At 28.8% G+C, this 57,520-nt stretch overlaps 3 protein-coding genes across 6 annotated transcripts; all 3 read left to right on the forward strand.

Moving 5' to 3' along the window:
- The first annotated feature begins 5,569 nt into the window (after positions 1 to 5,569).
- On the forward strand, positions 5,570 to 12,265 carry LOC135926425 (protein arginine N-methyltransferase 1-like). The gene is made up of 11 exons (XM_065462298.1): positions 5,570 to 5,837; positions 5,885 to 5,984; positions 6,029 to 6,263; positions 6,312 to 6,453; positions 7,213 to 7,436; positions 7,589 to 7,661; positions 8,427 to 8,535; positions 9,101 to 9,300; positions 10,433 to 10,588; positions 11,083 to 11,167; positions 12,111 to 12,265. Exons 1-11 carry the CDS (start codon positions 5,610 to 5,612, stop codon positions 12,224 to 12,226), a joined length of 1,668 nt encoding a protein of 555 aa, XP_065318370.1. The 5' UTR covers positions 5,570 to 5,609; the 3' UTR covers positions 12,227 to 12,265.
- Positions 12,266 to 15,049: 2,784 nt separating this feature from the next.
- Positions 15,050 to 42,078, forward strand: LOC135927330 (anoctamin-6-like). 4 transcript variants are annotated; one of them, XM_065463290.1, is made up of 24 exons: positions 15,050 to 15,177; positions 15,222 to 15,289; positions 21,446 to 21,622; positions 21,904 to 21,999; positions 24,977 to 25,107; positions 25,897 to 26,003; positions 27,184 to 27,320; positions 28,009 to 28,073; positions 28,655 to 28,789; positions 29,380 to 29,485; positions 29,595 to 29,655; positions 30,201 to 30,418; positions 30,550 to 30,714; positions 31,111 to 31,147; positions 33,004 to 33,115; positions 34,044 to 34,098; positions 34,648 to 34,745; positions 35,195 to 35,343; positions 36,184 to 36,336; positions 36,666 to 36,818; positions 36,943 to 36,995; positions 37,766 to 38,022; positions 38,878 to 38,974; positions 40,924 to 42,078. In XM_065463290.1, the coding sequence occupies exons 1-24, from the start codon at positions 15,060 to 15,062 to the stop codon at positions 41,593 to 41,595; spliced, it is 3,420 nt and encodes a 1,139-aa protein (XP_065319362.1). In that variant the 5' UTR covers positions 15,050 to 15,059; the 3' UTR covers positions 41,596 to 42,078. The 4 variants fall into 4 exon arrangements, with proteins under 4 accessions (XP_065319362.1, XP_065319363.1, XP_065319364.1 ...); XM_065463291.1 differs by having other exon boundaries at positions 35,195 to 35,328; positions 40,924 to 42,077; XM_065463292.1 differs by lacking the exon at positions 15,222 to 15,289 and having other exon boundaries at positions 15,086 to 15,177; positions 40,924 to 42,077.
- Positions 42,079 to 51,593: 9,515 nt separating this feature from the next.
- LOC135926683 (uncharacterized) lies at positions 51,594 to 52,250 on the forward strand. Its single transcript, XM_065462614.1, has one exon. The coding sequence runs from the start codon at positions 51,594 to 51,596 to the stop codon at positions 52,248 to 52,250; it is 657 nt and encodes a 218-aa protein (XP_065318686.1).
- Positions 52,251 to 57,520: the final 5,270 nt, after the last annotated feature.

Here is a 57,520-nt window from a genome sequence, read left to right on the forward strand (position 1 = left end):
GATTTAGGGAGTTTCATTGAAGCAGATTATTCACAAAGAGCTGCCGCTGAAACTTTTAAATGAAACAAGCTCAGGAGCTAATCAAGGCGAATAAGATTTACCGTCTAGAAAATACCAAACAACTTCTACGAAAATACCCTCAGAAGTTAGTTCATTTCATGTGATTTACTGATGAAAAGCTGTTTACAGTAACTCCATCGGTAAATTTAAAATGGTAGGTAGTAAACTTGTGGTCTGCATTTGGCGGGTTTTCTGCCAACCCGCACACGCCCGTCCATCTAAGTGGGTAAGTTGGTGGGCAAAAATTTTTTTAAAAACACGCAGGCGGGCTGGTTTAAAAATTTTTAGGCTCTGGATGTCTGGGTGGGCGGGTTAAGAAATTTAAGCTATGGGCGGGCGGATTAAAAAATTTATCATTTAAGTAAATATTAATAAAAAATTGTTCTTATGAACTTTTATGGATATTAAAAATTAAAATGTCCTTTTTTGGTATTATCATTTTTTATTTATATTTTTTTCATAAATATTTTATCTTCAAATAAATTATCCATAATTTAAATTGAATATTTTTGCTTAATATAGTAATTTCCTAAATTATAAATTTTTTTGTAGAAGTATAATGCTAAAATATTTTTTATTAGATGCTTAAAAATTTAAAGAATGGCATAAATTAATTTTATAATAGCGGGCTTGGGTTAATATTTTTTATATATAATGGGCGAGTAAAAATTTTTAGACTAAGATGTGCGGCGGGTAAGGAATTTAGACTATGGGCGGGCGGGTATATATTTTTGAAAACTATGGGCCAGCTGAGCGGGAGGGTTAAGATTTATATAATCATTGGGTGGGCGGGCTTATGGTCCATAAACCCACAATGCAGATCTCTAGTGTATTTTGTAGCTCCATGAAAAAAAAAGTTTCAGCCAAACGATTGTTTCTTATTTTCAAATTTCTCTAAATCCTTCATGGTTTCAGTGAGGGCATCAAGTCTTGCCTGTAGAGCTCATCTTTATCGATCCAGTAGTCAAATTTACTGGTGCACACTATCGTCACATCCTACAAAATGAGCATTTATTACCTGCTATTAAAGAATTGTCAAGCAGTAAATTCTTCATCTTCTTCTCTTCTCTTCTCTTCTCTTCTCTTCTCTTCTCTTCTCTTCTCTTCTCTTCTCTTCTCTTCTCTTCTCTTCTCTTCTCTTCTCTTCTCTTCTCTTACCTTATCTGAAATATTGAACTTTTGAGAGATTTCTTTGATATGACTTTACAATTTTAACATAAGAATATTTCCAGAATTTTTATACATGCCACGCCTCTTGACTTGATTGTCTTTCAATGGTTTATCGTGTTTTATTGTAGTCCACAAATTATTTGCCGTGGTGCAGATAGATTGAGTCTTATAAATATTTTATAAGTGCTGAAATTAATTCTCGTACTTTTCTTCAATTTTTGATTGCGGGCACCCCCTTGATAAAATTTTAACTAATCTAATATTACTAAAAATGTCAAGAAAATAGTATTAATATTTGTTACATATTAGTAACTATATAATTTTTCAACGATATATTCGTATTGTATTAATATACTTTTTTATTTTAGACAATGAAGGTTTAAGGCAATCGTTTGGTATATAATAATTTGTAAATTATTGGATAACGTTATTTTATATAATATACATTTTTTCATGATTGATTTACCTTGGATATAAAAAGAGATCTTATATTATAAAATTTATCAGTTAACTTTTTATGAGAAAAATAATTTGTTTGAAATAACTTATTTAACATAGAATATTCTATTTATTGTCAAGACTTTTCTTCTCTTGTCAACAATACTTATCTTTATATAAATTCTATATAGCCTCCCATCATTGTAACAAGACTTAAATTATAAACCTTCTTGCAAAAAATGCTATCAATTTCATTTTGTGTAATTATTAGATTTATTTTAATTATTAATGGCATTAAATGAAACTTATATGCTGGATCGGATAAATTATTTTGTGGTGATGGGGAGCTAATTTATTCCCTCTTCTGTTTTGGATATAATTGGCACTTGAAAATTTCTAAATAGCTTCTTTAATTATTAATAATATTGATTCAAACAAAACAATGTACATTAAAAGTTTATAAAAATATAATGGAAACTTCCTAACAATATAATATCCTAATATAATTAATATTTCTAAATGATCCAAAGAAATTATCCATTAATTAAGATAAATGCAAGCAAAAATAAAAACAAAACGTATATATTATTAAATATAATTTTATTAGTAAATTATAAATAATTTAATAAGTTCAAGAAATTTTATACACATGTTTGTTAACACTTTATAGACTTTTAGTTTGTTAAGGGTTGGCATGGTTTATTTTTTTCACTTTAATCATTTTAAAAAATTTTCATCCAAAATTAAGTTTTGGAGATTCAAGGGAACGTCCGACAAATTAAAAATATATTATTCAATGGTGTTATATTCTATTCATTACATTAATAATAAAATGCACGCCTTGCCTTTTTTTTGGTGTTATCATTGCCGTATCCAGGAATTTCCTATTACTTTTGCACTCTAAAAAATTTAAAAACAATATTCTTCATTTCCGAGTTGTGTATTTCATCAATTATTTGAATTAAATAGAAATCAGCCTACTGGTTATTTTCAATAATCTTAATAAAATAAATAATATTTCTAATATACAACATGCCACTCTTTTCAACGCCCCAGTTGAACCATATTCAGTGTAGTAATATGCGGAGATTTGATATAAACTTTGAAAATGATTTACTGTTAGAAAATTTAATATTGAGGTTAATTCATAAATATTTTATTTAATATACATATCATTCTTTGCCGGGGCCCGTCAAAGAAAGGCAGGTTAACCACAAATTTTTCCCTTTATTTTATGAAGTAAAGAAAAGTATCCTATAAGGTGGTTCAGAAATTTTCCATTATTTTGATGTAGCATGTTAGTAAAAAATGTATTTAGTGTTTTCAACTATAATAAATTATTTAAAAGAGATTAGAGAATGATATTATTTTTTATTATCTTACAATTTCTCAAAATATGATCAAATAAAACGTTTTTTTCAAACATTTTTATTTATACATTAGGATATCTGTATTATTATATAAAAAGATAAATCTTGCTAAGTAAAGGTTCCATAATTTTTTTCTATGATTTTTTCACCTAGAAAATGCTCACCCAGCAAAATTACAATTTTTTAGATCATAAATATTAAATGCAAATATTTTAAAGAAAATAGTTATAACACTATATTATTGATCATGTAAAGAAATATGTCTAAGATACTATGAAACTTTTATCTTAAAAATAATATGATTTACAAATATCATCCAAATAATTTCTGCATAGTTGAAGTTCTTATACTTAAGATACTTTATCAACTTTTTGGTAAATTTCAGGTATTTATACTTTATTAATAAAAAAAAATTATGATCCACCTGCAGCAATAGAATGAGAGGCTATCTGTTAATTAATAAATAACCCAAATATAAGTGATCTTATAATATAAATTAAACCCTCTTCAAAATTATTATTAATATCCTCTTTTTTTTCATTTTTTTTTTCATTATTAACAGGATAATTTATTGATTTATTTTTATAATATTAAAATTAACATATCAAATATAAAATAAAATAAAACAACATTATATAAAAACAAATTCCCAAAAAACATGAATAATTATATTTTAAATTAGTGATTTGAAGGTTTTGTTTTTAAAAATAGAATTCTTTGCATATATATCGAAGATCCTCGTCCAGACGCCGTAGTCTGTAAGCTTGATTTTAAAAATGCTTTTAATTCTTTATCCAGAAAAGCATTTTTGAACATTTTTTATGTTCCCAGTTTATGCAAGATTTATTGAACAGTCTTATGGCTGTAGAACCCCTCTCAAATTCGGGGAATACACAATTCCTTCTGATGAAGGTATTCAACAAGGAGACCCTTTGGGCCCTCTGATCTTTAGTTTAGGTATACATAACCTAGTTCATTGTCTAAAATCCTCTTTTAATTTAGATTTAAACATATGGTATCTAGATGATGGTACCATTTGCGGACCTTCTAAAAATATTCTTGCAGCGATAGAATATATAGAGAAGAATTCTCTAAACATAGGCCTTACTCTAAATAAAGCTAAATCGGAAATATGCTTTTTAAATTCAAATACTCTCAAAGTCCAAGGGTTTAAAATCATTAAAAAAATGAAATTAATCTTCTAGGTTCACCTTTAAGCAGTTTTTCCAGCTGTGAGGTGTTCGTGGAAAAATTTTCGAAGGCTTATCAGGACTTGAAACTATTTTAAACGAAATTCCTTCACACCAGAGCTTTTTTCTTTTAAAAAAATATTTATTTTTACCAAAGATTTTACATATTTTTAGATCTTCTTCCTTTTTTTTAAATAATGAAATTATTAATCGTGTTCAGGAATTTTTAAAAGTTTATTAGAAAATATTTTAAATTTTAAATTGGAAGATTTTAATTGGGGTTTCTCACAATTACCCTCGAAAATGGGTGGTTTAGATTTATATCCTTTAAATCTTATATCTCTTTCCTCATTTTTGGCATCGCGTTTGATGAATAACGCCATGATATCTACTTTTATCTCTCCTAAAGATAACCTTTTAAACTCAGCCTTGACAGCCTGGGTATCTTTAGCTCCACCTGAAGCTTTCTTACCCACAATCTTAACACACCAATCTATTTTCGAACCTTTAATTAAAAAATTTTTCCCTCTTTGGAGTATATTCTACTATTACAGAATGCTGACTGTACTAGTGGTTATGAATGGTTGGAAGCATTACCAAGTCGTATCCTAGGTAACCTCTTATCAGATGAACAATTGAGTTGCCATAGGCCATCGACTTGGATGTAACATTGTTCAACCACATACATGCATCAAATGTAAAATTTTAGTTGACTCTAAAGGGAGACATGGTCTAAATTGTATATATAGTCAAGGCAGGCATGCAAGGCATGCAGCAATTAATTTAGCTATTAGCCGTTCTCTTACCAGGGCCCGAATACCAAACATCCTGGAGCCTACAAATTTATCGTTAGATGATGGCTTAAGACCTGATGGCTTAACTTCCGTGCCTTGGTCTTTAGGGAAATCCTTAATTTAGGGCTTCACATGCGTATCTTCTTTCCCCAAAAATTTAAATTCTAATCCGGTTGATATAGCCGAGAAAAAAAAACAATGAAATATTTCAAATTCACAAATTATATTTTTACACCGATCGTAATCTCTTCCCTTGGACATATGCCAAGCGGAACTTTAAAGTTTAAAAAAAATATAGAGGATAAGACAAGAGCCCTTACATCAGAACCAAAGGAATTCTATTTTTTAAAACAAAACCTTCAAATCACTATTTTAAAATATAATTAATATCCTTAAGTTTTGAAACCTTGACTTGAAGATAATTGTAAATATTCCTGATAATCAAATTTATGAAAATATTATATAAATATCTCGATAATTAAACGAAAAAAATTATTTTGATATTTTACGATGATTGATGTCAAACCTGCTGTTGACTTTTTAGGTGATTACGAAGTATTCCCATAAAATCAAGCATTTAAATATAAATGGTAAATGAGGAATCTGAATCAAGCGTAAGCGCAAATGAAGACGAAATTAATATGTTTGAAGATACGAAATGCTTATTATGTGATACAAACTTTTCAAATCCTTATAATTTATACAATCATTGTCATAGTCATCATCAATTTGATATTATTAGCATTATTAAAAAATATAACCTCGATACATTTGGTTATATAAAGCTAATAAATTTTCTACGTGAAATAATTCCAGTAAGCAATATATTTTTTACTTTGAATTTTATATGGTATTTAATTAGAAAGATACAAATGATGCTTATAATTATATTACAAATAAATCATGGGACTTTGAGAAATATATGACTCCTACAATAAAGGACGATTCACTTTTAATGCTAGGTAAAAATTAATTTTTTTTTAGCAATTTTTAAAAATTATGACAGATATTGAAGACATTATAGATATGAAATATTCACCTTCCAGTGTATCTGATGTTAATAATGTAGCACTCATTTTAAATGGTGACTTAGAAAAGGATAGAGGCCATAAACGGTTTAAAGAAAATAATGATAAAGACAAATCTAATGTGAAAAATGAGGAAATACTTGGATTAAAGTCCAAAATTGAATTTTTGGAAGGAACTTTAAAAGAGATGCATATAACTACAAATATTCTTAAGTTTTTGAAATGAAATTTTTTTTATTTTTAATTATTTTATATTTTTAGAGATAGATTAAAAGAAATTATTTGCACAAATGGTCAAAATGATGGTACATCAACACCTAACAAGACTGATATTCCTCCTTGCAATGAAAAATTATATTTTGACTCTTATTCTTATATAGAAATTCATGAAGAAATGTTAAAGGTATTTACACATTGTTATTTCCCAAGAATGAATTACCCCTTAAACTGGTAACAAATCTAGGAACACCATATTTACAAAAAGACTAAAGCCCCTTTATGTTTTTTTAAAATTACTTACTAATATATAACTCAATTGGGAACCACCCAGGGATATTTTGAGCAAAAATCTTAAAATATTATAAATTTAAAAAAATGAACTTAAAACAAATATATATAAAAACATATCATGATTTTTTAAAAAAATATGCACATATAAAAAGACAATTAAAAATTTGATATGGGTTTATTTATATTGTTATATGGAACCATGAGCAATAAGTTATATATGATGGTGATTATAATAGATACTTAAAAAATCTCTAGTGCTTTTTTTAAAAAAACTCAAATGAAATATAAGTTTATTCTCAAGATTTTAGAGAATATATAAGAAATATTTCCAATTTTTAAGCAATTTATAACCTATGACCTTATTAGAAGCAAGGTAATACAATAAATAATTTAAATAATTTTCACCAAAATCATAGAAAAATATAAAAATTATTATTAAATTAACTATAAACTGCAAAATTTTATATGAAAATATTTTTTAAAGAATTTTTGAATATTCTTTTATTCAAATATATTAAATCTAAAATATTCCAATTCGAATATATTTAATGAATATTCTTTGGAACACTAGTGCTAAAACTCACGATATTTAATCCTCACTGATTGTTAAAATTCTAATGTTAATTAATTATGCAAAAATATGGAAATTTAGGATAGAATTAGAACTGAAAGCTACAAAAATGCCATATTTTCCAAATATAAACCTTTAATCAATGATGACAATAGCATACCTCAAAATGTATTTCAGGACAAAATAGTTTTAGATATAGGTTGTGGAAGTGGAATATTATCTTTGTTTGCAGCCCAAGCGAATGCCCACAAAGTTATAGCTGTGGATCAATCTGATATTATCTATGAAGCTATGGATATTGCCAAGTTTTTTTTTAACATAAAAATATAATTTATATTTGATACAAGAACAAAACTTGCACATAATTATATTTATCAACTAAATTTATAAAGTAATAGAGGTTTAAAATTAAAAGACATTTGAATTGAAAAAAAGTAATATATTGCAAATTATTTAGGGAAAATGGGTTTGAGGAGAAGATAACATTTATAAAAGGCAAGATCGAAGACATCATTCTACCAGTTGAGGAAGTAAACGAATCTAAATATTATTGACTTGAAATTATTAATATAAATTTTTTTAAAAAAAATCATTAAATAATTCTTATATTATTAACGATGATCAAAAACATCTCTCCAATCCCTGCCAGTATAGGGGGGTTATCATATTTTGTTTAAGACCAAACACAGAACTGAGTTTAATTCATTTTGTTTATGACCAAACATAGAACTGAGTTTAATTCATTTTGTTTATATCTAAGTTTTTATTTCAAACTTTTCAAAACAGGCTTGTTTTAGTAGTATTTTAAGAATTAGTTTATTAAATATTATTTAGAAGTATTGTTGTTAAACGGGCTTAATTTATTAAAACGGCTAACCCAATATATTTAGCCAAAAATATAATGCAAGCCTGGAGATTGGATATCTATTCACTAAATTTTTAGGCTTGGCTAATATTATTTTAGCTACCATCTTAATTTATTAAAACGGCCAACCCAATATTTTTAGCCAAAAATATAATGCAAGCCAGGAGATTGGACATCTATTCACTAAATTTTTAGACTTGGCTAATATTATTTTAGCTACCATCTTAATTTATAAATTGCCAAATCGAGCTGTTTAACAACACTATTTTATGATCCAATCCCAAGAAAGTTTATTTCGTCCGATACGATATGATTCGAATTATTATTCCAAAGATCTGAATCTGAATGGAATTACAGGCTTTTTTTTGAATCAGGTTGAGGCTTTATATGTCTTAATCTCATATTATAAGATGGAATTTATATATTGTAGGTGGATATAATAGTATCTGAATGGATGGGGTATTTCCTTCTTTCCGAATCTATGATATCGAGCGTCATTTATGCTAGAGATAAATACCTCAAGAAAGATACGGGAATAAGTATAATAATTTTAAATATGCCGTGAAGCCTCTATATGGTGCGACGTCTGGCTCCAACACAAAGGGCTGTTAAATTTATGGTCATTGTAGAGAGCGATGTACGCCGTTGTAAGTAATTTTTAATAAGATTTTGCCATGAAGGGACCGATCTAAAGATGGCGGTGATCAGATGGCGGTCACCTATAGAGGTTTTATGCCATAATTGTACCATAATTTACGATATAATGATTGTAATTAATATTGGGGAAAATTTTTTAACGAGATTTGATTAATTTTTAAATTATATTTCTTATAAATATTCTCACATGTTAACTTAATTTTATATAATCTATTTTAAATAATAGTAGAGTATGCGCAAAGAAATTCATTACTAAAACGTTAATAGTTTTTTTTTTATTGGATAATTTCTTTTTTTCAGCAGAATTTTAGCCGGCTTAAAAGACAACTACTAAATTTTTTCAAGGGTAGAAAGCTAGCTATATATAGAAAATAATATATTACATCCCTTTAAATGAATGATAAATTTTATCAATATATAATAATTATCTTTTCTTCTAAAAATCAGTGTTACCCTCCAAACTCAATTTATATTTTCAACCCTTGACGGACATCACGAGTTGGGATAATAAATTCACCTTTTGGGACGATGTGTACGGTTTTAAAATGAGCTGTTTAAAGAAAATAAAGAGACGCGAAATCGATTTAGAGGTATTCAATAGCGCCGACGAAAAAGCCAAACTTTTAGCCGAGCCCACGATTGTTAAAGTTTAGTTTTTTTTTGGTTTCTTGGTTTTACAAACCGGTTTATGTAAATTGGTTCGGGAAGTGTCAAGAAGACGAGAAATACTGAATTAACTTAAGTGAGGGAGACGAAAAAGGAGTAATAAATGACATGGTAAGAAATAATTATTTTAAAAATTAAATCCATTTAATGATAGGTCTTATACAATTAGAACCAGGACGAACAATTCCTTTTAGAATTATATACGTCTTTATTCTGATGAACATAACTTTTAGACTGGAATCCAAAACGTTCTAACTGTTCATATGAACGTTTTTGGTTCTGGAATTTCCCGACATTTTTGAGAAATCGTTTTCCGGTTCAGGAGCGTTCTCTATCAAAGCATATGTAATTTTTTTAAATTATAAATCATTTTAACATCCAGTTTAAGGTATTTCTAGCAAGAAGATATAATAATTTTATATATTGTTGGTTGTTATTTATTTCTCCAGTATTTTATTCAATTATTGATGATTTTTTTTACTGAAATGTATATGAATTTTATGGCATGTATAAATTGAAAAAAACATAACTAAATATTTTTTAAAAATATAGGAGGTTTTGATTATCCACCTTTATTATTTGCACATTTGTTGCTAAATATATTCCTTCTATCTTCTATTTTTTTTGGTAGAAATAAAAGGTTTACAAATTATTAAAGAGCTACATTGCCTTAAGGCACGTCTGACTCTAAAATTTGTGTTAGAATACGACTGGTCAAGTTTGCACTAAGGCACTTTCGTTCTTACGTCCCGTCCACCCCATAAATCAGTCCCAAAATATTCCCTTCTTCAGAATGCGTTCTAAAGACGTCTCCATCTTAAAAGAAAAAAATTTGAACCGGGATGCACGAACCGTTCCTATTCACTTGTAGAGAAGTAATAGTATTGATAAATTAAATTTTAGCTTCTATCAAAAATCACACCCCATCTTCGTAGTTTTCTCCAAAAAAAATTAACTCTCCTCTCTAATATTTTGGCATGCGCTTGTAGATTGAGCTGAGTTAGTCCATACATAATATTAGGGACGAATCAAGTCATCACCTATTAATATGACGATTTTTTTTACACCTCAGTTGTATATTTATTAAATGATCCCCATTATTTGTTAAAACAGACTTTCGATATGTTAACAGCGACCACGGACATAGAGATAAAAGATTTTCCGTTCGCATTTGCTTTAAATGAATCGATTGTCGAAAATATGGTGACCTCGTTTATGCTTTACTTCGACGCTCAATTTTATCCCGATAACTATGGAATTTTAGAACCGGTTTCAAATATTATTAGATAAAGTTAACAGATTACATCCCTCTCACCTTTAAAAAAACACTCGTTTTTTTAAAATTTTATAATATTTTCTTGTGTGTGTTAGGTCGGAGGGATTGCCATTTCAATATAAATGACATAATTTTTTCTATTTTTATTTTTTTAAAAAAAATATTGTTTGTCTGTAAGTTATATATTAGAATCTATTAAAAAGATTTTAGTTAAGACTTAAACCGACTAACATTTTTTTTGGTCTGAATTTTTTTCGTCCATAAATTCATCTACTTATAATGCAGGTTACATTAAATTTATACAATGAGTCATCGGGATCTAGAAAATCCTGTCCGGAGAAGGAAATGTTTTCTTAGGCAAAATATTTATTTATGAGGAATGATTAATATATTCTATTACATAATAAGATACCACCTCTGAAAATATTTTTTTAAAGATGAAACTTAGATATAGGGAATTTATTTTGAAACTTGTTTTTTTATTTAGGTTTATTTTAGTACCGGACCTTTGCATCCGCCTACTCATTGGAAACAAACTTTATTGCACTTACCAGAAAAATACGATCTTAAAGGTTTGTAAATATTATAATTTAATAGATATAATACTTGTTATAACAAATTTTGAATTAATTTAAATCCTATAGTATAATTTATTTTCATTTGTTAGTAAATATTAAGCCTGTTTAAAAAACGATTTACTATTTGTATTGGTTTCGAATAATTTATTTTTGAAAAATAATATAATAATAATACATGCAAAAATATATTGACAGAATTTTTGTAAATTCATTTTATTGTACATATAATTTTAAATAGTAAAGGGATTATAATAATCTGACTATAATGAACACGTGATTAAATTATTAACTTAATTAAAATGTATATTAGTTTAATATATTTACTGTTTCTGTTTTTTTAGCAGTGAATCAGTTAAAACTAAAAACACCTTGTTAATCACATCACCTTTCATAATTGAAAGGCATCATTAAATTTTATTAAAAATAAATAATTATTCCAAAATCGAATGATTATAATTTATTTGAACAAAACGAATAAATACTACTATTCGATTCAAATTATTCGAAACAAATCGAATATTCAATTCGTCTTTTAATAGGCCTGGTAAATATTGATTAATATACTAAAATATTAATTTTTATAATATTTTTGTTGAATATTTGAACTTTTTTAAAAAATATATCTACTAGGGTTAATATTTTTATCTTACAGAATTTGGGGAAAATTAAATGACCTTATAGGTGATTCTGGTCTCAGAAAACGAATTCATAATATCCTAATTCTTTTCTTTCTCGATATAACATTTGCATGTTGTTTTGACTTTGAATGTAAAGTTGATTGAAAAATATTATTTTTGCGATTATTTACGAATAAAAAATATGAACGTTAAACTCTTTTATTAGTTCACTTTTTTTAAATTATAATTTATATATTTTTGATTACTTGTAATTATATATCAAATTATATAATTAAATAATAAATTTTATGCAAATTTAGATGCGGATAAAATAGAAGGCAAATTAAGCTTGACTCAAATACCACACAATAATAGAACATGGTGCATTGAAATTGATTTGGGACCTAACGAACATTATATTTTTGATCTATCTTAAAAACAATTATTGTTGAATTAAAGCATTTTATTATGCCTATTTAATGAATCAAATTCTTTAATAATATGTATATGAATTTTGATTGACTCAGAAATATTTTAACCATATTCATTTCATTACATCTCTAGCTTTAAGATACTTTTAAAATAAGGTTAAAGATGAATAAGAATACCTTCCTTTAGCTAAATTTAATATTTCATTCAATTCGTTCTTAAAATTAATTCAAAATATTAAAAAAAAATTTCTAAATATTTTTATATAACTATTTATGAGAAACCTGTTATCAGTATCTACTATTATCATTCAATATCTTAAAAAAAATGGCCATGCAAAATATATGTGGGATCTTTCGATAAGTTTCCTTGCAGCAATCCACATGTATTGTAGTTTTTTTGGATTATCAGCCAATGTGTTACATGAATCACAATTTTATACCTTGATATCATTGTACTAATAGCTGGCTAGTGATTTTACCTTGTTTGCTTCCATATATCCTTAATGTAACTCTCGCAACATTAATTTCCTCATATTGAATAGTACGATCACTTTGGACTAATTGTAATGGTAAGTTGATTAGTTAACCAGTATATTATTTTGAAATCGTATGCTTCCATAACAATTTAGTCTCATCAAGATCGAGGTGTTATCTTTAATAAACAGCGGTTTGCGATCTGTTATTATATATAACTTAATCCCGATGAGATTTTCCTGAAATCTTTTCATAGCAAAGATAATTAGTAAGGATTCTCTCACTATATTAGTTTAGTTGACCTGCCTTTAACAAAGACCTTGAAATAAAAGCACCTTCCTTGCTTAAATGGGCCTGCCGCCATAGCAATGGATAGGTCGGAGTGTAATGTTGGAAGGTTGACTGATGGGTAGTTTCAATTCTTTGAAATTTTTTTCGTTTGTTTCACATCTATATTTTTCTTTCTTAATAATTTTGTATAATAGGCCGACAAAGTTCTACAAAAATTTGCAGTTAGCTCGTCAAACCCAGTTAGTTCATCTTTGGAAGTTTCCTAGTGCATGTTCGTAATCGCTTTGATTTTATCCCTATTTGGATGTGTTCGGTCGGCATCTACCTGTCCTAACAATTTATCTTATAATTCATAAATTCGCCTTTGGTAAAATTTTTACCAAACTATGTGGTAGATTATCTCGAATAATCTATATTGTCAAAATGTGCTTCATCGTTATTACCGTTAATTAGTAAATCATTGATAAATAATGTCACATCTTTCAAATCGCTTTGATAAATGGAACATTAGATTGTTGAAGCGAAAGGTATCCCCCCTTCGTCAAAATAATTTAGAGGTTTCTAGAATCATGGTGTATCGAGATCAGCAGAAATTCCTGTTTGAAGTTAATCTTAGTACTTTTCCTTGAAAGTTTAGAGATTAGTTCGTTTATACTCGAGGGTTATTTAAACCCTTCGGGCAGGGTTTAAAATTTTAGCGAAGGTAGAACCATTATTTACATTTATTTATTTCTATAATTCATTACAATATATATCAGTTTTCATTGACATTTTATTCAGTTTATAATATAACCATAAGGTGCAATTTTAATTACAAATGGTGATATCTAACGAATAATTGTGTATATACATAATACATTAGGAAGTTAAACAACACCTATTATATTATTTGTAAATATATATTTATAATTATATCTAACTGACAAACATATCATATAATATGTAAATAAAATATTACAATAGATTACTACTTTACTACAAAAATGTCTAAAAGCGCATAATACCCTCGTTCTTGAACATACTGGCCCATCTGACTTCTTGGTTATATTTGTTCATGAAGTACTCATTTATTTCTTTAGTCATCATATCCACTTTGGAATAGGCTTCTGGGCGGGTTAATATTAGGCGTAGCGTCATATTTCAAATGTAACTTTATCAGAGTTTTCATACCTGATATATTTTTCAATTTTTTTTTACATCAACATTTTTGATATTTTATCGTCAACAGCGTTTCCTTAATTTTTGACTTTGTAAATAACATGACGCCAAATTCATCCTGCAAAATTTTTGTCACTGTTTATTATTGCTTCGAATACTCGAGTTTCCCCTATAACATTGGCTCATTTATGCTATATCAATGAAGTATTTTAGCTGATAATTTTAAGTTAGTTTTCTTATTGTTGTCCCTGCTGCCTTAGCTCTGCGTCGTGGAAGTATCGTGAATCTCATCCGATTTGCATCTCCGTGGTTACATTATTTACCAAATCCCGATCTACAATATTTATTTGGTTAAAATCTTAATCGGGTCGGGTCGTTTAGAAAAATCGGGCCTTTTAACAACCACTTTAATTAGTCGTCAACCTGAATAATGTTTACGTTGAAACTCTATAAATTATATTCTTTCGCTATATCTTTTTTATTTTTGTCTTCAATTTTCTCCATGCTAACGGTGTTTATTGTAAGTGAGCAAATATTTCTGTATTCTTTTGTTTTAATATTGATCGATGTAAGTCTGTGCTCTGTTGACTTTCCCATACTTTTGTTTATATGGCCTCTAGTTATTTAACTTGCGGTTGTTTCTTAAGTCAATTTGCCTAAAGCCGTTGTTTCTAAATTTATTATCTTATATATTATCTATTATACTCATCACTGTATCTTTGACCTTATCAATCGTTAGAGTACTGTTTAAATATGTTTTAAAAATATCTCTATCCTATGACTAGTAATAGAAAATATATACTAGACTAGATATGCTAATAAATGTATTCCATGAGGATGAATGATATATTTTCCATATGATTTTAAATTTAGGAATTTTTAAAATTCTTATAAACGAGTCATTTTTTTAATTGAATGCAAAGGTTGTTGTCTGAATCAAAAATAAATGTAGATGGTAACCGTAAAATTTCAGCATCATCTGATGAGGATGTTTATGATAATTATGATTTAAATGAATATCCTACTCATTTAAGTATTATGAATATTATAATCATGATTCATAAATATTTATACTAGGTAATAACAAATATAGTTCTGTTAGTGGCTCACATTATTTTGATGCAATATCACATAAATCATTTAAGGTAAATGGTTAAACTAGGATAATTTTTTAATAGCAAAGATTTTAAATATTGTTTTTTAAGCCAAATCATCATAGATTTACCATTATTAAACACTTCATTTATTATTATTTTTAAATAGTTTAATTTTTTATTAAATATTTTGCAACAAGCTTATATTATATAATTATATTTATAGTAAGGACATGTTATATTATATAACACAAAATATTTATATGATCTGTCAAATGAATATCTGACTACAGAAATTTTTTGATAATTAAATTTGATCTACATAATAAAATGTTTATTATTGTAGCATGTGCTTATTCTCAAAATAAATAATAGATTTTCAAAATAAATATATAAAATTATCAAAATATTTAAATGAAATTAAAAACATAATTAAACATGTATATAACCCCTATTTTTATTCATTCTGGGGAAAAAACACTAAAATAGATTCATTGGATTAACAGTTTTTTAGATTATTTACTCAAAATATTCTTTAGAAAATAATAATCTTTTAATATTATTTGACTAATTCCATATTTTATCTTATTAAAAAATTTTTAAAGAATAATCATGAACACTCAAAAATAGTTTCTATAAAATGAACAAATTTAATTTAAATTATTATATTTAAGTTAATATATTAAATAAATTTGATTTAAAAATATATTTCCATCAAAATATTGTTCGATTTATAATAAGACTGTAATTCATGACTTCAGAAATAATTTGTTTATTTAAAGAACAATTCATAATGATAATAAACATATATGCAAACAAAAATAATATTATTAATTAAAATTCTACAAATTCAACTATTTTTATAAAATACTTTTTCAGCAATATATTATTAATTAATAATAAATATGTATCTTATATTATAACTTATAATATAATTTATACAATTAATTATAATATTCTGATTTACTATATTTCCTTCCACTTAAAATGGGATGGTCATGTGAAATAATGATTAATCTTCTCCCACTGCTCTTTACTTATATTCCACAAATATAACAGCACTTCCTTGATTTCTGCCCTATTCTGTTGACAGTATATTCTAAAAATGGATTTCATCATATAAGGATAAACATTATTGTCATTGGTATCTCTAATTTGCCATTTTATTTGATAATGTCCTAATCTATTGAGAATTCGCTGCATCATTTGAAAAATCTGAGATTTTGCTTGTACTGTAATAGAAATAATCTAAGATATCACTGTCTTATACTGTATTATAGCCCATTCATGATCTATCAATGGCCTACAGTCTTTAGCTAGGCTCGATATTTGTCTTAATTCTTTTTGAAAATTTTCTATGGGCAATTGAATGTCCTAAATCTTAATTGATTGAATGTTGATAGAGTGTTTGGAATCATGATCAGTGTCTATGCCTGACACTGTAATCTCAATAACACCCCCACTAAACATTGTTATTTATTGGCCTATAACTCTATTTCATAATTATAGGCAGTCATTTTTTATGTTTACTAGGAAAATTACGCATTTCCCCAAAGATCGTTCTATAGATTTATAAGTTTTTGACAAGAATACGGTATTTAAACAAGAGTTTTAAAAGATTTGTCAACTTTATTAGGTTTCAACATAGAGAAATTAAGAATTTATCTCACCAAGGAGAAAATCGAGTATATCTTAGACTCTCCCACTCATATAAAGGACAAGATGGGAAATTGCACATTTAACTATCAGTAACATTTTTCTGGCAAGTCTTTATGGATTTGTCTCTCCGTTACATAGAATAGTAAGGATGAATAACCTTTGTGTCGAGACCCAAAGAAGATTGATAGAAATAAGAATGACCTCAGCAACGAGCTAGACACCATATACCTTATAATTAATTTTTATCTTAAAATGTAATGACTCAAGCTAGGATTTTGGGGCTATATTGATGCATGTAACTTAGAAACGAAACGAATAGCCTTCTCATCACGCGCGTTTTCTTCATTATTATCATAACTCCAGATTGCCGAAAAACATATCTATCACAAACATACATAGTGTTTAACAAAAATATTATTTTAAAATAAAATAATTATATCTCCGAACAGAATTTAACTGAATGCTCTCACACAAATATTTGCACAAAACAGCTTAATTTAAATAAAAAAATTCTAAATCGCGTATTTTAAATGCCAAAAAGTATTTTGCCAAATAATAGGGTTCGAATTTTATAAAAACAGGCTTGCATAGATACAAATTGCAACCAGCTATATGACCCGCTGCAAACCGACACCATTTAGCGCAGACTATAATATAAATTTATACAAAAAACTTAATTTTATCAAATTAAAATTGGAATTTTTATTATTACTAATTTTTTTTTTATAATCAATCATCCACATTATTTTAAATGGGCAAAATTTACTGTCTAATGGTTGCAGATCGCCGATTGGAAGTAAATCGCAGAATATTTTAGAAAGTAATCTGGGACTGAGTCTGATAAAAACTTTGAGGATTAATAATTTTCTCGCATATTAAGAATTTATAATGTTTCATTCATCAATTATATGGTCATAATAATATAATATTTTATAACGAGTATTTTTTGACATCCTTTTTAGGACTGTCAAAGTGATCATCCATTTTTTTGATTAAATCACATTTTTTTTATAAATTTGAATAAAGTTTTATAATATCATTTAAAAAAAAATAAGCCCCGAGATAAAATCATAAATTAAACACATTAATTTTTATAACGTAACATGTTTTTCTGTAAAATTTCAAAGACTTTTCTACCAATCAGCTTTTTGTATCGATAAAAAAAATTAGAAGAAATTAATAACTACAGAAAAGACAATGGTTATTCCTACCAGAGTTGTTAAAGTAGCCGGTTATCTTTTTTGGTAGCGATAGCTAATAGCGCGCTCCCATTTTTTAAGTATCGAAAAATATCTATCTCCTGGTTGGTACAACAATTTTTTGTCGCTAGACACTAATGATTAGGATATCAGATAACTTTGATGTGATGAAGATGTTATAATCGATGATGTTAAAGATCAACGTGATAGGCTTATGGTAAATCTGAATCTACCACACAACGATGCTTAGTTAGATTAGAACCACAAAAACGACTTCCACTGATAATTTTTTTGAAATAAATGATACTAATATAATTGAAAATCCTCTAGAGGCATTTTATAAATCTAAAAATACTCAAATGAGTATTTTTACAATTTTTCTTATATTAAAAATATGTAATAAATTTTTTTAATCGCGCGCTACTTTGGTATCGATAGCGGTAGCGCGCTACTTTTAAAAGTAGGGTTTAACAACTCTGATCCCAATTTTTTTTTCAATATAAATTTATATTGATTTAATAAACCTATATTAGAAAATTTTAGGCTCAAGTTTATTTAAAAAAATTGACCTTTACCTTTTATGACTATACTATGATACCAAGGTCTCTAACATAATTTATGATTAATCTTCATTTTTATCTGGTTTTCCCAATTAGGAAGGGTGCCATTATTTTTGGATTTGAACTCGCCGTTACGGAACAAAGTTTCATTAATGGCCCTTTTTTAAAATCGATTTGTCATGGAATGGCCTTTTACCGGAAATGCATTCTAGCATGTTGAGACCCTATAGGATTCTATATAATTTTGACTTTAATTTTTGGGCCATTTAAAATTTATATAAAAAATCCATGGAAAAACTACATATATAACTTATAAACAAAAAAAGAGAATTACAAAATTTTACCAACTGGCATAATTACCCATTTCGTATAAATCAAATTTTCTTTTAGATACTAACTGGTGAAAAAAAAATAATTGGTTTAGATCGTGATGCACTATGTAAGCATTTAAAAAGAAAAGATACCTTCTTTTTTAATGTGTCCTTGGTAATTAATTATCTTCAATTAATTTTCTTTTTTATATATAATATTTTTTTTGAAAAACAAATATAAGGTCGAGTAAAATGTATAGGTTTTAAATTATCCACATTTGCTCAGATCTAACACAAAATAATTTAAGATATAAAGAATGATCCTGATCTAAAACCTTAATGTTTGGTATTTCGGTGACAGTTAATGACCCTAATTTTTAAACCATACAAAAAATGCGAAATTATTCCAATACACATTCTTCCTTACATTCTCGCCCTATTTGCATATATATAATTAAAGAAGAAATTCGTGTTCAGAGAGGGAGGGGTACCATCGGCAAATATACTCCATTTTATATTCTTTTTATAGCCATTGTCTTGAGGGGGTTAGAGGTTAACTGGACGCCACCCTTAACACTGTAAATTGTCGTCATCCCAGACTGAACTTAATTATACCAAAGGGCCAAAAAGAGCCATCATATTGCTTCCTTAGAACCTATATGTCTTGACATGCGGATGAAAAAAGACCCGATGGTTTGACATTAGGGCCTTAGAGGGTCTAACCAGTCTTATTAAATTAAACGTGCAGTGCATATCATAAATGTTCCAAAACGGCTTTTCAGTTGCAATAATCGAGAAAAGGAGCAAACGTTTTAACCCTAAAAAATATTAGTTTTATTCATGAGGTAATCTCAAACTCTGGATAATTTTGGTGACGAAGTGTTTTTCTGTCAAAAAAAAGATGGGAAATAAAATCTCTACCCTTCTGAGAGATCACAAATAATTCTTCCATCCTCGCTAAAAATATCAAATCAAAAATTTTCATTTTTAATTATTTATCCCAAATCGCAAGTTGGATAATAAAATTTAATTAGTTTTTTTTACCAGTCTATTTATTAGTGTTATTTTTTATTTATAGTTAATTATATAATTATTAATATATATTTTTTGAAATCGATTTAAATAAAATACATAAAAAAAATTAATCTCTTTTTTTCTAAAAATAATATTGAATTGAAAATTTTATAATTTTAATTATAATAATTATTCACTTCATCAAATATTATCGTCTGCGTCTTTAATGGATGTTATTTCTAAGAAGAAATTTTTAAAATTAGAAGCTTGCCGATTAATTATTAGTGATTATTAATTATAATATAGTAAACTATATATATATATACACATTATTTTAAGAGTCATGGAATAGCTCTTATTATCTTTACTTAAGGTGATAGCTGACATCTGCAAATTTTAAATCGTCAATTATTATTCAAATTTAAGTTACTGATAATTTTGTCGTTTTTAGGGAATATTATAGCAGTTGAGTTACAATAACCACTAAAAACTTGTAACCTAATATAAAATAAATTACTACTCGAATTTTAGTTAATATCTTTATTTTAATATATTACCAATCAATATTTTTTTTCTCTTCAAATTTATAAAATCTTTCCTATCAACATCAGTTTAAAACTACTATGTACTAACAAGTATTAATTATTACCCGATTTTAAAATATTACTTTAAAATAGAGATTTACAAATAGCATTTTTTTTCTTCAAAATTCTTAAGTTCTTCTCACATGACCTTCCATCTCTAATTTAGGGAAGAATGATTTTAGATTTATTTTTGCCAAATTTGATACGATAACCTTAATTCCGACACCATTTGATTTCGATACTGCCAATAGAGGTTGCAAGGCTTGGGTTCGGACATTGAAAAGGACTCGGGTCGAGCTGTAAGATGGGTCCGACCCGACAAATAAATATTAAAAATACAAATACCTTTAATATTGCAAATGAATAAAAAACCGTGGTCCGATCCAAGTGCATCTTACGGCTCCGACTAAAGACTCGACCGTGTTCACTAAAATTGGGGGATCGAAAGTACCGCGTCTCACCTTTAGCGGCAATTTCGATTATTGTACATATCTAATTTTATCAAGACTTATATTTGGATAATTATTCTATTTTTTAGTCGATTAAAAAAACGGAGAAATCCAATTTTTAACCAAAAACGGTCACCTTTACCTTAGGATTTTTTTTTGTTAAAATATAGCTCAAATTTGAAAAAAAAACAGAAATGAATAAATTAAATCGCACCTCTATGTTCATCGGTCTTTCTTCGACGCGTAGATTAAGCCGATTTTTAGCCATTTCCCAACTATATTGGACCTCATAAAAGATTTCTTTTTGTTTGTGATTGGTCACTTTCAAAGAGTTAGCCATATTTATTTTAAATGACATTATTTTACATTATGAGACTGGATGCTACTTCCTTTTTCCGCTATAATTTTTTGTTTTTTAAATAAAAATTAAGCCGATTCGCACCCCGGGCAATTATATGGACGACAACAAAAGAAAGATCGACTATATCCTCGTTTACAAGGAACCCCTTATCTACGATGACGAAGAGATTAAGAAAGAACATAGGAGGTTGATTTTCGAGAAAAATTTGGTCAAAGAGGGCTTGCAGCTTGAGAAAACCGATGCTAGGGTAAATGGATTCAGAATCGCTTCGCGTCTAACCTCTATTTGATCATTTATATATATTATTTTTTAAGGGATTTGAAATGTCGGTCTTAGATCTGAAACCGGAACCGTTGAGGTTTCGGGCTGCATCAAAGATCGATCCTCTTTACACCCGCGGATTTTTAAATTATAAAAATTGAGATTTGTGTTATTCTCTCAATTAGATTTCCGAGAACAAGATAGTTTCATTTACGTAACGAATCGAATAATATATTTTTTTTTAAAAAAAATATTTATTTGATTTAGGAAAATTCCCAAGGATTAATTTATCTCAAAATTCACGCGCCGTTCGAAGTTCTTTGCAAATACGCTCAACTCATGAACATCAAGATGCCTATCAAAGTATACTACAAATATAATTATTTCCTTTTGAAATGATTAATTAAGCCAGTTATTAGAGATACGCCTATGACACTTTTTTTGCCGATACAGATACTGCTGAGTATCGGGTTGATACAACAGATACCTGGCGCAAATTTTGTTAATAAAAAACCTCGACGGATTTTAGTCAAACATATATTACTTTAAGTCTCGAGATTTCTACAAAAGGAGAATTAAAACATTCTGCCATGTTTTGGGGAAAATTTTGAGGGTTAGGTAATTGTATGAGTCAGAATTCAGATGTAACGCTTGAGGGGGCAATTTTTTTAAAAAATAATAAAAGTAAAAATTGGCCTATCTAACAAAATTTTTATGATTAAATTAATCAAAATATTTAGTGCTATTTTTAAAAGAAAGCATCGTCATCTGAGTATTATAGTGATCTTTATCCATTTTTTAAAATTGTTCAGGAGATTAATCAAGATAAACCGATTTCTTGTATTTTAAATAGGAAATCACGATGTAATAATCATTTTTACTGTGGGTATAAAGAATATTATACTGAATTCATTTATCAAAAATGTGGATATAGAACATTATGATACACAGCCTACGATATGTAGATATTTTTTTTTGTAATATTAAATTGCGTGGAAAAATTATTCAAACCAACTTTTACAAGGTTGAAATACTCTGGTATCGGTAAAAAAAATGAAACATATTGGCAACTATCAATACCGCGAGTAATGGCTCAGTACAAATTGAGCGGAAGCGTTTAGCGTTATTCTCCAAAAAAAATGGTTGCGTTATTTAATGCAAAAAAAAACGTTTACCAATTCGCGCGTTATTATTTAAAATATAATATTTGAGATAAAACGTTAAACGTAAACGCTTTCAATTTGAAAGCGCTTGATATTCATTTTATATAATATGCAATAAACTACGTTCCATCTTTCTGTCACTAATTTGATTTAAGCACGTCAAGTATTCAACGGACGAACTGAACTCCATGTCAAAAATTTACGATGTTTACACTCGACAAGTGCCGCAATCCTTTATTTTACATTTAAATGATAAAATATTTCCCTAATTTTTGAATAATAATTAAATCAAATTATAACCAACTTGTTTCTTTGTAATAAACATATTTGTTTATTGCGTTGTAATTAATTGTTGTTTATTACCCTAACTTTGGCTCATATACGGGATAGCCAAGCCTTTAGCCAAAAATTAAAAACCTACCTGAAACCTCTAGTTCGAGTCAACAACTTGAGTTGAGACCATTTTAGCAGGATAAAACATTTGGTCTTTTTGGAGTTGGCAAAAGTTATGTGATATTTAATAACACTAATTGTTGGCTTTTAACTTTAATATAAAAAAATGTTGTAAAAAATAAAATGTATATAAACTTTTTTTTAAAATTCAAACAATTCTTTCTCCTCTTCCGGTTGTCGCTGTAATGTGCTAATTAATTTTTTTATTTATTTTATAATTTAACGGAAATATTCATTATTTTATATACAGACCACTTTACTAAAGCGATTACATTTTGGTCAACTTAGAGTGTGTCCAAAACATCGAAAAATTAAATTCGCAAACTTTGGAAACTTTGATGGAAAATAATATAAATTAGCTATTTTAAATATAAAAATAAAAAAGATATCCAAAAGATAAATTCTAGGAAAATTTTATAAATTTCAAAGATTTAACTTACGATTTTAATCTAAAATTTTTAAAATTTGCCGAAGTTTTGAAACTTTTCGAATATTTATAAAAATGATTTTGGACACCGCCTTAAGAGTGATAATTAATTTAGTATTAGTATTATTGTATGTTACATTTAATTCGACCAAATAAGTCAAAATCGGCCAATACTTGTATTGACCGATTAATATCTAAAGTTAATGACGCTTATTACCCAGTATATCAATTAAAAATTACCTAGAATTTAATGACCAAATTATCTAGGAAATTTTTAAGATAGCTATTCACCGAATATATTCTTTAGATTTTTGACATAACGCGTTTTTTTTTAATTTTAAATCATCTGATTTTTCTCAGGAAATATATTCCAGTATGTAGAATAGAACATATCTATATTTCAGAATTTTTTTGAATTGACAGATTACCCATCTTTCGTTGTAATATGATTCGAGCTAAGTGGGGTCAAGAGATAAGGAGTTGCTCATCATGAATAGATCGTCAAATTTAGAGGCTTTACTTCAAAGCCGAGAATAATTCTTTTGTTATTTGGCTATTTAACCATGAACTGTAAAAAACCCACGATGTATACATAATTAAGAGACTGGTGAACCTGATCCAGTTCATGAATCCTGCTCTGATCCGGCCCTTAAATGGTGCGATTTTTGAGATTTGGACCAGACCCTTAAAGTTCATAATAAAATAAGCCCAGTGGGGAAGGGTGGGATTTTTTAAAAAAAATGAATTTAAATTATATCAAGTCAACAAACAGTTGAAAAATTACGTCATGAATCATTTTACATATTCAAGCCGAATCCTACTAAAACATTGGCTTCTTTTTACACCTTAAAAGTGATCTTAAAATAGGAAATATATAGGAATCGATTGAACCAGCCGGATATTTTGGTTCCTGCACTCATTTAACATCCGGCATTGGTCCAATATCTGTCACCTTGCTAATATAGTTTATTAAAACATTACTCTAGAAATCCATTAAAAAAAAACTGAAAAAATTTTCAGAGTTCTATAATATAATATACCTATCATGTTCCAAAATGTAGTATAAAATGTTTTATATCATAATATCTTAGAAAGCTAGCATATCATTATAACTTAAAAACTTTCGACCCTTAACAAAGCTTATAAATTTTCACAAGATTTATTTATAAAGCTATAAATTTCCCATTTTACTAAATAAAATATGATATAAGCGCTGGCTTTCCAATTTAGATGTGATTATATTTATAACAATATATATACTTAATATCATTTATTCTTCTTTCCTTTTTTTTTATAGGAAGATAACTTTCTAATTCAAGTTAGCAAATTCTGGAAATATTTCCATAACCCATTCGCCTTATCCAAAAAATACAAACCCAAGGAAATGCATTATTTTACCTGTGTTTTTAATCAAGCCTACATGGACAGGTTCTAGCACTACATGATTCATGATTTAATATATTAGATTTTAAAATATCCCATTTCTTCCTCGCGGAAGAAAGAAAATGTCTTGAAACTAAGAATCTTCCTGTAATTTAGGGATTATTGAATTTTAATTAGACATGATGAGAATTCATAAATGTTGAATTTTCTTCAGATCTTGGCTGCGCCATAGCTCGAATATATATTTTTAATCAGCATGGACCCCATTTTTTTTGGTTTTTTTTTTAAAAAATGATAGATTTCGACATAAGAGAATATTAGTACCAAAATAATACATAATGCATTATTATTTTTTTAAATCTAAAAATTGAATTCTATTCAAACATCTGTTTAGAATTCTAAAAAGAGAGAAAAAAAAGGACGAGCTAAGGACGCGGCCTTAAAGTTATAGAGAAGAAATTTTTTTTAAAAAAGGTCAAAGTTATATAAACCCTAAAAAAAATGATTTTATCAAAATGAAATATATCAATAGAACGTTCGATTCATTATAGGAGTCGGTGTATTTTTGTGTAATCACGTGATAAATAATAATTGCCCAATCATAAAAATTTATAATTGTTAGTTAATCCGTTTGGTTTTTTTTTCTTCAAATTTTATTTGCGAATAAAATTATTTAAATCGTTAAAATTTACATAGATTCTATAACTGTAATATTTTACACCATTTGGACACCCCCCCCCACCCTCCCCCATACATGGTTTTTTAAAATATAATTTATTATATGAACTTTTTACCAATTTTTTTTTAAAAAATATATATTTATATTAAATCTAGATTTTTGATCGAAGATAAGGAAACATTTTTTGACAATGCCAAGAGGAGTAGAATCGTTCACGAAATGTTATCACGTTGCAAATTCGATATGCAAGCCGGAAAATTTGGTATTAATAAATATACTTTATACTTGTATAAATATGAACGTTTGATACAAAAAAAAATTATTACATATAAATGGAATTAATTGAGTTATCTGAACAATAAAACTTCAAATAATTTATTTTAAAGAGATAACCCATAAATTATAATGTTTTAAATTTAACCCCCCCCCCCTCCCCCCAATATTATAACTAGTTGTTTATTTTGGTGTTCAACTATAGTAAATATTTCAGGTTAGGCCTTATATTTAAAAATTACGTGCAGATTTAAAAAAAAAACCAGGTTAGGCCACACAACTTTATTATAGAAATGAAACAGGGCCGGACCTGGCAACCTTGTTAATTGAAATCAAGCGCTGGGCAAAGACTAAGTTCTCATCGCGCGGGGCCTGAGAATTTTGTCATTTGTAGACCACCGATATTGATTTAAATAAACTTATTTTAGATTCAATAAAAATTGAGAAATTTAATAAATTAAATAACTTAAATATAATATAAAATTTATTCAAAATGTTTAAAGTAAAGAAAAAAAAGAATATTAGTTTTAAAATAGTCAGCTCCAAGTTTCCTAACCTTAGCTGAAGTAACGTCGTGCCGCCATCATATTATATTATAAAACCTCAGGGAACAAGAGTTAAACTTACACCTAACCGATCTATGGTTTTGAAAAATTGAAACTAAATGTTAAAGATGTATTAAAGGTCGAATATGATACTTTTTCTGCTAAGTAAAATGCTATTTTAAGTCATATTGGTATCAATGACGTGCATAATACTTGATTAGCTATTCATTCATTTAATGCATTTGAAAGTGTCCATACATAGGAGTTTGCTATAACGCCATTTTGTAATCTGCACGTATATTAGATGAATAATATATGATAAATAAGACAAGTAATGGACGTGCAGACCTTAAAATATACGCTACATCTGACTTCTATATATGGGAAGGTTTAATTAATGAATCGCTAATCTATTAATATATATACATCATTGATTGGGATAGGGAATCCATTGGAGTTAAGAATCTCTGAATTCCAAATAATTTACTGAGGGGGGGGGGAATTTTTAAATTTAAAAGTCAGATTTGAACGATGTATGCCGACATATCATACAAACATTTTTCCTAGAAAATCTCCATCTCACATGAATCCACTAAATACTATTTAAAAAATAAATAAATATAGGTTTAAACAAACTAATATCCAGCGACACGTATATTAGTTCCTTTCCTTTGCACGATGGCCCATTTTTGGAACATCAATCAGATGCTATGGAGGATCGGTCTACCAATAATCATCACCTTCCTAAAAATGATAGACAGGTATTTAAAACTCCTTTTACTTTTTTTTGCCTGTTCCCATTTTGTAACTACCTAAAGCTCATCTTCTTGGTAGATTATCCCCCCCCCCCAACTTATTCACATTATCTAATCATTCATCTGACTATATTTTTAGAAAGTATCTTAGCTAGTATGATAAAACCTATCAAGTAGAAATTTTAGGGAATATCTTATCTAGTAATTGAGCTAATTCTCAATTCAAAAAAGTTATGAATCATTTGTTAGGGATTATTTAGTCTGATATTTAAAAAAATTATAAGTCAGGGTACATCTTATTTTTAAACAGTTGCGAATTCGCGCTAAATGTGAATGTAGGATTTCGAGGAAGTCATATAAGTTGTTAATGCAGGGAAACACCCTCAAAAGAAATAGGCTATTTAGATTTACGCGAATGATAACTATAATTTGTTTTATATTTACAGAAAGAATAATATAAATAACAAATAATATTTATTCAATGTATATACACCTAAAACAGACCAAAATAGAATGACCTATTCAAAATCTTCTTTAGCCTGAGGTAAATAGGAAATAAGTTTCATAAATAAGGTAAACCAGTACACGGCCTAAATATATTTTTCTTCTTCTTTTTAAAAAAATATTTATTTCAAAATGGGGATCATTTCATATATTAATGCATGCTTAAACAAAAATTGGATAAAATTTTAAGATATTGTACGAAATTTGGACGAAACCAAAAATGTTTTACAAAGAACAGCCGATCGGTTTGGTAAGGTAAATTAAATTTATTTTTTAAAAAAAACTCATTTTCCGACTTGATATCCTATTATTAGAGACCTGCAGGTCTGGACCGCAAAATAACGTTGGATTTAAGAATCCTGAGCAGGGCCTAATTTATAAATCCAGGGCGGGGTCAAATTTTTTAAAATAAATGCACCTATTTGGTTTCCAAAAATGAGATTCATTATTTCTTGCCTACGGCATCATAGTCTAATTTATTATTTATTTTGTTTTTCAAAGAATCGCAGGCTAATAATTAAAATTATTTTGGCTATGAGTTACATTTTAAAAAAATAGTATTTTGAAGGTATTATTTGCAATGGCGTGATTATATCTTATTATCTGATCATTTGGGCGCATGCTCAGAATATATTTTTATTTATATTTGTGGCTCAAAAAAGAGCTTTTCGCTTCAATTAGTAAATTTTTTTTAGGATTTGGGGAAAAACATGGCAAACAGCCATTAAAGGCGAACATAAGAATAAGAAAGGAGTGCTGAAAGCGCCATTTGTCTCTCATTCTAGCCACACATCTATTATAATTGTGTTGCCCATAATTGAATTAATATAAATCAGGAAATATTTCGGCGAGAAAATAGCCATATATTTTGCCTGGCTCGGATTTTACACCACGATGCTCATACCAGCTGCCCTCGTTGGCGTCTTGTGTTTCTTTTACGGACTATTAACCATCGATAATTACATTCCCACGTAAGTTTATAAAAACTATCTCTCATCATTCATTATTAATAATGTTTTTTTAATTAAAAAATTGCTTTTTTCAATTTTATTATAATTTAAAATCTTTCACAAATCATATATATAATATATATTTAAAACAAGTTATTGGAAACTCGAATAATTTTTGCGAAATACAGCGATTTAAATTGTTAAAATATTTTTTAAAAAAGAATCTCATTTTCCCTTTTAATTAAATTTCCTCTAAAAATTTTTTATAGAAATTGAAAATTTGAGGACATAAGAACCCATTTGTTGAAATAAAAATTTAAGAGATTATTATATTAAATTGAATAAGAAATATTTGGTTCAATTCATAAGTCCGATTTTTAACGATAGATTTTTAGTTTTAGGATTCTGCACATTTTACATGATTATGATTAAAAAGTGTATTTTTTTAAATTTTCATCTGTATTTAGATAAATTTGAAAAGTATCTTTTAATAACTCTGAATTTTACACAATTTCGCCAATTAAAAAAACTGATGTATGAGAATATATAATATATATATTTTAAAATATTTATTATTTAATATAGTATTTATATATTTATTTTTCCAAAAGTGAAGAACTCTGCGACAAGAACGGAGTCGGTAATTTAACGATGTGCCCATTATGCGATGAATTGTGTACTTTTTGGAAACTTTCTGATTCCTGCCTTTATTCCAAAGTTTTAAAAATATTGAAAAAATTAATCTAAAAAATAACCAAATAAAGAAAGAAAGGAAAACAATGAATATTTCTTTTTAAATTTAATATATTCATTTATTATTGTTTAGCTTACGTATTTGTTCGATAATCCGGCTACTATCGCGTTTGCAATCTTCATGTCTTTTTGGTGTAAGGGCGTTTAAAAATCATTTTAATTAACGCATTATATCTAGAGTTTGAAAAAAAATTTTACAGATTTTTTCGACCAAATTTTTGAGCAACAAATCTCTGAAGATCATAAAATGGAAGAATTTTTTTAAAGAATTTGTGATTTCAGAAAAAAATTTTATGCAAGGCTTGGAATTTTAGATAAAATTTTATCAAAAATCTTTGAAATTTTTATTTATTTTTGAGCAAATGTTAAACGCTGATTATATCTATTGGTAATTGCTTTATTTTTCAGCAGGCCTACTAAAACAAAACCACTCAATCTTTTAAGGTTTTTGTTTTGAAAATATGGCTTAACTCCGATAATGGGAGACATTGCTCACAGTCTAATAATAATCTTTTTACATGTATTAAGGAACCTTTGGGTTACTCATTTGCAGGCTTCATCCTATATTTTGAAGAAGAAGAAAAAAAATCATGTTCAAATTGGGTGGGATTTTATATTTTCTTACGATCTGGATTCTTAAATAAAAATTATTCTAATATGTGATATAAAATTTACTTAGCTACACTTTTCCTTGAACTATGGAAACGCAAGCAAAACGAATTGGCGTGGGACTGGGATACGAAGGATTTCGAGGAGGAGGAAATAGTTCGGCCGGAATACGAAACTCAAGTTAAAACGCTCAGGAAAAATCCTATCACAAACACCCTGGAGCCATATCTCCCACTTTACAGCAAAGCCCTAAGACTTATGGGAGCCGCTATCACCGTCTTAACTTTTGTAAGATTTTGATAACGCACTAGGATTAAAATTTTATAATAAAATAAATAAAGAAAGAAAAGGGGCATCGATTGAATTGATAATTTGTTTAAAAAAATTGTCTAAATGTTTAATCTATATTATCCAAATAGTTAGTAGTGGTGATCGGAGTGGTTTTCGGCATAATTCTATACAAACTCTCCATCGTTTCGGTGCTACATTCTCAAGGCGACAAAATTATTAGTCAAAACGCAAAATTAACCACAAATATTTCGTCGGCTATTCTCAACCTCTTGGCCATTCTTTTGCTCAATAAAGTTTGTAATATTATATAATGCACATACATACACATTACACATACATTATATACACTGCTAAAATCTTTTCAGTTTTATCTTAAAATCACCCGAACCACCTTAGGTTATAAAACTATGAGTTGTTTAATTTAAAAAAGAACATTTTATTTTTATTTTATAACTTTATAAACATGTGAGATGTGACATTTTGAAATAGAAAAAACAATCGAATTCTCGAAAATTTGATATCATCATTCAAGACGAAAGCTCTAAGAATGTTTAATAAATCTCTTTGTCGACTTATGAGGTTGAAATTTTTTTCAGTTCAGTTTATATTAAATTTTAGCCGATGAAACTATATATTACATATTTAATCATATTGAATAATGTAAAATGTATGTTAAAAAAAATCAATAGGTTTACTCAAAAATAGCAACCATTTTGACGGACTTAGGTATAAATTATTTTTATGGTTGTAATTATGGGGTTTGTTTCTTTTCTCTAAAAAAAAACTTAACTTCGATAATAATAAATCTCTTTGTCGACTTATAAAGTTGAGTCTTTTTTTAGTTCAATTTATTAAATTTTAACCGATGAAATTATATATTACATATTTAATCATTGTAATGTAAAACAGGAACCCAAACCTTTATTTATGACGGTTCAGTTTTGTTATTATTCAGTATTTATAAATTCATAATGGTTACAGTTCTTAAGATGAAATTTATAAAGGTTCGGTTTAGCTAGTAAAGGTTTATAAACGTTCATTGCGGTTATTTAAAAAAAATTTAAATTATTTTTATTGAACAATAAGATCGTATATGATTTTAATTATGAATATTATTATTTACTACAATTTTTGCCATCACTTAAGCTTAATATATTGTTTATTCATTTTTATTATAAATAATACATAAAAGTATATAAAAAAGAATTCATTAGTGTGTTTTTATCCATTTTAACCCTAGCATAGAATTTAATGACGGCTCAACAGAAATATTATGGCTAGATTTCGATATTGATGATAATAGATTGGGAGAGCTTTGATTTTTAAATAGTTAGGGATTTGTGTTCTTTAGAATGATGCCTTTGAATATGCCCTTCCAAAATTAGTTTCATGGTCATAAATATCATTTTGCATTTATCTATATTACAGACTGATTCAATTAAGAGAGAATATTATAAGTTAAAAAAGGAACGGACTGGGTTAACACTGATGTGGACCATTTAAAGGTTTTATAAAGGAAAATAAAATAAATTTTAATATATTATCAACATAAATACAAAAAAAATATGAGGTCAGAGCAAAATATTCTAAGATTTTGATATTTATAAACTAATTAGAATTTATTAGTTTAAAAATTTACAATTCTTCACATCTAGGAAATAATATAAAAAACAGAAGAACTTTGCTAATACTTGCACTTTAAGACAACACAAAATATATTTTTCATAATAAAGACTATAACATACTAATGCTTTAAAATAAACACAAATGCCAAAATTCTATAAATTATATATAAAATTAAAACCTTATAAATTTCTCTTTTTGAAATTTATATGGGAAAAATGACCCTTCTATCAAACTACTGATGGGTAAATGATGATACTGGAATATTAAAATAGAAAAAATAGCTCTTAGAAGCAGTTAAAAGAGTATGAAAATTAATACATACTTTTTATGGATATTAAACAAATATTTTGATAATTATAAAATTGATACCTTAAAACGATGCGGATATAATAAACTATGTAATACCACAAATAAATAAACAATTGTAAAATGATTGATTTTATTTTGGTTGAAACCGGTTGAAACCGGTTTCATCTCATTTATAAATGATGTTTACAGCGGTTTAGCTGTTTATTTCGGGTGCATGATGTAAAATATATGTTAAAAATAAATAGGTTCACTCAATAATTAGCAACCAATTTAACGGATTTAGGAATTTACATTTTATTATATTTGCCTATTCATCATTTATATCTATAATATTTTTAGTTATATTGCTTTGGTTACCTTTAAAACTTGTTTTTCAAAAGCTTTAAAACTTTAAGTAGACCTAATTGATAAAATTTACAAAATTTTACAAATATTGTTAGAGCCATATTTTTATTTTTCTATTTAAAAAAAAACCTTGGCAGGTTAAGTGTGATCATTACTGTTTTGAGTTAAATATGAGATATTATTTCCATCCTCGAGACCTAGCCTATCTCGAGTAGGGTCTAATATATTTTTTATCCAGCCCGGGTGATCGGGCCGGGCCGGGCCAATTAAATTTTTTTAATTATTATTAATTTTACCTTCAGAATGTCCCAGAACTAGGACGGATTACGAAGACAGTTATACCCTTAAAATGTTTCTCTTCCAATTCGTCAACTATTATTCGTCTCTCATATACATCGCTTTCTTCAAAGGAAGGTAAAATTTTATTTATTTTTTTTTTCCAGGAAAACTTTTGTATTAGGGCCCAACTATGTAATATGACTTAAATGGAATATATTAGCGACGACCGGCTAACCCCGGGGTAATCGAGATTTTTCCGGGTTAAAAGGCCCGGACCTTCGCGAAAATGATTTATAAGGGAAAAAATAATGATTAACTTTCTAAGTTTAAATTTTTTTCGATTATTAAATTCTGACCGGGCTCTTAAATTTATTTTTCACGAGTTCAAACAGTCATCGTATAAGTCATTCGAATACTCCCCTTAATAATTCTAGTTAGAATCACACATGCGAAATTATTTAATGGATGCTGACTAAGTGTTGACTAATAGATTATCCGGAAATTTAAATATAGGCAATTTATCCTACCCCACTCCCGTCCCGGAGTTTGAGGGCCTTTGGGTATATAAAATATTGTATTACTGGCCCAAAATTTTAATAAATTCGTTTACAATTTCGATCTTATTTTTTTTTTAAAGGATAATTTTGACTTGTCAATCCATTTTATATTATGAATTTTTGTTTTTTATTTACTACATTTTATATTATTGAATTTTCGTTTCTTTTATTTACTATATTTCTAAGACCTCACAAACATAAAACAAATAAGAATATGGATAAAATTTCGCGGAATATGATCAAAAAAAATTTCTTCTAATAAATTTTATTAAAATATTTTGTGGATCGATGCCCCTCCCCCTCCCCTCACTTTATACGTAATTTCCTTACCCCGAGCCTAACTGATACCAATATTAATAAACTTGTTAAAAATTCAAATTTTGGTACTGTACTCATAATTAAAATAATTTCCTTTTAAATTATGTTACATTTTGTTTGATTTTTTTTTATAGTTGTATTTTCTTCTTTTCCTTTACTAAAACAAAAATTTAATATTTCGAATATAGATATTCTGGAGATCCCGCTGGAGGAGGCAAGATTTTTGGCTTTAAGTTAGAACCGGTATAATTCATTTTTTGAAAAAAAAATTTCTCTCACCTTAATTATATTGTTTATTAATAAATAAGCCTTGTTTTGATCAGTTTTTAGGTGTAAATTTATTAGCTAATATTTCATGGTCGATATTTTTTTTAAAAAAAAAATAAGGAAAGAAATAAAAATCAAACAGATTTAAAGAATGGGGAAATGTAATTTTTTTAATATATCAATCATTTTGGAATATATTTGTACGTCAATGGTTCGATTTTTTATATTTATTTCTATGATTTACTATATTCTCGCAAGATAATACTAATAAAAAGCTAGAACCTGAGTGGTAAGTATTATGGGAGATTAGATTTCCCTCTCTTTAATTGCATCTCTCATTTATTTTTGTTGATGAAAGTTTAGAACAAGGTGGCGAAAGAAACATAACTGATAAAACTGAAGTTTATTTGGGGAAATTTAAACACAAATCTAGTAATTATATATATATAATATATTTTATTTTTAACATTTTTTTGCGAATTTATTTAAAAAATATACATTTATCGTTGAAATGATCAAATTTAGTGCGAACCTGCAGGTTGCATGGCCGAACTTTTCATCCAATTCGTAGTCATTATGATTGGGAAGCAAACATTGAACAATATTCAGGAATTATTTTTTCCGTAAAATCATTAGAAAATTTTATTCTATTGATAATTTTGTTTTCTCTTATAGGACTAATTAATAATTATAAAGATTATACTCTTATTTTTTTTACAATTTAATATTACGAATAAACGAAATTTAAGTAATTGTAATGGTTAAAAATTTTTATATTCGATGAATATGAATGAATGCTACCAGCTGGTTATCATAAGATTTCTAAATCTAATCCCATTTCCGCTAATCTTTCAAAAAAGCAATTTTGAAAAACATTCTTAAGATGAAAAGAGGAATAAAAATTTGGAAACGCTAGCATTTTTTTCTATAAAATTATATGTTATTTAAGCGAGATTTCTGGGTTACAGGGGGTTTACAGAAAATAATCCATGATTAGTTGCCATTCGAGCTCGTTCCAAAAATATAGTGGTTATTATCCCTTATATAAAATAATATATTTTTGAAACCCTAGCGTGATTATGAATTGGTGGCGACGACGTTCATTCCTACGGAGCCTATCTTCCCCCCTCCTCAAAAATCATAATGCAGACAATCATGTCGTAAACGAGAAGGGTGCTACTCCGATATCAGATAACCGGAAGGAAAGTCAAAATAATACTCGTATTAACCCTCTTATTAAATATATTTGGAAATAAAAAAAAATTGATTTTAGAGGTTATTCATTTATCTTTTTTGAGTCAATTTGGAGGTCAGCTCTTTGGGGATCAATTATTTACTATAAAAAATAACATTTTAAATGAAATTGGGTAGATAGAGTTAGAAAAGGAATAATGGTCTCGGTATGCAATCTCACCTAAAATATTTTCACATTTGAAAATTATAAGAATTTTTATTTTTTCACCAGATAAGCTAATAACTTTTATCAGAGGCCTACAGAGGTACCATTTGAACGGGTCCGGCTTGGATTTTTTTTTTCAAAAATAATTTTTGGTCCGCCCAGGGTTTTAATATATTATATTTTTTTTTATGAATTCTTATAGCTAATAATGGCAATTTAAAATATTTGGTATTAAAATGTCCCGGCCCGGATATTTTTTTAAAAAAATTTAGGCCTGCTAGACCCGCGTTTTTTCTAAAATATTTCCTAGGCCCAGCCCGACCCGGTTATACTTAAAGGATTAAGATTTAGACCTGCCCATAAATGAAAATACGATCCCCCGGATCTGCAGTTCTCTAATTTTTTTTTATAGCCGCTATTGAAGAATTTTTTTTTCCAGGCCTGCCCCAAAAAATTAAACTTAGGATATTCATTTTATTTTAACTTCTTGGGGCTTAAAATTAAAATATGATTTTATGGTTCTCATTTTTTTTTCCATTTATGGAAATATTTTTTTACAAGCCAGGTCTGGCAACTCCTACCCAAAAATATATACGGTCAGAGCCAAAAAAACGAAGCCGGAAAACCCTTAGTAAAAAAAATAAAAAATTTGTTATTTTTAGACCAAGAAGATAACGATTCAACGGATATATATGACAACGTTAACGCTACCGAAAAAAATGGAAAATCCGATAAAGATATACCTCAATATCAAGACGATTATAATTTGGAAGACACGGGTCCTATGGGGTTATTCGATGAATATTTGGAGATGGGTTTATTATTTTGCTATTTATCTATCCATTATAAGTTTGCGTTTAACAAGGTGGCTATGAATTAAGTGGAAATTCAGATCGATGACATTTTTTCCGCCATTAGGGAGAATTATTTGAGGAAAAAAAAATAGAATTAGCCGCTAAATTTAGATTTATAATGATTGAAAGCTAATTCAAGTTTAATTTAAAAAAATTCTACTTCCGGATTAGGATTGTTTAAAGTTATCTTTGAGAAGTAACTAGTTACAATCTTTAAAAATGTCACTGTTTCACTATTTCAAAAGTTACATTACAAAAAATAATTAACGAATATACTACAATAACGTAAGGTATACAATTTGGGTTTACTACAATGTTCGTGGCTGCTTTTCCCTTAGCTCCCCTTTTCTCGCTTCTGAATAATATTATTGAAATACGACTCGACGCTTTCAAATTTGTTACGCAATTCAGGAGGAGCATATCTTGTCGGGCCCAAGATATAGGTTTCATTCGAAAAAAAACTGTATATCATTCTATTTGCTAATTTGGTATCCTATATTATTTAACTTTTCCCATTTTTGTTACATATATTATTTATATTAAATACCTTCCTTTTTTTTAAATTAGGTGTTTGGTACGATATAATTAACGTTATTACAAAATTGTCCGTAATTACCAATGTAAGTTTTTTTTAAGATAAGTTATTATTTCTTTTTAGAGAATTATTGAATAGATAACTTGTTTGCCTATTGATTGGTATAAATCTGGGAAAAATATTTTTTTTAAACTTTCTTCTAGAGATCTTAGCCTGAAAAAGCCCGGCCTGTAATTAGAAAATTTTTTTGTTAGCTCTAACCAAAATTATTTTCAAAAATTAAGCTCTCCTAAGACTAAGGTAAACCCAGACCCCTTTGGAGGGGGGGGGGGTTGGGCCTTCAGCACTACTTTCTTCCATACTAATTACAATAAATACAAAAAAATTTGAGAGAGAGTAGCTAAATATTTAAACTCAGCCATGATTAAGGAATCGCATTGTTATTTTTAGGGTTTTAGTCATTAGAAATAATTTTTATTTTGTAAGTATGTCGGAGGGAAATTGAAAACATGAGAAGCTAATGAATTTTAAATGATGTATCATGTGATATTTCGACTTGCAAATCTATAATTTATTTTAGAAAATTCGGACCTTCCCGATTCATTATTTAAGTGATGCTATTTTCCTGTTAGTAGGCTGTCTTGTATGTCTTCTGATAATTTTTTTTGTATATTTATTTTAAATGGGAATAGTTTTTTCGTCTCAAACTTTTATCGCAGTTATAAAAGCCACCTTTTTACTTAAAATTTTTATTTCATCCATAATATTCTTAAAAAATCCTGGTTAAAATCTCTAACGTATGATTACCTCGACATTAACGGATAATTATTTTTCAAATTTTCGGCACTCCCCAAGGCCATGATTATAGCTTTCACTTCAGACTATATCCCCAAAATGGTTTACCAATACCATTTCTCGAAATACGACACGACATCTGAAAACAATCTCTTATACAACCAATCTAATTACAATCAATACACCCTCGTAGGTTATATGAATCAAAGTCTGTCCGTCTTTAATCTGTCCTACCTGAAGCCACCTTTAAGAAGTATCGACGGAATCTATAGTGGGAGTTACAGCGACGCGAACACGGAAAATATTTCCGTCTGTAGGTTTTTTTAAAAAAAATACCATATTTTTTTTTAATCATTGTCTGCAGTAATGCAAAATCGCTCCATCTGAACCGATTTTTAAAAACGACTGACTCAATATTTTAGCCAGAAACATATTGCCTAAGCCTCGAGATTTCGCTAATTGATCTCCAAACCTTTGTACAATCTATGAGCAAAATTTTCAGGCTTGTATAATATTTTTCTGGATAGAATGCTGAGTTAGCCCGTTTTTAGATTAGAAATCGGTTCAAATGGAACGATATTCCACCACAAATCATATTGGGATAATTTATGTAGATTTTGGATTTTTATTTTAAATAATTCTATACTAAAGATAATTTTTTTAATTTTCATAAATCGAGTTCATCGAAGAGGTATTCTAGCCCTATATAGAGTACACCTTTACTCTATGAATTTTTGGAAAATTTTCGCCCGCTAACTTTTTCGAATATTTTTGCTTATATGGAAATAGATAATCTATGTATAAATTTGATGAAGGTTTAGATGTTCAATATAATATTGTCTGAAATTATACTAAAAAGAGTTATTTATTTTTTAAGGAAAGGTTAAAATGATTTTTTTTTATGCTTAACAATTATAATTTACTAATATTCAACATGTTTTTAAGGAAAATTATAATTATAAATGAGGATATGCTCATTTTAAAAGGGCACTGAATAAAATTATTTTTCTAAAAATATATGCAATAAACATAAAAGACAATAAAAATTGGAACGGCATTTACAAAATTATTTTTAATAATGGATTAGCAAAATATCTAAAGTCGGTGCATATATCGATAGAAGGCTTTTGAATTTTTCTGATAAAAAAAATAATATTTTATTTTTATTTTAGGTACAGAGACTATAGAATTGCTGTTCCCCCTTTCAACATGAGCTACAAGTATTGGGTCATATTGGTTACAAGATTAGCTTTTGTTATCATTTTTGAGGTTTTTATATAAAATATATTGTATTTATTAAATAGTTTTTTTATAAGCGAAACAAAACTTATTACATTTTGGGCAATATATATAATATTTCTTAAAATCTTTAGTTTCATGTTATACTATTTTAAAAAAATATTTAGGTTAAGTCGGCGGGGCTTAATGATCCAATTATAGATATTACAATTAGATCGGCAAATTTCGATCGATGGATCACCTGTGATTAAACGTATCCTTTGCATCATTGTGAATAATTTTAGGGTTTGGGATCGAAGTGATCCACGGATGTCTGAAACTACTAGAGCGAACAATAGATTATTTAGATGGCTATATTAATTGGTCTTTGGGCTTTCTGCTCTAATAATAGAGTTGACAGAAAAAGATTTGGCAAAACGATCAGCACTATTATCCCAAGCGGGACATACGTTGGTTTCATGGGACCAGGGTTATTCCATAGGGTTTAGTTTGATTGTCAGGGCTAAGATTAGAGGATTTCAGCTTGGAAGTAAGCTTTATGGTCTCAAGGTTCTATTGATGGCATAGTGCCTAGGTAATCGGCCTTGAAAAGCTTAGGAATATTAAATCTGAGTTGGTTGGATTTTAGTAGATCAAACAGGTGTGTCTTATTTGAGAGCAAATTATTCTCTGGAATACTCACCCTACTGATATAAGTCTGATTTCTCCATTTGTTTTGTTTAAAGTTATCAAGCTAGTTCCAATTATGATGGACTGAATTATATCCCGAATATTATTGTAAAATATATGATTGTAATTTGATATAAAGGTATGAATCGTATTAAATCTTGTAGGTATATGGCTCGAGCGCCATCAATGCCTCCAGAAGAATCTTTTTTGAATGGCTTGATTGCATACAGATTTCTACCTCAGTTAATGGAACAGGATATCAGAGGGTGGAAAAATGATAGGCGTAAAATCTTGGGGATGTTTAAATTATAGCCCCCTAAGATTTTTCCCAATAGTGTCATTGAAATACCTAGGTTGATAGTTGCATATATATTAAATAGGTTTATTTTATTTTTAATAAGCTTAGATTTTTTTATCTGTCAAAGGTTTATTAAAAGAATGTATAGATTGTTTGGAAATATCAAAGTTAATATCATTTGAATTTAATGTTTTTTTTTATATTTAATGATAAAGGTAAGTTTGATGTAGGAAGGTTTAGATTAAATAAATGCTGAAAGATTAGATAAGGACAGGGCCACCATCGTAGATTTTATTGTATTTAGCGAAGGGTCACTGGTCGGTTTAGACCCCAGAAATAAGATTCAAAAAAGGACTCGGCGTTGTATTCACACCGAGTTTAGAAAGAAAACTAAATTGAATACAGTTAGTTTGTTGGCCAAATAAATGCCGCTCACCACTTTTCCCGAAACTGATCCGGGGGTTGATTCACTAACTAACTATATTCGGTACTATTTAATAAGTATTATATGTTTTGTTTTAAGCTAGAAAAATTGATTTGTTCGAATACTTTAATTTTTTTAACCTTCTCCCAAACATTACTATGTTAGTTCATGACAATTTAGAAGAGAATTAATTTTAAATAGTATTAAACTATCTCTTTGTTACTTGTTTTTTTTAAAAGATCCTTTTTATTTTGTTCTTACCCTTTAATCAAAACGTTTAAATGTAAAATACATGGGCTTATAATACTTATATTAGATATTGGGACGTATTTTTTTGATTGATTTTACCTGTTAATATATATAGAATTTTAATTTAAAACAAAAATATATATTTTTTTTTTAAATATAAGCAAATAATTAATCATTATTAGAAAAAAAACCACCCATCCAGATCAAATTGATTACTTAACACGACATTTAATTTTACCTCAAAATAAAAATACCCCTATCCAGGATCCCAATATTAATATATTTATCCACGCTTTAAAAATATTTATACGTCTGATCATTATAATATACCCTTTTTAGCATTTCGTGTTCGTTTTGACCGAGCTAATAGCCTACCTAATCCCCGATATGCCCTACATTCTCAAAGTTCATTTGGCTAGGCAAAGACTCTTACTCAGAGGAGCTTTGTACGAGTACGACCTCGATTCTCCGCTGATCAACCCAGAACCAGGTGTATCCAAATCTCGAGCCTCCGATAATGTCCACGAAAATGAGCGCGAGATAAATGCCGGAGGCTTGGACGTGAAAAATATTGAAAATATCGATCCGAAAAATCTGGAGGGCGCACGAGACAAAAAGATAACAATTAAAGCGGCTGACCTTGATCCGCAAGCACATTTTAGCGATTTCCAAAGTGGTCTTACGAACAAGAATACCACCCCCACCGATATTGCGCGAAAAAATCTAGCGATTCGAAAAAAGGTTATCGAAGAACTCGGCCAGGCTCTCTCGAAAGATTTACTCGAAAATAAAATATTAAAGGATCTCGACGAATTTCAAATTGGCAAGACGGCCAAATTTGACGAAAATAATCGTTCGACTCAAATAAATATGGACGATACGCTTGGCGCAATGCCAAAACAGAGAATATCAACATCTCCGATGAGGAGAGATGCCTCCGTTCCAAGGATAACCGGTAAAACGAGAGATTCTTTCGAAAAAAGTCTCATCAAAAGCACTAGAAATATTTGAAAAACGTCATCTAATATTAAATGGGAATTAAAATATTCCTTGTTTGATTTATTGATGGTCGTAAATTAAAAGATAATATATATACAATCATCATAACGACAAAATAAAAATGAAACTCATAGTAAAGAAAAAATAAATAAATCCCCCCCCCCCTCACACATATTCTGAAAATGAAATTCGTTTTGTTTGAAAAAAAGAAAAAATTAAGCATTATATACTAATTTTCTCTGCCCATGTAATAAAGTCTTCCAAACTAGATTATATTCTTAACTTCCCTTCCCTCCTCCCTTCATTCTATCGTTTTTATTAATATATATCAAAATCTTCTAGTTATTATTTAAGAATATAAAATAGATACCTATATATTATTAATTACCTTTTTGCGACGTAATATTCTTTTTTAGAGAAAAATATTTTATTTGTAGGATCTTTAGACAAGGTATTTTTAATATAAATATTGCGATATTTTTTTAAAAAAATATATTTTTTTTAAATTATTTATATAGCTCCATTTCACCACCTCACTTATTTTCGCATCATTTTATATATGAGAGGTTTTATTTATATAAATAAACAATATTTTTTTTTTACAACATTATAATATAATATTTTATAAAAATATAAGAGTATTGCGCCATTATCAAATTTATTCGTGCATTTGAAACGATTCAATTGGAAATTTACGATTATTTATGGATATTATAATTAATAAAAAATATCCTTGGTTGGGATAAGGGAAAATATTTTGTTATTAAGTTTATTCTTCGTTGTAGAAGTTTTTTGAACTGCTTGAATTTGAAGGCGCCATATTGGTGTATGCTTTTTGCAGTCTTTCTTATTTTAGCATAAGAAAGCATGTTTAAGATTTAAAATAATGGAAATATACTTAAAATTTTTGTGGGATAAAATATCAATACACAGGGAGGAATTATTTAAATTAATTTTAACTTTTGCTAAAATTAAAAATAGAATATAACCCATTTGAAATAGATTATAACTTATTGAAATAAAATACTTAGCAATTCACAATTCTTCTAAAAACCTTTTATATTTTAAAAATGTTTGCTACAGGTGGGGGAGAAATTCCCCCCCCCTCTCCTCCGCTGGCTGCGTACCTGGCATGGTTTCATTTTTAAAAGATGGTGCCCCGGTTACGGTGGTACGTTTTTCGTTTCTCTTTTTTAAAAATAAAATAAAGTAAATAATAAAAGTTTAAAAAAATATCCTTACCTTGAATTCTTTTGTAAAAATAAATAGTAAAGGAATTACTTATCAAATTCGTCGTTCGATATTGGAGATGATAAAAGGACAAATAAAATTTTTTGACTTTTCTTTTCGATAGTCAAAATTTTATCCAAATTTACAAAATTATAAAAGGTAAAAAAAAAATAAAATAAAATAAAATATATATATATAAATAAAAGAGTAATATGATAAAAAAATAGTTTTTCATCAAAATCTTTCAATTTCTACGTTAGGATGTTTTGTTTCAAAGCTTTTAACATACCGCACTGCATAATTATTGATAAGATGTTGAGGGAAATGGGAGGATGCAGTAGATTCTCTTATGTCCGAAATAACAGGACGAATGAAATTCACTTTTACTTTAAAACCCTCCGAGAGATGATCAATACTTATATGTCTCTTAATGGAAAGCCTTACGTTTTTGATGAAAATAAATTCATTTTTATATTTTGTGCAATTACGGAATATTAGAAATTAAATGTTAAATCTTAAATATCTTTGCAAACATTATACGCTTTATATATTTGACATACTACATTTATAGGGTATAGAAAATTTTCCCTATGTTACATTATTAAATAAAAATTTACGCGATGCTTAACAGACAGTCTATAGAATATTAATAAAAAAATTTTTAATTTTCCTTCATAACTTAAAGTAGTATGAAATTCTTTGTGACGAGTCAAGTCTAGATATTTATAGATAATTCAAATTAAAACTTAGTGGACTAAATCCTCTTTATAAATTAGAATTAAATTTTTCACAGACAAATTATATTGAAACTTAGTGGACTAAATCCTCTTTACGAATTTGAATTAAAATTTTTATAGACAAACTATATTGAAACTTAATGGACCACATTCTCTTGATTAAAATTAAAATTTTGTATACAACTCAAATTTGAATTTTAATGGACTACATGCATATTTTGCTTTTACGATTTTAAAAATTGAAAGTTTACCTTATTTAAATAAAATTTTAACATGGATGATAAATTAATTCTTACACAGACTCAATATGTTCCTAAATTTCCCGTGTTATCAGGGAAATTGTCGGAAACTTATCATTAACTTAATTGAAACTTATTTTGAAGGACATATTGGGTCAGACTCATCTAAAGTTAGGACACTACTATGTGGCTTACCAATTGAGATTGTAGACCAAGTTACGTCGATATGTTCTAAAGCACAGTTAAAAGACTTTAATATTGTTTTTGGTAAATTGAAACTAATAATTCCAAGTGAGGACATGAATGTAAATATAAAGAACTTTAACTTAGCGGTACAAGGTGCCGAAGAGTCCTTCCATACTTTTTATTTTAGGATTTCAAAACTTCATAAAAAATGCGATTTTGATAACGATACGAGAATGATTGAGAAATTAATAACTTGTTCTTTAAATGATAATATCAGAAGGAAGTTAAATAAACATAAGCACGAAGGCTTAGATAAGATGATGAAATTAGGAGTTGAGTTAGATGGCAGTAATATCAAGCCGGAGATTAGCGATACAAATTATATAGATAAAAACGAAAATTTTATAAAATCTTAATAATTTTAGGCCAAGTGATATAAATAGCAGAAACTACCAAAACAGTAATTTCCGAAATAACGATAGTCACTCTAGAAATTTTAGTAATAATCAATCTTCAAACAACTACAATTCAAGCAATTTTGGTAGGAACAACGCTCGGCTAAGATTATAACTACAATTCAAACAATTACGGTAAGAACACCACTCGGCAAGATTACAATAACAATTCAAACAATTATGGTAGAGGTACTTGGCAAAACAACAACAATTCAAACTATTACGGAAGAAACTCCATGTGGCACAATAACAATAATGCAAACAATTATGATAAAAACAATGCCTGGCAAAACAACAACAATTCAAACTATTACGGAAGAAACTCTATGTGGCACAATAACAATAATGCAAACAATTATGATAGAAACAATGCCTGGCAAAACAACAACAATTCAAACTATAACGGAAGAAACTTCAGGTGGCACGATAATAGCAATTCAAACAATTATGATAGAAATAATGCCTGGCATAACAATAATAGAGATGGTGGAAACAATACATGGAAAAACTATAATCTAAGAAAACAAATACAATATCATGATCAGAGCCAAAGTAATGGCAACAATTGCAATATGAATATTGAAGAGATTGTGGAAAATAAAAATGATGTTACACAAAATAATAATGATAGTGATTTTAATATCAACAATTTAACAGAGCATAAACTCAATGACAATGCATTCATGGCTTCCTTAAAAATAAACGATGTTACCGTTACAATGCAAGTCGATACTGGATCTAAATTCACAATTATACCTCATGATATGGCTAAACAAATAGGTATTAAAGATCTTAAAAAGTCCACTCTACAACTCACAGCTTATGATGGAAACTTAATTAAAATTATTGGCGTCACTCATGTTAAAGTAACCTACGAAGGTATCACCAAACACTTGCATGCCGTGGTCGTTAAATCTAATAAAAATGCGTTATTGGGACGTATGTGGATTAATGCCTTTAGTAATATTTTGAACAAATTTATAGCAAACATTGATACCAACTATGAAGATGAAATAAAGAAATTAATAAAAGATTGCGAATCTAAACTGACTAAAAAACCGATCAACAAAGGGAATGTCAAGATATATCTACGTAATGACGCCAAACCGAAAATCATACCACCTAGACGGTTACCTTATTCAAAGATAGACGCTGTCACTAGAGAACTTACGAGATGGATAGGAGATGGAGTCATTGAGCCGGTAACAGATGTCCGATGGGCAAGTCCGATAACCGCTGTCTACAAGGATAATGGGAGCGTTAGGGTTTGCGCCGACTTCAAAGACACTGTCAACCCAGCCCTTGAGGACTTCAGATACCCACTTCCAAGAATAAATGATCTTATCGCTAAGCTTAAGGAAGGGAAGAAGTTCACCAAGATAGATTTCAAGGATGCGTTCCTACAAATTCCCATCGACGAAACCTGCAGAGACATATTAACTATATCTACACACAGGGGGTACTACCGGTTTACCAGACTTCCTTTTGGGTTAAAGACTTCATCTGCGATTTTTCAACAAATTATGGATCAAATTTTCGGTGACATGAAAGATGTCGTATTTTATATACGGGAAGTAGTGACGAAGTTCATTTCAACAACATAAAGAAGGTTTTTGAAAGAATACTATCTCATGGTTTAGTGCCTAATTTTGCAAAAAGCTTATTTTTCAAAAAAAGTCTAAGGTTCTTAGGACACGACATCGACGCCAAGGGGATCCACGCCAACCATGACAAGATCGAGGCGATCGTTAAAATGCCGGAACCAAAATCAGCCGCGGAATTGTCAACGTTTCTAGGTATGGCCGGGTACTACAGAAAATTTTTGAACAACTTCGCTGAAATAGCTGATCCTTTATACAAGATTGTTAACAAAGAAAAATGGGAGTGGAATTTGGAACACTCCAAAAGTTTTGATGATCTAAAGACATTGATTAGTCTTCCTCCAGCTTTGACGTACTTTAATCCTGAACTACCTATCGGAATTGCGACTGATGCATCTAAAAGAGGTTTAGGAGCTGTTTTGTTTCACACTGAAAAAGATGGCAAAGAAAAACCGATAGCTTTTGCATCAAGAACTTTAGCAAAATCCGAAACAAACTATACCAATATTGAGCGTGAAGCTCTGGCCATTATGTTTGCTATCAAGAGATTTCAAGAATACTTGATAGGGACTAAGTTCACTATTGTAATGGATCACAAGCCGCTAATCCATATTTTCACCAAAGGGCTCAAAGATAATAGCACCATGTCATTAAGGTTACAGAAGTGGAGTATAATTTTGGGGGGTTACGACTTTAACATCAGATATAAGCCTGGTAAATACAATGTTGTTCCCGATTGCCTCTCAAGACTACCACAAGTAATGGATGATGACGTTATTGATGATATCGCGATTATAAATGACTTTGGCGATATACCTCTTAGTTTTGACCGAATACGTGATGAAACGTCCAAAGATTTTGAATTATCTCAAGTTATGAGTGACATAAGAAATAATGTGCCTATCCAAAATAAAATTTATGGAAATATTGAATACGAACTAAGTATCATTAAAGATTGTCTGTACAAAAGCGACAAAATAATAATTCCGTCAAGTCTGAGAAAGAACATACTGAAGGCGTTACACGAAGGTCATTTGGGAGCAGGTAAAATTAAATCCTTAGCCAAAGATCGTATGTGGTGGTCTGGTATGGTCAACGACATTGATTTGGAAGTCAAAAGTTGCGATGATTGTAATATTTATCATGATAATCCAAAGAAAATACAAAATCCATGGGTAGCAGCAACTAAACCATTTGAAAGGATACACATAGATTATGCGGGTCCGTTTTTTACAAAGAATTGGTTGATAATCGTTGATGCTTACAGTAAATTTCCGGTTATAGTTCCGGTAAAGAGTATTACGACTGAATTCACGTTAAAGGAAATTTATAAAACTATTTCACTATTTGGTATACCTGAAACCATTGTTACAGATAATGGTACCAATTTCACGAGCAAAGATTTTGAAAAATTTTGCAGCAATTATGGTATAAAACATGTACTAACGTCGGCCTACCATCAGCAATCTAATGGACAAGCTGAACGTATGGTGAGAACATTTAAAGCTCATATGAAAAGAAACATAAAGATTGACTTAGAAACTGCGCTGGACAGATTTTTGTTCAACTATAGAAACACGCCGAATGACACTACGGGAGTTACACCGTCCAAGAGAATGTTTAATCGCGACATTAGAATAAAGTGAGATTTATTAAAACCTTTGGAGGATAAAGTTGGTGAAGTCTTCATGTCGTTACCACGAAATCGAACTTTTAATAGAAGAGACTATGTTTGGTATAAGAAACAGGGTGATGATACGTGGTGCAAAGGCAGCATCAAGCTTAAAGAGAGTAACACCATGTTTCAAGTTTATACTGATAAAGGGATAGTAAGAAGGCATCTTGATCAGTTAAGGAAAAGAGAATGTTACAACAGTTTAAAATATTATGAAATTGACCCTAAGAATTCCTCTAAGGGGGGAAGTGTGGACACGAAGAATGAGATTAAGATACCAATTACTAGACCAATAAGAATTAAAAATAAACCTGATTACTTAAAAGATTACGTGCTTAAAATTTAAAAATTAAACGCTTATAAAATATGAAACGCTAAAAAATATGAAACGCTAAAAAATGTAAAACGCAAAAAATGTAAAACGCAAAAAATATAAAACGCTAAAAATATAAAACGAATAAAACGCTAAAAGTATAAAACGCTATGATTAACTTAACACCTAAAAAATAATATAATAATCATTATGATTTATCATTCCTTATTCTGGATTAAAATTTTATTCCTTATTCCATAAATTATCATTCCTTATTACATATTTTATTGTTCCGAAATTCAAAATTTTATTCGTGCATATTATTCATATATTTGATTTGATCAACTATTCCAAATTACATATTCCGATTTATTCCAAATTCCAATATTCGACTGGATTAATTATGAAACATGATAATAACAATTTTGAGAAATGTGAACAACATACGATAAGGATATCAAGCCAACGATAACGTTCAACGATTTTATCAAACCTACGCGATTGATTCAAGCCTACAAAATACGTACAAACTCACGCGACTCTAATAAACGATTTTATCAAACCTACGTGATAGAATCAAGCCTACGAGAACATTTGAGACTTATGCGCTAACCAAGATAAAACCGAGTACAATCGAAACGGGAAAAAACTTCTAGGACAACAAGCTCTCGATGACTGCTGAGAAGAAGCTTTGTTCTTTGTAGAAGAGGGGGAATGTTGATTGATCATATATTTAAATAAATTTAAATAATTAATCTTAAATTTAAATAGTTAATCTTATATTATTAATTGATATGTTTGATATAATTTAACTATTTCAATTACCATAGTCGACTTTGGTTATTTTTAATATACTTATTATTCACTAAACGTGATTGTAAACATTTGTTATATTATATATTTTTCAATTAACTTTTATATATATATACTGATATATTTTTAGTTCTTTTAGATATAGAATAATAATAAAATATTTTAAAAAATAATTAATTTGAATAGCTTATTTCATCCGATTGTAAAAACCTTGCTACAAAAATTTCCTTATGGTTACAACAAAGCATGGGCACAGCCCAAAGTACCCCGTGGGCCTCCTCATCCGCCTACGACGAAAAGAAGGATGGGAAACCTGGTGGAACCACTATTCATGAAAATGAAACCTATGACGGCCATAAACGACCTGATAAAAAGTGGAGAAACCAGTTTACGGGTGATCGAGTTAGGGTCGCGACATGGAATGTTGGGAGTATGACGGGAAGAGCGGGAGAAGTCGTCGATGTATTGCACAGAAGACATATAGATGTGTGCTGCATACAGGAGACTAGATGGAAAGGAAATGAGACCAGAATGATTGGCAAGACTAGCGAAAAGTATAAATTCTTTTGGCAAGGAGGTAATGATGGTAAGGCTGGAGTTGAGGTATTGGTTGCGGAGAAATTGGTAGACAAAGTAGTCGAAGTGAGAAGGCTAGACAACCAGATAATGATTATCAAGATGATTATTGGTAGAAAGCTATATAATATGATCTCGGCATATGTTCCTCAGGTTGGAAGAAGTGAAGAAGAGAAAGATGTATTTTGGGACAGTCTATTGGGGGTGACATCGAGACTGGCAAATGAAGAGGGGATTATCCTGGCTGGCGATCTGAATGAACATGTGGGAGCGAGTAGTGAGGGTTATGAAGGAGTACATGGAGGGTTCAGTTACGGCATGAGAAATTTGGAAGGAGAGAGGATTTTAGAATTTAGTGATGCTATGGATATGATTGTTTGTAATACAATGTTTAAGAAAGAATCAGAGAAGCTGGTGACTTATAAGTCGGGTAGTACCAAAAGTGTTGTGGATTACTTGTTATTAAAGAGATGTGATCGATGTATAATAAAAATGTGAAAGTGATACCGGGAGAGGAATGTATAAATCAGCATCGACTAGTTGTAGGAGATCTCACTCTTAAAGGTGCCAGGGTCAATAAAAGAAAGTTTGTCCCAAGGCTGAAGGTTTGGAAATTGAAGGAGGAGAATGCTAGACGTCAATTCAATATGGCATTGGCGATTAGGGAGGCGGAGGTGGCACAAGCATCTGGGGTGAATGACAAGTGGGAAGCCATGAAGAAAGCTTGGGTAATGACAACTGAGGAGGTATGGACAAAAGGGCCGCCTAGACATAAGGAGACTTGGTGGTGGAGCCCGGAGGTAGCGAAAGCCGTGGATGAGAAACGGAGGTGTTTCAAAGTATGGTATAATAGCAAAGAAAATAGTGATAATGACATTTACAAGATGGCTAAAAGAAATGCTAAGAAATTAATAGCGAAGGCTCAAGAAGAAAAAAGACACGAGTTTGCTAAAGAAATGGAATGCGCTGATGGAATTGGAAATATGGTTAGAATGGCAAAACAGATGTCAAAAAAGAGGCAGGATGTGATAGGTGTAAAGGGTTTGAAAAATATGGAAGGAAAAATGACGATTGATAGTAGTGGTATTAAGAACACCTGGAAGATTTACATGAAAGGACTTTTGAATGAAGAAAATGAATGGAATAATAATATTAGTTGTGCAAAGGTAGAATCCAGGGTGTAAATTTGGCAAGGACGATATAAAGAGAGCAGTGAAAAAGATGAAGAAAGGGAAGGCATCGGGTTTAACGATGGTGGTATCAGAGATGTTTAAAGGTTCTGATGATTTAGGGATTGAATGGTTAATGAATTTAGTAAATCAGATTGTCACAGAAGGTACTATTCCCGAGGACTGGCGAAGAAGTATAATTATCCCAGTATACAAGGGGAAAGGTGATCCTTTAGATTGTGGGTCTTACAGAGCTATTAAACTCTTGGAACATGCAATGAAAGTATTTGAGAGAGTGTTAGAAAAGCGGATAAGGGAACAAATCAAAAATGATAAAATGCAGCTTGGTTTTACATCGGGAAAAGGCACGACAGATGCAATTTTTGTGGTGAGACAAATTCAGGAGAAGTATCTTACGAAGGAAAAGAAACTCTATTATGCGTTTGTTGATTTGGAGAAAGCATTTGATAGGGTGCCACGTGAGATTACAAGATGGGCCTTGAGAAAATCCGGTGTGGAGGAATGGTTAGTTACCGCAGTGATGGCAATGTATGTTGGAGCACAAACAGCAGTACGGACGGATTATGGTGATAGTGACAGCTTTGAGGTGAAGGTAGGACTTCATCAAGGATCAGTGCTGAGTCCATTATTATTTATCTTAGTAATGGATTGGTGGCTAGAGAAATGCGTGAAGGACTTCCCTGGGAGATATTATATGCAGATGACCTTGTATTAATGGCAAACAGTGAGGGAGAATTGAGGGATAAAGTTAGTAAATGGAAGATGACTATGGAAGCAAAGGGCCTGAAAATGAATGCATCAAAAACAAAGGTGATGATTGGTGGGGAAAATCTAAAGATAGAAGAATCAGGTAAGTGGCCTTGTGGTGTATGTGGGAAAGGAGTTGCTAGAAATTCTATCCAATCACCAGATGCCAGAAATGGGTACATAAAAGATGTAGCGGGAAAAAAGGCAGTTTGATGTTAGAAAGAATGACCTTTATTTGTAAAACATGCATGAAAGGGATACATAATAATGATAAACTAAAAAATGGTGGTCTGGATATTGGCAATGGGTTAACCCTAGAAAAAGTGGATAAGTTTTGTTATTTAGGTGATATGCTAAACACAGATGGTGGTGTAGATTCTGCTGTTGTTGCAAGGATCAGACAAGCTTGGAAGAAGTTCAGAGAGATGTCGTCTATTCTTACAAATAAAAAAGTTTCTCTGAAGTTAAAGGGGAAAGTTTACGTAAGCTGTGAGAGGAGTTGTATAGTTTATGGCGGTGAAACATGGGCAATGAAAGCAATTCACGAAGCTAAATTAGAAAGAACAGAGATGAGGATGGTTAGATGGATGTGTGGGGTATCTCTGAGAGAGAGAAAAACTAGCAAGGAATTGCGAGCAAGATTAGGTATAGAAATGATTGGTATGGTAATGCGACGAAATAGACTAAGATGGTTTGGGCATGTGGAACGTATGACAAGAGATGACTGGGTAAAGAGATGCACAATGATGGAAGTAGGAGGATCAAGACCTAGAGGAAGACCCAAGATGACGTGGACAAATGTGATAGCGGCGGATATGAGAAGCTTGAATCTTACAAGTATTGATGCTCAGGACCGTCAAAAATGGAAAAGAAAAATCAGAGGGAAAACTGGCCTACCCGGGTAAACCTGGAAATCGCCATAAAACGGAGAAGAAGAAGAACTGGTTATAGTTACATTTTTAAAGTAACTTGTAACCAGTTTTAGTTACGTTTTTTAATGTAACTTATAACTAGTTAAAGTTGAATTCTTAAAAATATCTAGTTACATTAGAAGTTACTTTAGAAAAAATTTTAATATAACTTCAGCTTTTTTAATATAATCCTGTTATTATATAAAATAAAGTGCGATTCACAAATTTTAATTAAAGGAATTTAAATAAAGAAATATTTGCATTAAAAAAATATTTTATTTTCCTAAATAATTCTAGTTTAATAAATTTATATTTGATTTTATTAACAAAAAACTATTTTCTTATCCAAAAATAAACTTCCCTAAAATAATAAACTTTCTAAAAGAACACTTGATGTAAATGAGACTTTATAATTAATAAACACTAATTTTAAATATAGGAAATCATCATATAAGGATAATGAATAATTTTAATATAAATATGATTTTAAAAAGTAATTTGAAAAGTAACAAGTTATTTTTGTTTTTATATTTACTTACTAGTCACTTTAACATATATTAATTATACTCTAAAAAATAATACAAGAATATATAGCAATTTTGACTTAATTTTATTATTATATTATTTTATTCCCTTTTGATAAACATTAAAAAATTTAAACACTGAAACAATTTTTCTTTTAGATATATCAATATCCATATTGTATAGCAAGTTGATGAAATAGAATAATATTTAAATTTATAAAAAAATTATTAACCCAAAAGTTGTCGTAAAAGTGGCATAAATGATTAACGTATAAGCTTATATAGTTTGAATGCTCAAGTGTAAAATTGTGCTGGGATCTCTGACAAACTAAAATATATTATTTTTAAATGGAAATATTCTTATTAAAAATTAAAAATGATTGTAAAAAATTTCTAAAAAATAATATATTTTAAATGTAAGCTTTATATTTTTTGCATAAAATATTGCTAATGTGTTATTTAAAACTTATATCAAAAGTAATTATAAATAAAATATTATTTTCTAGTGTAATCGTATAATTATACTTACCCCTTAATTTTATGCAGCTTTTACTTTATATTTTTAGGAAAATAAAAAAAAAATACCACAATTTCCATCCTGGAACGTAATCGGTTAAATAGGATATCAAATTTATAATCGATTATATTAGCCATCCTAGTCGAACTCATGATAATCCTGTTATTGACGTTCCTCTCTATTTTTCTAGTCGAGGGCTTAATGATTCCATCATAAGCGCTCATAAAGCCTTTTTTGACAAAGGTAGATGTTAGGGCTTGTAAATAATAAAAATAAATATTGAATTTGTATAATATCACACATTTAAAAATAATATATTCTAATCGACACTTAAATCACCATAAAATGTTAAATAGGGATAAGGATTTAAATTAATCGGAGATGGTTAACTGCTTTATTTTTTATAGCCAGCTTAAAAACGACAAACTTAGTTTTGTTTTGAACCAAGTACTATGACCTCATTCTCTATTTTTTTATGAAAAAATTTTGAATAGCGCTTATATTAATTAATTTGGGCCTTAGAGAATTTTCTTCGACATATGCCTGATAATTTCCAATTTTTAGTCAAACCCAAAGCCATGACAAGCATAACACAAAATTAACAAATATGGCGAAAACTTGTAACATTCATAAGATTGGTTCTTGATTGGGTTTTTGATATTACAATTAGAGTTGTCGTGACTCTATAAGGTATTAAACTAAAAAATGAAATATCCATTCTTTGAATAAGCTAAGACTTAATTTATATTATTACCTCGTCTTACATAGCAGATCTTAGAGCATTTTAAAAAATTGGAGGGGGGGGAGATTTATTTCAATCTAAATTGGTCAATTATTTTTTTATAAACATGGGCGTCATTAGCTTTTACAATCTTAAAGGGGGTGGGGCTCAAAAATTTTTTTAAAATTATTTTCAAAATGACCTTTTTTTAGCAATATTATCCAAAATTGCTTTCCTTTTTTTAACTACATTTTCAAAATTACATTTGGTATAAAAAAATAATTTTGAGGGGACCCTTCAAATTTTTCAGAAGACTACAGCGCCCATCACCTAGTGACGCTATTGAAAAGGGGTAGACTTTTCTATATTTTATGTCCTATAACTAGTCGGGCCAGGCAGGAAATTATGTGGAATTGAGGTTAATATAGTCTAGAGATAAATTAAATAAACTTTCAAAATATATCATCATGTATAAAATATTTGTTAAATAATATTTTGACCATTTTTGTAGACTTTACTTATATTCGATAATCTGAATACCCGAGCAGTAATAATCGTTTTGCAAGTATTACCTCCTTTCAAGGATATGCGTAATCTAGAGTTAGCTTTTATGCCTAGGTGAATTCGTAATTTATTAAGATATAATATATAAAATATTATCTTTTAATGTAACATCTATAAAATGATTAAAGAATGGATATTTATAAAAAATATATTATATTATTCATAAAGAAATATAATGAAAATACCTTATAATAAAATTTGATTTAGCAATAATTTGATGATCAAATAAAATAAAATAGTTAATTTATATATGATAAATCTTTGAAAATTTTTACTATGGTAGATAAAATTATTTTTGACCTGCTGTAAAGAATCCTGAGCGGCCTTTGAAGTAATTATTGTCTCTTTTCAAGCCGTTCAATTTGAAATAGCAATTTTGAGCTAAAACGTCAATATTTTGGTGTTATTAAATAATAAAGTGTTCATTTATTTTCATACCTTTGACAACACAAATCAGAGTAAAAATTACTGTTAGAAATTTTAGATACATTTTAATTTATGTTGAGTATATCTTATTTGGATAAAAATAAATTATAATTGAGTTCTTTTAGGTTAGGTAAATGACTAGTTATTGAATAAATAATATATTAATAAAATAGCACAATTCCTATCTAATAAAATAATAGTATATGCCAAAATAAAAAAAAAATTTGTTTAAAAAGATATATATATTTGCAATTTATACATTTTATTTGATTTAAGGTGGCCTAGGAAATGTTTATTTATATAAATACAGTCCCTGTATAATTTAGGCACCGTTGGGAACAAGATTTTTGCTTAACTTAGACAGTCGCCCAATTTATCAAAACTTTTAACTTTAAAAAAAAACGTTTTACCATCTGTTATATTTTAAGTTTAACAAATTAGATTATTTTCAGCCATTTTTTTTAATTTACCAAAATAATGAGTAAAATTTTATATGTAAACACAAACCAAAACAAAATAAGAATGCACTTATATATGCCATAATGGGATAAATCTCTCAATTTTAAATCAAATACTGAAAGCGATTTCAAAATTTTCTAATTTGACCGAAAATATATTCCAGAACGTATAGAGTACCAACAACGTGAATATCAGACAACTTTTCCGTTATTTTTTGAACTACACGTAATTTATCTTCATTTTTATATGGATTTCTCTTATAAATTTAAAATGTACAAAATTGAATGGCAAAAATTTTCTAAAATTCATAGGGTTGTTAGTTGCTCTACATATGCTTGAATACATTTATGGTCATATTAAACTTTTCAAATTTAAAAATTTCTCTATTATGTAAAATTGAGAGATAACGAGGATTATATATCATAATACGTATATATATATATCGTAATTTTTAAAGGGATGAGAACTATCCGGGATCTTACAGGGTTTTAAAGGGATCCCCTTAAGAATTCAATTTTTTAAAGGATAAAGAACTATACGGTATTATCACGTATGTATGAACCATGTAGAAGAATCTTATTTTAAAACGCGTACGCGAGTTTTGCTTTATTTTTTTTAAATTAATTGTTATTTATTAATTATAAATGTTAATTTTTTGGCCTTATGAAATAAGATATGTCTAATATAGGGTATCAAACAATAGCTAATCAAAAGATTTATTCAACTGGAGGTCAATCTCTCCCCCTTAATGAGCGGGTCTAGGTCTAGGAGGGTCAGGAATATTTTTATCAACACAAAATATCGATATGGGTATCAAATAATAGCAAATTTCAATATCTTACTGAAAGCCTTCATTCTTGGTCTTGATGGGTAAGACTTGGTCTGCGTGGGGGGGGGGGGAGGTATTTTTTTAAATGGGTATCAAATAAAAGGTAATTAAATTTTTTTTATTATAATAATAATAATCGCTCATAGAGGGCGGGTCTAGATCTTGGGGGGTCAGGAATATTTTTATCAACACAAAATATCGATATGGGTATCAAATAATAGCTAATTTCAATATCTTTTTATTGAAAGTATTTATTCTTGGTCTTGATGGGTAAGATTTGGTCTGAGTGGGGGGGGGGGTAGAGGGAGGTGGTGTAAAAAATATTTTTTTTTGATATTGGTATCAAATAAAAGGTAATTAAAAAATTTTTTTAAATAATAATAATCGCTCATAGAGGGCGGGTCTAGGTCTTAGGGGGTCAGGAATATTTTTATCAACACAAAATAGCGATATAGGTATCAAATAATAGCTAATTTTAATATCTTTTGACTGAAAGTCTTCATTCTTGGTCTTAAGACTTCGTCTGGGTGGGAGGGGGGATGTTTTGAGTGGGGAGGTGCAAAAAATTTTTTTTTTTGATATGGGTATCAAATATAAGGCAATTAAAAAATTTTTATTGTAATAATAATAATCGCTCATAGAGGGCGCATCTACGTCTTGGGGGGTCAGGAATATTTTTATCAAAATTTAAATGTCGATATAGATATCAAAATAGCTAATTTTAATATCTTTTGACTAAAAGTCTATATTCTTGGTCTGGAAGGGGGGGGGGTGGATGGAGAGGGTGGCGTGTAAAAAATATTTATTTTGATATGGATATCAAATAAAAGGTAATTAAAATATTTTTTTATTGTACGCTCATAGAGGGAAGATCTAGGTGTTGTGTGGTCAGGAATATTTTTATCAACTTAAAATGTCAATATGGGTATCAAATAATTGTAATTTTAATATCTTTTGTATGAAAGTCTTCATTCTTGGTTTTGATGGGTATGACTTGGTCTGGAAGGTGAATGAAGGGGGGGGGGGTAAAAAAAAATTTATTTTTGATATGGGTATTAAATAAAAGGTAATTAATATATTTGTTTATTTTAATAATAATAATCGCTCACAAAGGGCGCGTCTAAGTCTTGGGGGTCAGGAATATTTTTATCAACACAAAATATCGATAAGGATATCAAATAAAAGATAGTTTAAATATCTCTTGATTGTAATATTTATACTTTA

The sequence above is a fragment of the Gordionus sp. m RMFG-2023 genome, chromosome 3 (genome assembly GCF_954871325.1).
Source record: "Gordionus sp. m RMFG-2023 chromosome 3, tfGorSpeb1-WG-v2, whole genome shotgun sequence".
NCBI classification, from domain to species: domain Eukaryota; kingdom Metazoa; phylum Nematomorpha; class Gordioida; order Chordodea; family Parachordodidae; genus Gordionus; species Gordionus sp. m RMFG-2023.

Excerpts from the sequence above, each read along its gene's own strand:
- LOC135926425 (XM_065462298.1), top strand. The coding sequence starts at position 5,610 with ATGGTAAATGAGGAATCTGAATCAAGCGTAAGCGCAAATGAAGACGAA. Across the intron at positions 5,838-5,884 it reads TTCTACGTGAAATAATTCCA|AAAGATACAAATGATGCTTA; the intron begins GTAAGCAATATA and ends GTATTTAATTAG. Across the intron at positions 5,985-6,028 it reads CGATTCACTTTTAATGCTAG|ATATTGAAGACATTATAGAT; the intron begins GTAAAAATTAAT and ends AAATTATGACAG.
- LOC135926683 (XM_065462614.1), top strand. The coding sequence starts at position 51,594 with ATGAAAGGGATACATAATAATGATAAACTAAAAAATGGTGGTCTGGAT.
- LOC135927330 (XM_065463290.1), top strand. The coding sequence starts at position 15,060 with ATGCAAAGGTTGTTGTCTGAATCAAAAATAAATGTAGATGGTAACCGT. Across the intron at positions 29,486-29,594 it reads ATTCCTGCCTTTATTCCAAA|CTTACGTATTTGTTCGATAA; the intron begins GTTTTAAAAATA and ends ATTATTGTTTAG. Across the intron at positions 35,344-36,183 it reads GGAAAGTCAAAATAATACTC|ACCAAGAAGATAACGATTCA; the intron begins GTATTAACCCTC and ends TGTTATTTTTAG.